The 59802-nt window shown below is 37.6% G+C and overlaps 4 protein-coding genes and 1 long non-coding RNA gene across 9 annotated transcripts; 4 read left to right on the top strand and 1 right to left on the bottom strand.

Annotated features, from left to right (window-relative positions):
- The first annotated feature begins 2600 nt into the window (after nt 1-2600).
- LOC142609364 (ABC transporter G family member 20-like) lies at nt 2601-5220 on the top strand. Its single transcript, XM_075780933.1, has one exon. It carries the CDS (start codon nt 2667-2669, stop codon nt 4914-4916), a length of 2250 nt encoding a protein of 749 aa, XP_075637048.1. The 5' UTR covers nt 2601-2666; the 3' UTR covers nt 4917-5220.
- A 23905-nt stretch (nt 5221-29125) lies between these two features.
- Nucleotides 29126-33203, top strand: LOC142610233 (serine/arginine-rich splicing factor RS2Z32). Of its 4 annotated transcripts, none has more exons than XM_075781993.1 (7): nt 29126-29208; nt 29682-29800; nt 30572-30611; nt 30749-30844; nt 31606-31793; nt 31923-32021; nt 32508-33203. In XM_075781993.1, exons 2-7 carry the CDS (start codon nt 29691-29693, stop codon nt 32911-32913), a joined length of 939 nt encoding a protein of 312 aa, XP_075638108.1. In that variant the 5' UTR covers nt 29126-29208; nt 29682-29690; the 3' UTR covers nt 32914-33203. The 4 variants fall into 4 exon arrangements, with proteins under 4 accessions (XP_075638108.1, XP_075638109.1, XP_075638111.1 ...); XM_075781994.1 differs by having other exon boundaries at nt 31926-32021; XM_075781996.1 differs by having other exon boundaries at nt 29149-29208; nt 30327-30611; nt 31926-32021.
- Nucleotides 33204-33305: 102 nt separating this feature from the next.
- On the top strand, nt 33306-33520 carry LOC142610235 (uncharacterized). The gene is made up of 2 exons (XR_012839793.1): nt 33306-33383; nt 33469-33520. It is a non-coding gene; the product is annotated as an uncharacterized LOC142610235 (long non-coding RNA).
- A 9974-nt stretch (nt 33521-43494) lies between these two features.
- LOC142610924 (uncharacterized) lies at nt 43495-45713 on the top strand. Its single transcript, XM_075782909.1, has 5 exons — nt 43495-43803; nt 44688-44766; nt 44846-44933; nt 45039-45166; nt 45276-45713. Exons 1-4 carry the CDS (start codon nt 43579-43581, stop codon nt 45130-45132), a joined length of 486 nt encoding a protein of 161 aa, XP_075639024.1. The 5' UTR covers nt 43495-43578; the 3' UTR covers nt 45133-45166; nt 45276-45713.
- A 4224-nt stretch (nt 45714-49937) lies between these two features.
- LOC142609443 (uncharacterized) lies at nt 49938-52795 on the bottom strand. Of its 2 annotated transcripts, none has more exons than XM_075781028.1 (4): nt 52562-52795; nt 52254-52429; nt 51057-51255; nt 49938-50566 (listed from the first exon to the last, which is right to left on the bottom strand). In XM_075781028.1, the coding sequence occupies exons 1-4, from the start codon at nt 52638-52640 to the stop codon at nt 50343-50345; spliced, it is 678 nt and encodes a 225-aa protein (XP_075637143.1). In that variant the 5' UTR covers nt 52641-52795; the 3' UTR covers nt 49938-50342. The 2 variants fall into 2 exon arrangements, with proteins under 2 accessions (XP_075637143.1, XP_075637144.1); XM_075781029.1 differs by having other exon boundaries at nt 49938-50536; nt 52562-52781.
- Nucleotides 52796-59802: the final 7007 nt, after the last annotated feature.

Below are 59802 nucleotides of genomic sequence, written 5' to 3' on the forward strand. Positions count from 1 at the left end.
CGATGTTTCCAATGAACGAAATGCTAGCATCGATCGTCAGAACGGTGGTTTTAGCCACTAGATTGTCAACACTGGTAGTTAGAGCGGTAGCTCCGACCATCGGACCCTTGTGTTGGTCGCTGAAGAGGCGATTCCAGCCACCAGACCACTAGCACTAGCTGCCTGGCCCATCGATAGGGTTGTCTACGGGTCAGGTCGAGTCGATTTTCATACCTAGCCCGGACCTGACCTGCCGGTGTCGGGTGGAAGGTGGAGGGACCCAAAACCGATCGCTTGCGTCAATCGGTCAAGTCGATTTCGAGTTCGAGTAGCGTTCGGTCGATTTAGAGAGTCGCTAGATTTTGCAAATGTCGCCGGAATCTTCAAAAAAGTCACTTGAATCTTTAAAACACTAGCCGAAATATGCAAAAACTCAGTACATTTGTACTGAAAATCGCTGAAATAAGCTTGGATGTCCTTGAATCTCGCCGAATCTCACCAAATATGGTCGAGATCTCATTGAAATTAGCTTGGATCTCCTCGAATCTTGCCGGAAATTAGCTTGGATCTCCTCAAATCTCGCTGGATTTCACGAAGTATGGTCAAGATCTCGCCGAAATAAGCTTGGATTGTCTCGAATCTTGTCAGATCTCACCAAATATGGTCGAGATCTTGCCGGATCTCCTCGAATTTGAGCTTGATCTTGCCGAAGTTGGCCGGATTTGTATATTACATCGGTCGGGTCAGGTGGCTTGGGTTTTGAAACGAAAAACCGACAACCGACCCACGTAGGGTTGGGTTATCGAGTTCAAAACCCGTGTCCGACTGCCGGAGTCGTCAAATCGAGTGGCGGTGGGCTGGTTTGCTGAGTTGAACTAGTGGCCGGGTCATCTGGACACCCCTACCCATCAAACAAGTGACCTAGCCACCAAATGGGGTGAAGGAAGTCACTATGTTTTTTTGTAAACTGTTTTACCAAATTTTTAAAGGTAAAACGTTTTACAAATTTTTATAGACGATTTGATGATCAACGAAAGATATTTTATAAGTTTAACCACATTTTACCCGAAAACAAACATTTGAAAATGGGAAAACATTTTTTGTAATATTTTTTATTCCAAAACAAATGGAGTGTTTATTTTAAATAATATTAAGAACAGAAAAGAATCAAAACAAATAGCCTAAAAATGGAAAAATGGAGCAACCAAATACCTCTAATCGAATGGCAATTCATATAATTTTCCACCTATATTTTTAATTGCATGACCAATTTAAAAAGTCATCTTTAACTTTTTAAAATTATTTAAGGAATCACATGGTTTAATATTTATTTTTATGAATAAAGATAATATATTAAGAAGAAACCATAAGAATGTGTCCAAACCCATCTCTTGCTTCGGTGAGAAAAACCTACGTAAGAAGAGAAGAGATGATAAAGGACCTATCTCAATTGCAAATTTGCAATAAGTAGTCCAATGAGCCAAATTATGTGTATATACATAGATAGGTTAATGAATAGTCACATAAGATTGAAGAAGATTTTATTGAAAGGGTTTAAAGGAAAACTTTGTTAGAGCAACCCAAGCATGTTCTTTCTGTAAGAAAAATTTAGGACCACAATTTTTTATGTGAAAATAATTAGGTACTACCGGAGTACCATAAATGTGTATTTCTTCCTCTCACATAAATGGTAGGTCCCACCATAAATTTAATTAGTGGAACCCATCATTTATGTGAGAGAAGAGAGTACGTATTTATGATACTCCGAAAGTATACAATAATTTTTCGCATTTTATGTCATAATTTTGCCTTACTTTGTAGCTAATGGAGAAAAAAAATGGTGGATTGTGATAAATATTGTGGTTAATTTGAATGTCTCTTTCTTTTTTGGGTTAAATTTTAGACGAAACAATGTTAGGACTACAACTTTTCACACGACTTTGTTACAATTTATCCATGTGGTGAATTATGAATGATGAAGTTACGAACTCATATAGACTCATCATTTTTATTCTACCATTTATAATTTGTCACGTAGACAAGTTATATAGAAAGACTTGGTTTAGGTCTAGTGCATTTAGTGCACTGGATCCAACCAGATGGTAACACGTATTTAAAAGTGAACATATGTCATCATCTCAACAGATCTAGTGTCGTTGGACCTATGCCTGACACATATAAAAAATTGTGATCTTCTCATGTCAATAATGAGAACAATGCTCGTATGACAATAAAATTCACAACTTGTTCATAGGCTAAGCTGTAAATAGTGAATTTATAATTACATGACCCACAACTCATAACATGGATAAGTTGTGAATTTTACGGCGTTACTAACATTATTCAACCAAGCTCGTGAGAAGTTGGTTGTCAAATTTCTAAAGTTCTGTTTGGAGTTTCTAGACGCTGAATTTGTCGTTAGTAAAACTCATGAGGCATTAGCAAAAAACAAAAAACGAAAAACACAAAAACTCATGAAGCCCTCTCCCTCAAGACTTTGACTCGGTAGAAATGTAAACTGGCAAAGCTGCACAACTCCTCTCACCTACTTTACCACATTACTCAACGGTTGGATACTTAAAAATCACTAAACATCCTCTCTCTCTCTATTTGCCTTACTTACTATAAATTCTGCCTAAACCCCAACAGCACAAAACACACGAATCTCTCGTGTAGTACCCTCAAACATGTCATCGGCAGTAACAACATCAGCACCAAAAATAGCCGATGACAAGCTCTCTTTCCTCAACCAAACCCAAACAATGGAGCTCAAGCCACTCTCGTGTAAACGAAGCATCTCCCCCACGCTCGGCGAGCTCTTGATGCGAGTCGAGGATGCACAGTCAGACACTTCTGGCCCCAACACACCACGCCCTCATCGAGTTCTCGATGTCTCATACGCATGTAGCTCCGTATCTTCATCTTACCCTTTTGTTCTTTCATTCAAAAACCTCACCTACAGTGTCAAGGTTCGCCAGAAGATGTCGTTTTCCTCATGCTTCTCTCGAAACAACAAGTCGTGTCATAATTTGGAAGCGGTGGAGAGTAATAAGATCAGTGTTAACACCAAGGTTTTACTGAATGATATCTCTGGGGAAGCCAGAGAGGGAGAGATCATGGCTGTTCTTGGCGCTAGTGGGTCTGGGAAATCAACGCTCATCGATGCTCTTGCTGATCGAATTTCAAAAGAAAGCCTCAAAGGGTCTGTGACTTTGAATGGTGAAGTGTTGGAGTCGAGTCTTTCGAAAGTGATCTCTGCGTATGTTATGCAAGATGACCTTTTGTTTCCTATGTTATCTGTGGAAGAAACGCTCATGTTCTCAGCCGAGTTTAGGCTCCCTCGATCACTCTCAAAGTCGAAGAAGAAAGCCAGAGTTCAGGCGCTAATCGACCAATTAGGCCTTCGAAATGCAGCCAAGACTGTGATTGGTGATGAAGGCCATAGAGGCGTTTCCGGTGGTGAGCGTAGGCGAGTTTCGATTGGAATCGATATCATTCATGACCCAATAGTCCTTTTTCTCGACGAGCCCACTTCTGGGCTCGACTCGACTAGTGCGTTCATGGTAGTGAAAGTGTTGCAGCGAATTGCTCAGAGTGGAAGCATTGTCATCATGTCGATACATCAACCCAGTTCCAGAATTCTCAGCTTATTAGACCGCTTGATCTTCCTCTCACACGGACAAACCGTGTTCAGCGGCTCTCCAACGAGCTTACCTCACTTCTTCTCCGAGTTTGGACACCCAATACCCGAGAACGAGAATCGAACTGAATTCGCCCTCGATCTGATTCGAGAGCTCGAAGAAGATCCAGAAGGAATCAAGAACTTAGTCGAATTCAACAAGTCAAGGCAAGCAAAGAAGAACCAAACAAACAGCGACTTCCACAACGGTCCAAAGCTGTCCCTCAAAGACGCTATAAGCGCAAGCATTTCGAGAGGGAAATTAGTCTCTGGTGCACCAAACAGTACCTCTGGTCTCACATCTTCGGTCCCAACTTTTGCCAACCCATGCTGGATTGAAATGATCGTCGTAGCCAAACGGTCCATGACAAACTCGAGCAGAATGCCTGAGCTTTTCGGAATCAGACTCGGTGCAGTGATCGTTACTGGGATTATCTTAGCCACCATGTTCTGGCGGCTCGATAATTCACCAAGAGGAGCACAAGAGCGGTTAGGGTTCTTCGCGTTCGCTATGTCCACAACCTTTTATACTTGTGCTGAAGCCATCCCTGTGTTCCTTCAAGAGCGTTACATTTTCATGAGAGAAACAGCTTACAATGCTTATCGTCGATCTTCCTACGTTCTTGCTCACTCCATCATTTCAATCCCTTCTATAATCTTCCTCTCTTTCACCTTCGCAGCCATTACTTTCTGGGCAGTTGGCCTAGCTGGTGGACTCCAAGGGTTCTTCTTTTTCCTCTTCACAATCTTCGCATCGTTTTGGGCTGGAAGTTCTTTCGTAACGTTTCTATCAGGGGTAGTAGCTCATGTCATGTTGGGTTACACAGTTGTGGTTGCTATCTTAGCTTACTTTTTATTGTTCAGTGGGTTTTTCATTACCAGGGATCGAATCCCAGTTTACTGGCTTTGGTTCCACTATCTTTCTCTGGTGAAGTACCCCTATGAAGGTGTTTTGCAAAACGAGTTCGATGACCCAGTGAAGTGCTTTGTCAGGGGAGTCCAAATGTTCGATAACACGCCACTTAGGTTGGTGCCAGACACGGTTAAGGTGGACCTGTTGAAGAGCATTAGCACCACATTGGGCATGAACATCACGAGCACAACTTGTGTGACCACGGGTTCTGATATACTAAAGCAACAGGGAATCACTGATATAAGCAAGTGGAACTGCTTGTGGATCACTCTGGCTTGGGGTTTTTTCTTTAGGATTTTGTTTTATTTTTCTTTGTTGCTTGGGAGCAAGAACAAGAGGAGGTAAAAGACAAGATTGTTAGGAGGGTTGGAAGAGCTAACAAAAATCTATGGTGGCCTCGTGAGTAAGAGATTCTTGTTTTCTATAATTAATTAATTGTTGTTACTGTCTTTTTTTAAAATTTTTGGTATAAACTTTTGTTAGTTAGTTGAATTTGTTTACATTCAGCAAAAAAAAAAAAGAAATATGTTGAATTTGTCTACAAAGATGGGATCTAATTGTTCCTTGATCCCACTTAGCTTCAATGTAAACCTGTAATTCACAACATTTGTTACTATATAATATATGTTCAGCATTTTTATTTTGTTTATGAATCTTTACAAGAGACTAATATATGCATCATGCTACTATAAAAGCACAAGACTGTAAAATAAATAAATAAATAAATAAAGCATAAGACAAAATTTTCCTTAGGTAGTGTTTGGAAAGATTACTCAGAAAAATGCATTTTGTGAAGTGTGTTTTTTGAAAAATTGTGTTTGGTATGATGCTAAACTTTTTCTTAAAAAGATATTTTGCTGAATGGAATTGCGTTTGGTTTGAAAAGTAAATAATGCATTTTTGGCACATTTAACCATTTTTATGAGGATGAATAAGGTAACAAAAAATTAATTGTTTCTTATTAATTGTATACATCAAAATTGAGATACATTATAATTGACAACAATTACATTAAATCTCAAAAATAAAAATAAAAATTAAATCATAATAAAATAATATCTACTTAATACAATCACCTATATATAATAATAACAAAATACATTAATAAATATTTTTTAAAATAAAATCACTTTTATAATAATAACAAAATCTTCTATTATCTTAAAAACAATCCCTTGCACCAATTAAACTTAGCCACATACCCCAACCGTAGCCGTTTGACAACCCCCCCCCCCCCCCCCCCCCCCAAAACAAAAAAAATCTCACTCTTTTTTTTTGTCCTTTTATTTTTTCTGTCTACTCCATTCAATCCAATCCATTTCCCTTTCCTTCTTTGTTCTTTCTTTTTCCCATCTCATCAGGGCCATCTCCTTAGGATTCCACCTACCCCACCCCTATTTCTCTCTTTCCCTATCTTCGTCTTCTTCTTCTTCCTTTCCCCACCTTCTAATGTTTTTGCTCTTTTATTTCAAGAAAATTGATACATCAATTAATTACAAAGACACTACAAAAGCACAACTGGAACAGCCAGCAACACACAAAAAAAAAAAAAAAAAAAACACAATAACACATAGTGGAGAACAAAAGAAATGACAAAGCAATATGCTAGAAGCCAGCAGAAAAAAATTCTCCAAGAGCAACAGGAAGCTCTATTCACTATAGAATTGCAGAACCATCCCCAGATTTTGACCCTATTCTTAACTTCACATTTGATAGCTCTAATGATAAACTCTTCAGGCTTGATCATACCTTGGTGAATAACACTGTAGAGAGGGAAAATTTCCGACCTATCACAAGCTGACACATCATACTACCAAAGTCCACAAAATACAACCAATTACAAAGCGCCACGTACTGCTGCTAGGTTTTGCCATCGCTATTCAGAAACCAATAGAAATTTGTCAAGTGTCATTGAAATAAAGGCATGAAACTGCATCAGCAGGTGTAAGCAATGACACAAGCAGCTCTGCACATGTAAGCGATGACACAGGCAGCCTCGCACGTGTAAGCGATGACACAGGCAGCCTCGCACGTGTAAGCGATGACATAAGCGGACCAATCAAACTCCGCCACGTGTCGCTCACCTACCCCTAAACTCCTATAAATAGAAGCCTTCCTAAAACATTTAAAAGGACACAGAACAGAGAGAAGGAAGAAGATAGCTTGAGTTCAGAAACCCAGAAGCTCTGCCAGGATCAAACCTCAAAGCCTCCAAGAAATTCAAGAACTTCAACCTCGAATACAAAAAACATTCGAAGCAAAATCATCCAAACTACTCGTCCAGATCTCAAAGTTCACTGGAATCAAGCTCAAAAGCCTCCAGAAATCTCAACAAACCATAAATCAACGGAGCTCTACGGAATCAAGCCTCTAAAGCACCGAAGAACTTCCACCACAAACCTTCAAACACGAAGAACACACGAAGAACACGAAGAACACGAAGAACACGAAGAACACAGAATTTCTAACAAGCTCATAGCCAGAGATTCATTGTAATTCCGTTTCAAAGATCTTCGATCCATTCCTCAGCCAAATTGAAGAATATCTTATGTTCAAATCAAAATCACATTACCACAAATCCAATCAATAAATCTTTCAAGGAGATCGAATCAGAGGATCACTCTTTTGTAATTACAGAGAATTGTACCACACATTTATCAATACAAATTCGCATTTGTGAAACTATTTTACTTGTTTGATTTATTTCGAACTAAGAAATTTAGTCGTCTACAAATTCTGGCACGCCCGGTGGGACATCTCTGCCTCTCATCTCTTTCTCCTTCAAAAGAAAAGAAATTCGATCTGCTACTAGCTTCGATGGCTTCTAACAAGAATGCTCAAAAATCGGTGATGGATGCTTCCATTGCGGATGATTATGTCGGCCCAATCACTCGTAGTCGATCCAAAGCTCTTGATCAACCGCAACCCCAATCAACCAAGGAAAGCAAGCTTCATAATATCATCTCTCTAGACTTTCTTGCAAAAAGGGAAGCCACCGCTAAGGATTCATCTGTCTCGAAGGATTTTGAGATCAATGATGAATCATCCTCAACAAAGACCTTTTCTATCAACTCTTCGCCTGTGATGAGAAGCCTAAGGAACAAAATGCCTTTGACTCATCCTGTCTCATCGTTTTCTCCATCATATCTAGAGGTCATGCCAGTAATGATGACCAACACCTCTACTGTGGAAGAAAAGATGGCTGAAATGGAACAAAGGGTCACCCTTCTCACAAAAGCACTTGAAGATAAGGACGTCCAAATTGCAACTCTGATGAATAAACTGGAAGTCCAAGATTCGGGTGAATCAAATCCAGACCTTGAGCACCCTCCTGGCTTTACCTTGAAGGGAGAAAACGCTAAGGGTGATAAGGGAAAAGGAGGTGAAGGCACTTCTCAACAAGGACATTCCACCTCAATGGCCTCGATATCTGTCCAACAACTGCAGGACATGATAACGAACACCATACGAGCACAATATGGAGGTTCTTCCACACATTCTCTCATGTATTCAAAACCATATACGAAGCGCATTGACAATATGAGAATGCCAAATGGGTATCAACCCCCAAGTTCTTGCAATTCGATGGCAAGGGAAACCCTAAGCAACCCATTGCTCACTTTGTAGAAACATGTGAGAACGCAGGGACTCAAGGAGGCCTCTTTGTAAAGCAGTTTGTTCGTTCACTGAAAGGGAATGCCTTTGATTGGTATACGGACTTGGAACTGAGTCAATTGATAGTTGGGATCAGTTGGAAAGGGAGTTCCTTAACCGGTTTTACGGCACGCGCTGCACGGTAAGCATGATGGAGCTTACCAATACTAAGCGATGGAAAGACGAACCCGTTGTTGACTACATCGGTCGGTGGCGTTCTTTGAGTTTAGATTGTAAGGATAGACCTGAAATATCTTGTAGAAATGTGCATCCAAGGCATGCATTGGGGACTTCGTACATCCTACAAGGGGTAAAACCCCGAACATTCGAAGAATTGGCAACTCGTGCGCACGACATGGAATTGAGTATCTCTTGCCATGAAAATGTGAAACCTCCCGTACCTGAAGAAAAGAAAGAAAGGCGAGAAATAAGGAGAAATGACGGGAATACAAAAAGTAATGTCAAACACTCTATGAATGTCAACCCCGCCCATCAAAATTTCAACGGCAAATGAAAAGGCTAACGAGAAGAGGCCCGAGGGAGGTCAACGACGTGAGACACGTCGCTCATCACTCAAGGAATGGGAACAAAAGGTGTATCCTTTCCTTGACGCCGATATACCCGAAATGCTAGAACAACCGCTCAACTTGAAATTAATTGAATTGCCGAATGCAAACGACCGAAGAAGCAGGAAAGGTTGATGACCCGAACTATTGTAAGTATCATCGCATCATAAGTCATCCGATCCAAAAATGCTTTGTTCTTAAAGAACTCATCATGAAGCTAGCCAAGGAAAGGAAAATCGACTTAGATGTTGGTGATGTTGCTCAGTCAAACCTTGTAACATTTGCTTGCGAGTCGCCTAGTTGCATGTCTCTAACTACTAAGCGAGAGGGTGAATACCACGTTCATCCGATTTGGTTCTTTGGAACCTGTTCAAGTTCAACTCTCACAAAAAGCATCTGATTATAATTCAAATGATGATAAAAAGTCAACAATGGATGAGGAAGAAGGTTGGACGTTGGTTACTCGTAAGAGATGGAAGAAGAGACGAGTATTCCCTCTTCATTTCATCACCCAAGAGTCCGTAAAAACACAAAACCAAATTCAGCCGCAACAAGAAGAAAGAATGATAAAAGGAAAGAAAGACTAAGAACGGAACTGTGCGATGATTCGGCACAAACCCAAAAATTTCGAAGTCTTGTCACATTGGAAGAATTTTTCCCCATAAAATTCTTTCAAAACAAGTCAGCGGAGGCTGTTCACACGGTCTCTCGTTGTGAGGTTGATGAAAAACGTAAAGGTGTTGACCATGGTAGTTCAAATGAGACTTTGTCGCCTTTAGAACAACTCAAAACTCAAAGTTGATAAAGTGGAACCCTCACAATCCTCCACCTCACCGAAAGAAGGGATCACCCAAGCTCTTGAAAAGCCAAAGATTTACACTCCTTGTGCCAATACACTTCAACAAACACAGGAATGTTTCGCGTGCTCCCGGACTTGACTTTCACCGACGAAGATCTATTATTAGGCCCTAAGCCTCACAATCGTCCACTTTATGTCTCCGGTTATGTTCGTGAACAAAAAATTGATCGCATTCTCATTGATGGAGGCTCGGCTATTAATATACCGCCGAAAATGACAATGAGACGACTTGGTCTTGCTATGGAGGAATTATCACACAGTCGCTTGGTCATACAAGGTTTTAACCAAGGAGGACAACGCGCCATCGGCATGATACACTTGGAGTTAATTATTGAAGAATTGACAAGTAATATTCTGTTCCATGTCATTGATGCCAAGACAACCTACAACATGTTGTTAGGACGTCCATGGATTCATGGGAACGGAATAGTGCCGTCAACTTTGCATCAATGTTTCAAGTATCTTCAGGGTGGAATAAAGAAAGTAGATGCCGACTTGAAGCCTTTTTCCGAAATCGAAGCTCACTTTGCCGACGCAAAGTTTTATGTAGAAGATGATATCCCTAATGAAGTTCTCCCGGTTGAAGTCCCGTCCATGAAAAGCAAGCAGATGAAAAGAAGCATGTTAAATTCATCTCTAGAAAGTATGTTCCTTCCTCAAAGGATGATCCACGACATGGGAATAACCGGTCTAGTGAGTCTACTAGCAATTCGGAAAGCGGATGAAAGCTCTACGCCTTCCAATAACCCTCCATTCCTCCGTTATGTACCATTGTCACGCCGCAAAAACGGACAATCACCATTCACGGAATGCCTTCAATCTACAATGGATATGCGAAGACCTCCTACAGAGCTCACGATGAAGGATGTAGCCATGTTGAAAGAAAATCATGTAATGCCTTTAACTTCATCCACAAATCCTTTGCCCTCAAAGCCACTAAATGGATTCGTGAAGTCTTCACAAAGTCTGACAGAGCATGGTGTTCTACCAAGTAAACAGACGAAAGAATGGTTTGACCCAAAGGCATATAGGCTATTAGCCAAAGCAGGCTATGATTTCTCAAAACAAAGCAGCCTAGGGAAACTAATTCCAGAAGCTACCGGAGAAAAGATGCACGGTCTTAGTAAAACGCAAGGGAAAATGCGACTTGAAGGGCATGAAATTCCTATCCCAAAGACCGGAATAGGTTATACTCCAGAACCACCGGCTCAAATATGGATCAATAAAAGAAGCAATGCTTCAAGTTCCCAATACATAACAGCAGAGGTTGATGAAAGTCCGAATCAAAGAAAAAATCACTCTTCATCACGCATCTCAGTATTTGATCGCATTAAAGCTTCATCGTCACGAATTACAGTGTTCGACAGGTTGAATACGGCTTGTTTAATGCAAAGTCGGGACACTCTTGCGTGTGGATCGCCTTTAATCGATTGGGGGCAACAAAAAGGCCCATTGATACTTGCTCTGAAAGTTTAATAAACTCTGAGGACCAAAAGGAGGAGAAAGCTAATGATGAGATATGTAGTAATATTCCTTCACGCATGAAGCGTAACTTTATCTTGGATATCAGCACTGAAGGAGCTCTCAAAGTCAAAAGGCGAACGATTGTACACACAAGTCAGTCACTCGCCCACAATGAGCAAAATGAAGAAGTATCATCCTCGTTTCACATCACAGTAGAAGAAGATACACTGTCAGATGATGAAGCCGCAAAGAATGAGGTCGATGAAGCTCCCCTGGCCTTGGAGGATGAAGTACAGGCTACAGTTGATGAACTTAAAGAGATCAATTTAGGAACTACTGAAGAACCTCGACCAACTTTCATTAGTGCCCTTCTCACTCCTGCAGAAGAAGAAGGATACCTCCAGCTCCTGGTAGAATATAAAGATGTGTTTGCTTGGACTTACAAAGAAATGCCTGGGCTCAATCCAAGTATTGCTTTACATCATTTGGCGCAAAGAAGGGCGTGCACCCGCAGAAACAAGCTCAAAGACGCTTTCGGCCGGAGCTTATCCCTCAAATAGAAACCGAGGTCAATAAGCTAATTGAGGCGGGCTTCATCCGTGAAGTACGCATCCGGAGTGGATCGCTAATATCGTCCCTGTCAAAAAGAAGAATGGACAAATCCGGGTGTGCGTTGACTTCCGTGATCTGAACAATGCGTGTCCCAAGGATGATTTTCCGTTGCCTATCACTGAGATCATGGTTGACGCCACTACTGGTCATGAAGCCTTATCTTTCATGGATGGCTCTTCTGGTTACAACCAAATTCGAATGAATCCTAAGGATGAAGAGTTCACAGCTTTTCGTACCCCTAAAGGTATTTACTGTTACAAAGTGATGCCTTTTGGATTAAAGAACGCTGGTGCTACTTATCAACGAGCCATGCAAAAGATCTTTGATAATGTACTTCATAAGTACGTGGAGTGTTATGTCGATGATCTGGTGGTTAAATCAAAAAGGAGGGAAGACCATCTGGTAGATTTGCGATCCGTGTTCAACCGCTTAAGAAAGTATCAGCTTAAAATGAACCCTCGCAAATGCGCTTTCGGTGTAACATCCGGGAAATTTCTTGGTTTCGTTGTTAGGCACCGCGGTATTGAAATTGACCACCCAAAATTGAAGCCATCCAGAAAATGCCGTAGCCTAAGAACCTCGCGAGAACTTAGAGGCTTGCAAGGAAAACTAGCTTACATACGACGATTCATTTCAAACTTGGCAGGTCGATGTCAACCTTTCAATAGATTAATGAAAAAGGATGCACACTTTCAATGGGATGAGGCTTGCAGCAATGCTTTTGCGCGCATCAAAAGATACTTGCTTAATCCTCCGGTTTTAGGTGCTCCTATCCCGGAAAGCCTTTGGTGTTGTACATCGCAAAGACAAGAAAGGTCTCTAGGTGCTCTTATGGCACAAGAAAATAAAGAAGGGAAAGAAAGAGCCCTTTATTATTTGAGTCGAACTCTCAATGGAGCTGAATTAAATTATTCTCCTATTGAAAAGATGTGCCTCGCTCTTTTCTTTGCCGTAGACAACCGGAACATTACATGCAAGCACATACGGTCCGTTTGATAGCAAAAGTGGATCCGGTTAAATATGTCCTCTCTAGGCCAGTGGTTTCGGGTCGCATAGCTCGATGGGCAGTCTTGCTGCAACAATACGACCTTACATATGTTCCGCAAAAAGCCATCAAAGGACAAGTATTGGCGTATTTCTTAGCCGATCACCCGCTTCCATCCGATTGGGAATTCTCCGATGATTTCCCGTACGAGGATGTGTTTTACATTGAAGTAATGCCACCATGGATGATGTTTTTCGATGGGCCGCACGTCAAGAAGGAGCGGGGGCAGGTGTAGTGTTTGTTTCTCCACAACGACAAATACTTCTATATTCGTTCTCATTAAGTGAACTTTGCTCCAACAATGTAGCCGAATATCAAGCATTGATCATTGGTCTACAAATGGCCATTGAAATTGGCATATCGCATCTCGAAGTCTTTGGGGATTCCAAATTAATTATCAACCAAACCTTGGAGCAGTATGATGTCAAGAAAGAGGACCTTGTCCCTTATTGCAAATATGCGAAGAAATTGCTCACAAATTTTGAGGTAATTACATTGGAGCATATACCGAGGAAGGAGAATAGACAGGCTGATGCTTTAGCTAATCTGGCTACCACCTTAGCATTATCCCAAGAAGAGACTGCCAAAGTTGCTGTTTCCCAAAGGTGGGTGGTGCCTTCCGTGATTGAAGAAGAAAAAGAAGAAAATCAGGCCAACGTCATTTCTGTATGCCTTGTCGAAAAGGAAGATTGGCGACAAACGCTCATTGAGTACCTTCAACATGGAAGACTCCCAGATGATGTACGCCATAAGACTGAAGTTCGGCGAAGGGCTGCTCGATTTATTTACTATAAAGAAACTCTCTTCCGCCGTTCATTTGATGGTTTGTTTCTCTGTTGCTTAGGAGAGGAAGAGGCTAAACAAGCCTTAGAAGAAGCTCATTCTGGAATATGTGGTGCACACTAATCAGGTCCTAAGTTACACTACAGGATCAAGCGAATGGGTTACTATTGGCCTACGATGGTGCAAGATTCCATAGAGTATGCTAAGAAGTGCGAAGCTTGTCAATATCATGCAAACTTCATCCATCAACCACCAGAACCTCTACACCCAACTGTAGCTTCTTGGCCTTTTGATGCATGGGGGCTTGACGCAATAGGACCATTACCAAAATCATCTGGCGGCCATTTGTACATCTTGGCTGCAACTGATTACTTCTCGAAATGGGCAGAAGCTGTGCCTCTTAGGGAAGTAAAGAAAGAGACGGTGGTCAATTTTATCCGAACTCACTTGATCTATCGGTATGGTGTCCCTCGATATATCATAACCGATAATGGCAAACCGTTTCAGAATAGATTGATGACAGAGTTGTGCGAGAAATTTGCATTCAAACAGTACAATTCTTCTATGTACAATGCTCCAGCGAATGGATTAGCCGAAGCCTTTAACAAAACTCTTGGTAGTTTGTTAAAGAAAGTGGTATCCAAAACTAAGCGAGACTGGCATGAAAGAATTGGAGAAGCATTATGGGCATATCGAACAACATTTCGAACGCCTACTCAAGCGACCCCGTATTCTCTCGTTTATGGAGTAGAAGCTATCCTTCCCTTAGAACGCCAGATCCCATCACTACGGATTGCCATTCAAGAAGGGTTAACTGAAGAGGAAAATGCCAAGCTTAGGTTACAAGAGTTGGAGGCACTGGATGAGAAAAGGCTCGAGGCCCAACAACGCCTTGAGTGCTATCAAGCTCGTTTGTCAAGCGCATTCAATAAAAAGGTTAAACCACGATCATTCCAAGTTGGTGACTTAGTCCTCGCTGTTCGAAGACCTATCATCATGACTCATCGTACATGCGGTAAGTTCACCTCGAAATGGGATGGACCTTATGTTGTACAAGAAGTCTACACTAATGGAGCTTACAAGTTGATTGACCAGGAGGGTGTAAGGATCGGCCCCATCAATGGGAAGTTCCTCAAACGCTTCTATGCTTGAAAATCAAGAATTGCTCCTCGGTAAGAGCTTAAACTACCCACTGCAGCACTACAAGAGTACATGATGTTTTTCCATTACCTTTGAAAGTGCACGAATAAGGAGAAATTAATCCCATTCTATGTCACCATTTGTGAGTGTGGCGTAGTGGTTGGATGCCCATGTCACCCTTGAGGCCAAGGTCTCGGGTTCGATTAGTGGTGATACCCACTATTGCGCAATTGGTACCCATGAAACGCCGTGGGGTGTAGGGCGAGGATTACACACGTGAGCCCTCCCTTTTTGTAAACAAAAAAAAAAACAAAAAAAAAAACAAAACAAAAAAAAAAAAATCATTGAACTACGTAATGACTTGATCCCTCTCGAGGGTACGTAGGCAACTTAGTACCTTTTTGCTAAGTTCAGTCACTCAAAAAAAAAAAAAAAAAAATGGTTTCATTGTTAAAACATGAAAAGAAAAGAGCAGGGAATAAGTCTTCTTTATTGATTAAAGGAAAATGGTACAGGAGAAAGCATGATGACACGTATGAAAGGAATTGAAATACAAAAGATTACGACATCCATTTTAAGTCTTTCAAACTGGAACGACGATCTTCCAGCAAGGTTCGTATCCTCTCTAAAGCCTCTATATCTTGGTCTTCAAGAACGGGAGCGGATTTGACTTCTTCAAGTTGTTCCTCCAAAGACTTGCACAACGTCGTCTTGTTCAACTTGATGAGATTCGATTTGAAACAATGATTGTTCTAAATGGCCAAGCTCGGTTTGCAAATTAGCCATCCTCAAAGTAACAGTATCAAGCTCGGTCTTCAAAGATGCCTTCTTATGTAATGCCTCAGCAAGGAGGAATTCAACTTTAGTCTCGCGTTGAATTAAGACAGCAGAACTTGGTCGTGTAGTCAGAGATTCTTTCATCTTCAAATAGTCTGCAACACCCTTGCAATATTTGTCAACATTTTCGCGCAAGTATTGAGGGTCCACTCCAAGAATGGCAATCTCACTATAAATTTCATGTGCTTCGGCTTGTGGGAGGATATTGTCTGTAGAAAGATTCGAAAGCCTGTTTAAAAGAACATCTCCCAGCATAGAAGCTCCTGTCCTACGCACAGAAGAAATATGCACCTTGGCATGGAATATAGAGGCTTCTGGAGGGTCGATTGGTTGCAAGGGAGAGAGAGGTGTCATTTCTGTCTCAATTGAAAATTTGGATGACGTGCCAAGATCGCAAACTTACGCCTCTTGAGGTCTGAACTCTTCGTAGATGGCTTTGAGGTAGAAGACTGACTATGTGTAAAAAGATGTGCATGATCAGTAGAAGTCTCCGCATCAACACCTTTCATAGGATTCTTCGAATGTTTCCAACTAGGATTGAAGTCGTCACACACCTCCTTTTCAGAAATTTCAATGGCATCCCTAACTGGTACAGCAAGCGAACCTTTGATGCTTTGACTTGGTGCAAACTTTGACAAGGGTTGTGGGATGTCTGAATCTTGAAGATCCTCCTTTCCCTTCTGAGGCTTGTTGGGCGTCACTAATTTAACAGAGGAGGCAATTTCAACTAGTAAATTTGTTCCGTTGGTAAAATCAGTTTTACATACTCCTTCCCACCATTGTTGGTAGCTATGTCTGACTCGGCTTCCAAAGTCTGACGCAAAAGCCAAAATGAGTACCTTAGAATCTGTGTTGCGGCAGGTGAAAGATTGGTAGAATTGGTACAGATCCTTTAAAGAACCTGTATGAATTTCTTCCTTTAAGTCACTTGGAATGTCTTGATGAAATCCAAAGCGCCGACTGAATCGGTGGGGGCTATATGCTTCTACAATGTGTTGGTCTTCACATCGAAATGTCAAATACCCTGAGCGAAGGCTCATAAAGTATCCGAACCTCTGAATGGATAAACGATCATTATCAACAAATGTCTGGTCATAGTTTCTACTAAAAGCAGTCCCTTGCCAAAAGAAGTCGGTGGCAGTTCGTATCTGCTTTCGTGCGGACAATTCACAGAATACAGAAGCAGAACCCACACCAGAGTATTTAGTCATCAAAGGAGGGGATAGTTTGGCATGAACGATGCGGTTGCTTTTGAAAAAATGACCCACCCAAGCATAAACATAATGAATAGCAAAACTAGCTCCAGACTTGCTCGGAGTAGGAGAGGAAGAAATGGTGTTAAGCCCACGATAAATGCTAGCCAGTACTGGGGGGGCAAGGCCAAATGAACGACCATTGGCCATAGAACTAGCAATCTTGAAAGTGCCGGGACGGATGCTATTCAGATCCTTGTTAGGAAAGACAAATATGCACAGCCAGCAAAGACCCCTATTTGTTAGCAAAGACAAATATGCTATTCAAAGGAGGAGTGCCGATAGGTAAGTCTCCTCCTTTAAGTCACCCTCAATTTGAAGATCTGCAAAGACCCCGTGTTCTTTATCAGACCATGGTCCAGGCTCGTTTATCTCGCCGAAGGGATTCTGACTCCACTTGGGAATGGTTGCCCGTCTCACTGGTTTTCTGGGAGCTGGGTACTTGCTGTTTCCTCTGTACCAAAAAGTAATCCAGTCACGAACGCTCACTTTCCCTTGCCTTTTCATCCGGTTTTGAAGGTGATGATACGCCATGAAAAGGTAGCGGCAGCTGTGCGGTAGATAGGGTCGTCCTTCGTCATTTGTGCCATTTAGCTCTTGTGCATTGGGTACCACTTCATCATAAAATGCACCGGTGCAAGGAAGCCCGCCAAGAATGGAAAGATCCCATGGTGTGATAGAAATTTCCCCAACTGAGGTATGGAGGGTATTGGTAGACGGACTCCAACATTCACACAACGCCTTCATGAGATTCTCATCATGATCATATGTGAATAGAGAGGCAAAGACAGCATCGTAGAGGTGGACCGCATCAAGAAGGTGCTTACACCGACCAAGCACATCTTCTAGCCAATCCCAATAAAGAAAAAAATAGGAAAACCCTCCATTCATGCTAAAGGAAGAATCCCAATTGGCGCATTTTGCGATTATCTCTCGTCCCAAAGTGTTGTACGACTTTGACTTGGCAACATTTTTGTGATGCGAAGCAAGAAGAATAACTATCTCCGGATTAGAGCCGCCATCAGAGTGGATAATTTGTGACCATTTTGGCAAATTGAGAGGATAAGAGTTACGGCCCCATCTCTCTGAAAATCTTCCAATTATGGGCGGACGAACAATCAAAGTTGTAGCCTTTGCATCCTTGTCGTCTTTCTCTTTACAAATAAATAAGGCTGGTTCTTGCCCAATCTTCGAATCCTTGAAATAAAGCATCATGATTCCCTGAAAAAAAAAAAAAAAAAAAAAAAAAAAAAAAAAAAAAAAAATCAGCGAAAATTTTAATAATAATAACAAATAAATAATGAATTTAAAAAATATATATATAATAAAAAAAAAATGAAATCTCTACACTTTTATTCAGAAGATTACACTTTGAATAAATGTATGCATGCCCGTAGGGCTTTATATAGAAAATTTCTGGGATAAACAGACAAGAAAAATGAGGAGAAGTAACAAAGTTCAACAAATCAAAGCTTCCCTTCCAGAATTTTCAAATCTCCTGTCAGAGCAGCCACCAGAACGTCTTCATCCTGTCAGAGCAGCCACCATAATGTCTTCATCCTGTCAGGGAGGCCACCAGAATTCCTGCATCCTGTCAGGGCGGCCACCACAAAATAAGACCAGAGAAAAAGAAAGCTGTAAGTCCAACAAAGACCCACGACTTTCTCGTCCAAGTTGGTGAAAATCCAGACCTTATTTCACAAATCTGACACCACAGGAGTCTTCTACAGCCTTCGATCCGCCAAACCTGAAAGTTACAGGCCCAGATACCCGGCCACGCGCCACCACGCGCCGCCACAAATTCTCAGTGACCCGCGGGTTTCTCATTCAAAACTGAGCAAATCTATGCACAATTTCACAAAACTGACCATATAGCAGTCTTCTACGGCCTTGTAACTGCAACATTTGAAAATTTCAAGCCCAAACGATGAGCCACGCGCCGCCACGCGCCGCCAGAAGGTCCGGCAATCCCAGCGTCAGTTGCACGCGCTTCCACGCGCCGCTGAATGACCTCACGCGCTTCCACGCGCCGGCGCTCCCTCACGCGCTTGCACGCGCCACGCGTGACACGCGCTCCTCGTCGATGACGTCACGGATGACGTCATCCTCCTGGCCGGTTCAATCCGCTTAGACCCGGTTCGACCCGGAAAATCCGACCCGGATCCGGACCGCCTGAAAAAAAAAAAAAAAAAAACAAAAACAAAAAACAAAAAACAAATTAAGACTTTGACCAAAAAAAAAAAAAAGTCAAAATTTTCAAAATGGACCTGTCCCACTCAATTTTTCACGTACTTTCCAATTTTGGGGCCTGTTTCTTCAACCAAAACTCGAAAATTGCACAACAGTCCAATTTCTAAAAAATTGACTTTTGCACAAATTTTGACCAAAAGTCAAAATTTTTAAGATTGACCTGTCTTGCTCAATTTTTCGTGTGCTTTCCAATTTTTGGTTCTATTTATTCATTTGAGAATCCAAAAATTGCTCAAATAGTGTGATTCTACAGCTATTGGCTTTGATGTAAACTCTGACCGAAAATCAAGATGTTCAAGCAAAACTTGTCCTATTAAGTTTTCGCAAAGATTTTAATTTTGAAATCTAGGTATTTGTTTTGGACCAAGAGACTACATCCGCTTCTCCAAAGTACTAGCGGTATCCAAAATTTAAGCTCTCAAGATCATAATTTGAGATCCATCCATTTGGTCCGGATTCCCTCAAAATTATCCTCCAGACTTGATCAAGGCTCCCCTTGCAAAATCAGACGAACTCTAACAAGTATTTCTCAGAATTTAAATTACATTGGGTCACCGCTTCAACCTATTATTTTCGTCGGTGCCTACCGCCTCCAACCTAACGTTCCCATTCGGCGCCCACCATTCTCATCCACCGTTCCCATTCGGCGTCTACCATTCTCATCCACCGTTCCGACCGAGAAGTCTCATCCGCCATTCTTAACTACCCAGCTACCATTCTTCATCTCTTCGCTATAAATAGAAGGGCCGGATTCGCTAAGTCCATCAAGAAAAAAAAAACACATACACTGAGTTATGAAATGAAAATTTGCTTCTTTCAAATTTTCAAATCCTCCTTCTCACAGCCAGTTCTCACTATGGTCTCGTCATTCTCAATACCAAGCAACCAAGATCACTTCATGATCAGTTTGAAATCAACCCCTTCATGGTTCAGTAGCAACCCTTCTCACAACATCATCATTGTTTTAGGATTCAAACAAATTTTGTTTCCTCACATAATGACCACGTTTGTTCATAGAGTTATTCATAACAAGGTCGGCATCGTTGTTCCATGCTTTCTTGGATTTGGTTCACCAGGAAATCCAAGTCCAGCAGAGACACCCGTTCCTAAGACCAGGGCTTCCGTAGTCTCTCTTCAACTGTTTGGTCTCCCAATAGAAGCGGTGGTTCGGAACAAACAGCAGCATGGCTGGTTTCTAAAACCAGGATCACAAGTTAGCTCCATCTTTCATTTGTTATGCTTTCCCAATAAAAATGCATCAAGTGAAGATGGTAAGAAGTGTTGGGGTATCCTACAAATTGTCTCCCATCCAACACTTGTGATGACCTCCAAGGTGCCAGCTCATCAGAAATTAGCCTTTGGTGTCGGTGAAGGGTTACCAAAGCCTCGTCCCATGTTTCCGCCATCATGGGGTCCAAATGTCATCGTTGCTGGTACCACGAAACACACTTTCTGGAATTACTCCAACTTAAGATCAGCTTGAAGAATTTCAGAAAATATACTTCTGAAATTACTTCAACTTAATGTCCGTCAGTATGGTCCAGTCACACAGGCACATTCAACGACTTGCCGTCGGACATCATTCAGCATGCAGCCAGTCCCACATCCGAAGGTGTACGTCCCAGAGACATCTACTCCAGAGAGTCCTCAACATGCAGGGTCAGAGCCATGATGTCATATATCCCACCCATCCACTTGGCTTCATCACCATCTTTTTCACCATCAACAACAACAATCCCAAAATACTCTTCTGAAATTACCTCAACTTAACCAGAATGATGCAATAACGCAAGCACATTCAACCATACTCCCACATGTTCTCTCTGTGATCCGAGGTATACCCTTCAGCTATAACTTCACCAGAAGTCCTTAAAAATAAGAGGCTAGCTCCAGAGCTCTGCATGCTGTATGCCAACATTCTCACCTCTTCTCCATCTTCAACACCCTGTGATCGCCACCAACAAATCCAAAATACTCTTCTGAAATTACCTCAGCTTAACATCTACCGAAATGTTTCAATCTTGCAAGTACATCCAATTTCTTGCAAATAACTTTCAGCCCCACCAACCCACTCCAAGTACCATTGAATACTCTTCTGAAATTACTTTGACTTAACCTTTGCTCAGAAAGCTCGGTCACACGAGTACATTCAAATACGGGCAGACCCCTTCTCAGTCTCATCAAAACCTTTCATATGGGTGGGACTACTCTTCTGCAATTACTTCATCCTGCTAAAAGCTCCACCACCTTCAGCTATTTCACTAGAAGAGTCAAGTATAAAAAGGAATCCACTTTCTTTCAAGACTCATTCATTCACCACACTCTAAAAAAAAAAATTGTGTGCATGAACGAGTCTCGAGGGGGCATTTGTAGAGAGGGAAAATTCCCGACCTATCACAAGCTGACACATCATACTACCAAAGCCCACAAAATACAACCAATTACAAAGCGCCACGTACTGCTGCTAGGTTTTGCCATCGCTATTCAGAAACCAATAGAAATTTGTCAAGTGTCATTGAAATAAAGGCATGAAACTGCATCAGCAGGTGTAAGCAATGACACAAGCAGCTCTGCACATGTAAGCGATGACACAGGCAGCCTCGCACGTGTAAGCGATGACACAGGCAGCCTCGCACGTGTAAGCGATGACATAAGCGGACCAATCAAACTCCGCCACGTGTCGCTCACCTACCCCTAAACTCCTATAAATAGAAGCCTTCCTAAAACATTTAAAAGGACACAGAACAGAGAGAAGGAAGAAGATAGCTTGAGTTCAGAAACCCAGAAGCTCTGCCAGGATCAAACCTCAAAGCCTCCAAGAAATTCAAGAACTTCAACCTCGAATACAAAAAACATTCGAAGCAAAATCATCCAAACTACTCGTCCAGATCTCAAAGTTCACTGGAATCAAGCTCAAAAGCCTCCAGAAATCTCAACAAACCATAAATCAACGGAGCTCTACGGAATCAAGCCTCTAAAGCACCGAAGAACTTCCACCACAAACCTTCAAACACGAAGAACACACGAAGAACACGAAGAACACGAAGAACACAGAATTTCTAACAAGCTCATAGCCAGAGATTCATTGTAATTCCGTTTCAAAGATCTTCGATCCATTCCTCAGCCAAATTGAAGAATATCTTATGTTCAAATCAAAATCACATTACCACAAATCCAATCAATAAATCTTTCAAGGAGATCGAATCAGAGGATCACTCTTTTGTAATTACAGAGAATTGTACCACACATTTATCAATACAAATTCGCATTTGTGAAACTATTTTACTTGTTTGATTTATTTCGAACTAAGAAATTTAGTCGTCTACAAACACCATTCCTAAACTGCTAGAGATGATAAACAGTAGTCCGCAAAGCAATTTTTGCAAATGACAACTTTCAAACTCTTTCCCCTTAACTGGTCTACACCTTAAAGTATGATTTCCTCACTACTCTCTTGGATATGGGGCATTCAAAGAAAATGTGCTCCCTATTCAATTTTTGCATATGATACAATTACCATTAGCAATTACCCTCCATTGCAAAAGGCCTTTCCTTTGTTAACAACTTGTCCTAAATTGCTAGCCAACCAATAAAAACGTGGAAAAAAAAGGTAGGATCATGGGCAGCTCTATTTGGAGCCCGGGGGGTTCAAATGAACCCCCGCTAGCCACAGAAAAGAAAAAACTAGAGAGAGAGAGAGAGAGAGAGAGAGAGAGAGAGAGAGAGAGAGAGAGAGAGGGTCCGGTTAATGTATGCCCTAAAGGCACACATTAAACTATCTATTTTTTAAAATATTTTCTCGAGAATTGAAAAAGCTGTCAATATTTTTTCAATTTTCGAGAAAATATTTTAAAAAATGATTAATTATTGTGTGCCCTAAGAGCACACATTAACAAAATCCATATATATATATATACACACACACATATATGTACATAGTCTTCCTTATTAATCATGAGAACTAAGGCTGAGCACCATATTCCTGTCACAGCTCCACTTGAATATGTCTTAGTTAATCATTTCAATTCCAGGCTGAGCACATGGGCGGCTCCACTAGGAGCCCAGGGGTTCAAACGAACTCCTTGCTGGCCACAAAAAAAACTATAAATATATATATATATATATATATATAGAGAGAGAGAGAGAGAGAGAGAGAGAGAGAGAGACCTTCCTAAAATAAAATTTTGAACACCTTGATTGTGGATTTTTTTTAAGCTCAGCTAAAATAAGTTTGAATATGATCCTCTTAACGATATCTTATAATTTTTAAACCAAAAAAAAAAAAAAAAAACTCAATAACAAACCAATTTGATTTAAAATCTGGGAAAAAAAATTAATAAGTCCAATGGATCAATGGGAGATCAATGGATGAATGATTGCTTGGCTGTGTATATTGAAAAAAATGTAGCTCGTAGAATTGATAATGAAGAAATCATATAACAATTTCAATATATGAAATATCATAGAAAACAATTGTAAAATTTTATGTATTTCAAGTTTTTTTTTTGTGATGCTTATATATTCAAGTTCTCTTTTGTTTTAAATTTTGTATAATTTATGTTTCTTATTGACCCTTCTAAAAAATAATCCTAGAGCTTCTACTGGGTAGGATCATCTGATCATGGAGGTAAATCACATCTTACAGAGCATGATCTGGTCTAGTGCTAATGAGTCCCATGCTACTCAAACTCAAGCACAATAGCAAAGTGGACAAGGTACTTGACCACTGGACCCAATTAATCAGGCTTCTATGTGAACAAATAATGAAGTTAGGAGGAGCATGCAACGCAAAGTAATAGTAATAGTCTTATTATATTGGGAGGGAGGGTAATCACATTAAGTTTCTATTGGACCAGAAGAAATGGTGCAGATCCAACGGGCACTGCACAACTTTTCGGCCCAATTCATCAAAAGAGACATTTTCTATGTTAGGCCCTACTAGTTTATCCTTGGGGGTGAAGGCTCAAGCTCAGAATTTGTTCATGTTTAGATTTGCATAGTGGCATGACAATGTACTAACCCAGCCTACATCCGGCCCATCCAATAACTTCCGAATATCCAGTATTCAGTATTCACGATCCATACCAGCAAAAAGAAAAGAAAAATCAAGCAATTATATGTATATGCTACATTGACGCATTGCTACCCACCTATGTAGGAGTTGGCCCATTACACCCCTGGACTAGGGGTATGGTTCTACCTTAGCAATTTACCCATAGATCCAACCACCTTAATGCCCCCTTGGCAACAAGCTTACGTTATGAGGTTCAATGACACATTGCTACTATGGATAATTGCAATTGACTTGTTTATGAATACATAATTAGATGTATATTAAAAAAAATTTATCTATAATAAATACTATTGATGGTTCTTTTATTTTGTCAACTCTTTAAAAAAAAATTTTAAAAGAAAACCTTATAAGAATACCATTTGGTGTTTGAACTCACATTAAAAACTAGTCGATGTCTTAACACTATGATATAGACAATTATTATAGAACAGACGTCATATGTTCAAATTTTATTATAGACAATTATCATAGAACAGATGTCATATGTTCAAATTTTATTGTGTGTATATATATAAAATATCATTTGGTAGAACATGCAAATGTTTTCATTTTGGATTCAAATTAGTGGGTAAGAGACACTTGACTTCAAATAGGTAGGTAATTAAAAAAAAACACTTTGCGCAAAGTTGGAATTCAATTAGAATCTAATTTGGATTCTTGATTTTTTTTTTTGGTGCTAAATTTGGATTCTTGATTGAACTTTCTACTTACTTCCACTTTAATATAATATATATTACATGATATGATGATTAGATGTTCTCATTTTCATTTTATCAAAAATTACATGTATTTATAAGGTGAAAAATGGTCAATTCATGCCTTTTTTGTTGAAAACATTTTAAACAACAAAGAATGACTATTTCAACAGGTGGTACCTTTTTTTCCATTATAAATTGAAACAAATCGAGGTCGTTCCATGTTGTCCAAGGCTTGTCTCAAAGAATTTTTTTTGTTGAGAATCTTGTCTCAAAGAAACTTCAACTATCTATAAAATTTTATAGATAGTTGAAGTTTCAATTAAATAAATAAAATTATAGATAGTTGAAGTGGGATAATATTGGGATAAAATTTGTCTAATACTGTGTTTAGGTGGGATAATTTTATTTAATTGATATTTAAATACAAATGATCCCACTTAAACTTATGGATTTAAGCCCCAAATTATATTGAGTCTGGTTTGCATGGAGCAAAAATAGAACTTCCTGAAGGTGGTGCATAACTGAGCTCAACGAGGTCTATATACCATTGATAGGCATGCAACGGCTAATGCATAGCCATTATCCACTTGGATTTTTTATTTTTTATTTTGCTAAATATTATCCACTTGAAGTTTTTGTTTGAAGCCTTGGAGCATTTGTATAAGCTTGTAAATAAATTTTTGCCAATTTTAATATAAGAATATACTCTTTTTTTTTTGGTTTGACATATTTACTTTTTAAAATACTTCATATTAGATTATCTATTTTACATTACATTTCATTATAATATAAGATTTTCTTGATTTTTAAAATTGTTTATCTTTTTTTACACACAACAACCACAATCTACTTTCTTTTTTCGTTCTCAGGATACTTGAAAGAATAATAAAAAATTAAATGTAAAATAAATAGTGTTAGTGTAGATTATGCGATTACTTTTGCAAACTTATAAATTTATACAATTATACATAAACTAATATGAATCATTTTTAGGCAAAATTATATAAATTTTACACATTTTTCTAATATACACGCACACTAAAGTGAGTGCTCTTACAAAGTAAGACATCCATTAAATTGGGCATCCCTAACTATTGGGGGGCCTTTACAATTAATAGCTCCTACAGGCACATGATGGGCATGACTCAACCATTCATCACTCAAGTAAGTAGGTTGTGGTTCCTCAAAACAAAAAAAAAAAAAACAAAAAGCTGTGAGACCACCAATTACACTTGTTCAAAATTTTAGGAGCACTATACAAAACCTTAAATAATTATTAGGTGGTTCTAGAGTATGGTGATATGATACTTATTCTTTTCACCTAGATTCCATTAATTAAATAAATAGTAAAGTTTATCATAATTTTAGAAAATGGAATATTAAGTTATTATACTCCAAGAATACCAAATAATTTTCCCTTAAAACTTACCTAAACTAAATAAAAAGTGACTTTATGCCCTAAAGCTCATTTGACCACAGCTGATTGTCTTGAGTCCAAACACTGTGCTTGACACCTCCCTTTCTAAAATATGGTTATCTACTCACAAGATCATAAGAGCAAGACTTAAGTGTAGCACTTAGGTGTTGTTCTTTATATTCTCCTTTTAAGATTTTACTGTGTTGTTTTTTTTTTTTTTTTAATTTATTGGAAAGAAGTGTATTTTTTAATTAAGTAGTTACATAACTGAATCTTAAAAAGAGAACCTAAAGGAACAGTACCTAATAGGAATGGCAACGGGTCGGGTTCGGGCCAGGTTTTTGCATACCCGGACCCGACCCGCGGGCCAAGACCCGGAACCCGAACCCCGCCCGATTATTAATCGGGTTTTTTTTCGGGACCCATACCCGCCCCGCCGGGCCCCATAAGCCCCGTGGGCCCCTTTTATCTTCTTGGGCCCAAATCTAGCCCAACAATTTTTTTTTTAAGCCCATTAAATTTTTTCCCTAGATTCAAGCCTATTTAAGCCATTTAACATGGCCCAAATGCCAAAATTTGACATTTAGGCCACATTATAGGGCAACCAAATTATAAGTTAATCATAAATCAATAAATCACAACTAAGATTTTAAATCAACAAATCACTTAAAAAGCTACAAAAATAAATCCCACAAGTCTAAGAAATTACAAAATGTCTTATCCTCCAACTAACAAATGAAAAAGACTAAGAAATTCTTACAAAATGTCTTATCCTCCATAACCGGGTTTTTATCCGGGACGGGTTTCGGGTCGGGTTTCAGATTTTTTTTTTTATAAAACCTAGACCCGACCCGAACCCGCTTCGGGTTTTTTTTTTTTTAAAAAAAAAAAACCCATACCCGACCCTATTCTTTATCGGGCGGGGTAAAATCCGACCCATTAGGGTTGGGTCGGGCTGGATCTAAATTGCCATCCCTAGTACCTAAGTTACTGTATCTAAGTTTGTCCATATCATAATGTCATTACATCATGTAGTTCCATAATTAACCTGTCTACAGTAAATACATAATTATAGATTGTTTTCAATTTATTTTGATAAGTAAATACATATTTATAGATGCGATACTAAGTAGTCTTCCATTTGTCCTCACATAAATTAACTTTAGCTACTAGCTAGGCTTTTTTTTTTTTTTTTTTTTGAGAAATAAATTTTTTTTTTTTAGAATGAAAAAAAAAAAAAGATAAAGATCTTTAGCTAGTTACCAATTACCATGTGTGGAAAATTATTTTTTAAAACTATATTTAATTTGGTTTCAGCGTGCGAAACCATGGTGCTGAAGGTGAAGGGTATGTTGGAATCAACTGGTTGGTTGGATCAGATTTTTGGTAATTTTTCACACCCTAGTTATGCTTTGTCCAAGTATTTCAAAATTTCAAATTAAATATATAAAAAAACCCATGAACAATCATATTATATACAAAGTTTTTTCAAAAGTTGTTCATTTTTTATTCTGTTTTGTTACTGCCCATAATAATAAAAATAAATAAATAGATAAATAAAGAAGTCAATTTGAAACATAATCTGAAGGGTAAAATACTATTTAGGTCCTCGAACTTTACTAAAAGTTTATTTTTTACCTTTAAACTGTAATAAGTTCATTTTTTGTCCCTAAATTATTGAAAATTCCTTTTTCGCCCCTAAACTATTGAAAAATTCATTTTTCATCATTAAACTATTAAAAATGTTTCAATTTCTTCCTTAAACTTAAGAAAATATATTTTTTTCATTCCTTAGTTATTGAAAAAAAAAATTCATCCTTATAAAGTATTGAAAAAAAAACCTTTACAAATTTTAAGAATGAAAAAACAAAATTTCAAAGTTTAGGGATGAAAAAAATTTTTAGTAAAGTTTGGGAACCAAAATAATACTTTACCATAATGTGGAAAAAATTTAAATCATGGGGGATTTAAATTTTTTTAATGACACTAAGAGTTCGTTTGAAAGTAGTTTATTTAGCTAAAATTGATATTTTTTTGCTGAAAGTACTATAAATAAAGTTAAAAGGTAACTGAAATAATACAGTAGAAATTATGAATAGTATCAAAAAGTGTAATGAGACCCATGAATAGTAGCAAAAATAATACGTTACCATAATGTGGAAAAAATTTAAATCATGGGGATTTTATTAAAGACACTAAGAGTCTGTTTGGAAGTAGTTTATTTAGCTAAAATTAAAATTTTTTTACTGAAAGTACTATAAATAAAATTAAAAGGTAACTGAAATAATACATTAGAACTTATGAATAATACCAAAAAGTATAATGAGACCCATAAATAGTAGTAAAAATAAGTTAAATTGTAAAAAGATCTAGCTTTTTAAGCTAATGCGAAATGCAACCTAAAATTTAAAAAAATAGTTAAAAGATGGTTGTAATTTTGGATGGTAAAACGATGACGTTTCCCATAATGTACCAAAAAGTTAAGAGACTATCCAGCACGCTTGAAGTTGATTGGACGGTGAGGCACTCAAACCGCACACAGTAGAATTTATAAATAGTACAAAAAAATGTAATGAAACTTATAAATAGTAGTAAAAATAAGTTAAATAGTAAAAAGAACCGGTTTTTTAAGCTAATGCGAAATAAATGAAACCAAAATTTTTTTTTAAAAAAAAGAGTTAAAAGATGGTTGTAATTTTGGATGGTAAAACGATGACGTTTCCCATAATGTACCAAAAAGTTAAAAGACTACCCAACACCCTTGAAGTTGATTGGCCGATGAGGCACTCAAACCGCACACACGGTGTCAGTGAATCACATATTATCATCTAATATTGACCGTTGGATTAATAGAATCTGGTCCGTAAAAAACTAAAAACTTGACTTTTCGTTCTATAAATAACAAAGATCCACACCAACCTTCATGCCGTTTCGAACGCTCTAGGGTTATCAAAAAGAATTTTTGCGACAAATCACCTCGTTAAGGTAAGCTACGAATTCTTAAAAATTCCATGCCTTGTTTTTCGATTTGGGTCCACTGATGTCTCTAATTTTTGATTTTGTACGAGAAATTTGGTGTCTAAGTTGAATTTACATTATGGGTTAGGGTTTAATTAGGTTGAATTGGATTCAAGTATATTTGTTTATGCATGTAATTATGTATATATTGTGTGATGTTGATGGTTGTATAAGAACAATGAACCTTCAAGGTTGGGGGTCCTTTTTCTTTGATTCAAACCTAAGCTCGATTTGGGGGTGTGGGTTTTTTTGTTTTTTGTTTTTTGATGTTACTGGGATAAAATAATTTTGGGTTTTTATGATTATTGCTGACTGATAAAGAGAAAAGCTTTGTATGTGACTTTGATGTGTTTTTATATTGGAATTGTTCAGAACTGGGTTGTTTTGCATTATTGGTGCTTATTGTGGTTGTTAATGTTATGCTTTTTACGTTGTTATAGCTTGAAAAAATGCCTCGTTATGATGATCGATATGGTAGCAAAACGCGGCTGTATGTTGGTCGCTTGTCTTCTCGGACACGTTCGCGTGATCTGGAACGCCTTTTCAACAAATATGGACGGTAAATTTTTCCCCTCCTGAGTATTGACAAATATGAATTGCGTGTTTAACCAGATGCAGAAGCTCCTCATCAGTTTAGCTTAGTTCTTTATCTTTTTTTCTAAAATTGATGCTTGTTTTCCGATCAATTTAGGTAAAAGTCGCAAATGTATTATTTTTTTGAGAAGAAATCATGCTATCATCATGGATTGACTACTCCGTGTCTTTATTGTTACTTTTGGAACTTTTGTTCTTGGTCTTTTTCTCATAATGTGTTATTAAGCTTACTGTATATTGGAAGATTTAAACACATTATTTGTGGTATGTGCCCAATAATTTAAGTTAATATGTTATGTGGATCACATAGTAAGTCCTTAAGTTAGCAATCAATCGGGGGATGTGGGTTGTCTTCAACTGAGGTGTAGTGGACATTTAGGTCTTTCCCAAGCTTGTTTTGCGTATGGATCACCTTAACTATTCATCATGTTATGTGTGGGAAAAATTTCCCCTAGGTGTCATTTAATTTGACTTGAATGATCTTGTTGAAGGTTTCTGGGGCTTTTGCCCAAACCGGGAAGTCCTTGGTGGGAGGGTGGCCTTGGTGGAATTGGTGGAAATTCTTGTCGAGTGTCTAAAGGACTTCGCGATTCTTTCTGTTATGTTAATGCGTGTTTTTATGCAAATGGCAACAATCTCAAACTGGTGTTTAGTTCGTCTGTGAGGGGCGAAGTATCATACACTTGCAGTAGTTAAGTAATGATGGCCTTACTGTTTCTGGCAACCATTTCCGCAGAGTACGAGATGTGGATATGAAGCGGGACTTTGCCTTTGTTGTAAGTTTCCTCCTTTCCATTTTTCATTTTTCCCAAGGTTTAGTTCAAAAGCTTTTATTTTCTTGAGAGATCTGAATTTCAGATTCAAAAATATGGATATCCCTTTGTGGGATTTTGCTCTCACATCTTTTTAACAGGAATTTAGTGATCCCCGAGATGCTGATGATGCTCAATATAAACTAAATGGACGGGATATTGACGGAAGCCGGATTATTGTGGAGTTTGCAAAGGGGGTAAGATCTTCTAACCTCATGAATCATGATTCTTAAGGAGTCATATGTTACATCAAACCTTAATACACTTGTGCTATTGGGTATGGTAAAGAGAATTTGTGAAAGAAGTGTCTCCTCGCCATACTGGCCATAACAGTTGAACTGTGCATATCATGATTGACATGCCTTTTCCCCCCCACGTCACCCTGTACCATTTACCTTATTCCATTTTGAAATGTCCTAAAATATGGTCCTCTTGGGAAAGTCAATGAACATGTTATAATTTATCAACCGAAAAAAAAAGTCAATGGACACGTTATCAATAATTTTCCAAACTTATTTTTGACATTATTAGTATATTGCCTGTGTAATGCTTATACTTTTACTAAATTAATTCCTTATGTTCCATAGTTAAATAAATTTACTTTTGGTTATTCTGATCTAATGGTTCTTCTTATTTTCTGCTCTCATTTTTTTCCCCATGATTGTAGAGCCTGCACAATTTGGTAATCTGGATACCTGGTTTAGTGTTTAAAGGTCCTAACCTCCTGTATGGGAAGTTTTAAATATGAATGGGTTACTGTATTCCTCTCCTAGTACTGGAGATTTTTCTCACTTGTGTTAGCATATCATTGTATGAGTTGGCATTTTCAAGTGTCCACTGTTGAAAGTTTATTCATGTTCTTTCTATGTTTCTATCAATTAATTTTTTGTAAATCGGTTTTCTATTTTTTTTTAATCTGATTGATTTTTTTTTCTTTTGTTGCTTTGATGTGGAGTAGGGGCCACGCGGTTCCCGTGAATATTTGGGCAGAGGTCCTCCTCCTGGAGCTGGGCGGTGCTTTAATTGTGGCATTGATGGGCATTGGGCCCGTGATTGCAAAGCTGGAGATTGGAAAAACAAGTGTTATCGTTGTGGAGAAAGAGGTCATATAGAGAAGAACTGCAAGAACAGTCCCAAGAAGCTAAGGTCATTTATTGTGTGCAGAGTTCCTGACTTGTTTGCTCTGCTGTGTGTGTTTTCCTGAGTCAGCCAGCTATTGCTAAAGCAGGATGTATATCACTTCACATTTCTTATATTCTTTTTTTTTTTTAATAGCAGCCGTGCAAGAAGTGATTCACTATCACCAGATAGATCACGCTCTCCTCGTCGTGGCAGGAGCCGTAGCCGAAGTTACAGTCGAGGTCGCAGCTACAGGTGAGCTATGGACTGTACAGTTCTTTGATGTTTCTTGTTTTTGGTGTTTAACTGACTTTGTAGTTTGTAATTGATCATTTTCTGTTGTTATGATGAGAGGATTGAAAAGTGTGTTGTTATCCCTAAGAGAAAGTGGTTGCACAATTAGCTAGAGAACATGTGTCATAAAGTTCAGGCCAATAGTTAGAATCTCCTCTTCCCCCTCTCACTGTGACGAAACCTCACTTTTCATAAGGATTTAAAAGTGTGCTGTTGCTACTGCCATTTAACCAAGTGTAGTAGATTCTTTTTGGTTGGGGGGTGGGGGGGTTGTTTCAAAGAGAGAACAGAAAAGCATAAAAATCACTACTTGGGTGAAGGAATGTTGGTCAATTGGTCTTATTTAAGCCCCAGCCCAAAAGAAATGCAGTTTTAAAACCTGTTAATGTTTTTTTGTTGTATATGTTTTGCGTACCCCTTTTAACTTGGATCATGTTTTCCTGCCAGCCCGTCAAGATCCCCAGCAAGGAGAAATAGAAGCCTTGAGCGTGAAGATAGGAGATCACGGAGTCCTCGCAACAGGAGCCCTGAGCCAAGGAGAAGTCCACCTCCTTCCAGGGGGAGGAAGCGCAGCCTAACACCTGATGATGGCAGTCCCCAGGAGAGACATACCCCGTCTCCCAAAAACAGCAGATTGGCTGCTGGGCAAGACGGGTCTGATTACAGTGACAGCCCTAGGAGGAAGAGTGGAGGTGGTCCTGTTAGCCCTGAAAGAGAGAGTCCTATTAGGAGTTATCGAAGTCCTTCTGAAGCTAATGGTCGCAGCCGCAGTGCTAGCCCTAGAGATGATAGGAGCCCTGTTGATGAAGATGATGACAACCGCAGGTCTCCACGAGGCAGCGAGACACCTTGAAGTGTTTGGTGGGGGAGCATGAAGTCTCTCTTTGCATATACATGGGCATCTACTAGACCAATGTACCTGCGAATTAATTCTTGCCCATTTGAAAAATTGCTTGAACTTAAAACTAGGTAAGGATAATTGGGATGAATGAACACTCGGGACTTTAGATACTCTGAATTGGGTATTTTTCGTATTATAATGCTGCTCTCTTTCCTTGTGTGTGTGGAAGTAGTTACTGGAAATCCCAAGAGCCTAAGACTGATTTCTTCTAATTCTTAATCAAATAAGTTACTTGTAACCAATGCACTGAAAGTTATGGAGTTGGTCTACACCATATGAGGGTTTTAATTGTTCTGTTACTAGGTGGTTATAGGTTTGTTGATGGTGTGTTGGTGATATTGTCCAGGATATTGGGTTTGGTTTGACTTGTTTTTGCGAGGAAATGGGATACTTGTTGAAAGACCTAAGATATGGTATCTTAGGTAGGTTCTTATTCTAATCAGTACAAAGTTTTCAACCAAAATTTGTACTTTTATGTGCAAAACTGACTCTCATAATTGTCACCAGATAAACACCAGACCATTAATTGGGTAATCTCCAGATCTACATGATTTTTCTCTTCATCAAGTTGCAATACAAGTATTAGAAAGTGATCTCAAACAGCCACTGGCGTTGGAATCCAATGCTCAAATACGTATTAGAGCTTTCATGCATGGTTGAGTTATTAGGCATTATGAATAGCTTATGAATCTTAGAGCCTCTCCGAAAGCCGAAATTCTCTTCATTTTACAGAGTAGACCCTTAAAATGAAGGTCCAGCAGTCTCTTTAAAATAGAGACCCTTAAAATGAAGGTCCACCAGCCTCTCTAAAATAGAGAAATCTATCGTGTGATGCCACTTTGGCACGTAACTACTCTTTATTATTATTGTTCTTTTTATATTGAGTTTCTTATAAGTTTAAGGATTTGCTTGATTAGAAGAATAAAAATGTGAAGGTAGAAAATGGGGAAATAATGGAAAAGTGGAAAGATAGAAGATATTTTAGTTTCACTCGATTGTTTTCTCTTATTAGAATGGTGTAAAAGTGAAGAAATAAAAAATAAAATAAAAAAATTGTTTGGTTAAGAAAATAAATGGAAGGATAAAAAACAGAGTTTATATAAATTCACTCATGTCTTATAAAAAATGATGTCTAATTAACCAAAAAAGAAAAGACAATCATCCAAGCTTATTAAAAAAAAAAAAATCATGCCCAATAAAATAAATAAATAAATAATGTCCAAAAAAAGGTAATATATAGTGTATCACATTAAATGTGCGTTTGGATACTACTAATTTTGCTGAAAACTAAAAATAATAATTTTTTTTACTGTTTATTACTGTTCATTGGTCATGAACAGTGCATAACACGCTGGTTAAAAAAAAAGGCCAAAAACGTGACTTTACTCCAGACCTGACACAAACATCCTTATCCAAACGGAGCCTAAATAAAAAATCAACAACAACAATGTAAACCCAAAAGAAGAAGAAGAAAAAAAAAGGTTGGGTAGCACATTTTAGCCCAAGTTGCCAAAAAAAAAGTAAATAGGAAATGTGGGCAATTTTGTCCAAATATTTTTGCCCACTTTTCTCATCTATTTTCTTCACAATTTGAGGAAATTATGGAGCCGTTTGATAACGTTGTTCTAGTAACATTGTTCGTATTTTTTTAAAATACGTGTGGGTGGAAAAGTCTGTGGAAATATGTGTAATATTATTTAAAAACCGAAAACATGTTAAACCACTCTACCAAATGGAGCCTATGTTTTGGTGGGGTAAGAGAGAAAACTCGTGGACCCCACCAAAATCTCTCATTTTCTACTGTAAACCAAACAACCACAAACATCATTTTCTTCCCACTTTTCTGTCATTTATTTTCCATCCTCTCTATAATCATTCCAACCAAACAAAGCTTAAAAGCGCCTAAGCAGAATGTCTAGGGAGAAAAAAAGAGAGTGCTTTTGGCATGTCTAGAAAAAGTCAATTTTAACTTATTTTGAGTCCTCATATAAAGAATTTTCTCTCATTTTCTACAATACTTGCAACAAATAAGTAGTCAATCCTCAGTACGAAATCATGCTTATCGACAACTATAACCAATAGAATATTTTATGTTGACATTGTAGCCATTTCACCCTTTCAGCCATGACAACTCATGTTTCTCTCCACTCAATTCTTCTTTTCGGGCGATTTTTGTTATGCCAAAATAAGAGTATTCTTATCAAACCTTTCAAATGCTAAAAATCTTATTTTTTAGCAGCTGAACCCCAAAACACGCACCCCATGAAAACTGGTATATTGTAAAAAATTTACAATACTGCTACAGTGCGCTCTCATTTTTTAGACTGCACAGTAGCAAGCTGCTATCTTTTTTTTAATATTTTTTTTTCTCTCTCTTCAGACTATCATTGTCAATCTCACTCTCACTCTCTCATTCTCATTCTCTCTCATCTCTCCTTCTCAAATTCTCTCTCTAGTGGGTCTAATGGGTCTTGATGACTGCAAGTGGGTTTGGGTCTGATGGTGGTTGGGGTTGGTTGAGACCATGGGTTGAAGATCGAGGTTGAGGTGAGGATCGGGGTTGCTGGGGTGGTGGGTTTTGTGGTGGGTTTTCGATGTAGTTTGTACTGTGGGTTTTTTTTTTGGTGGTTGGGGGTTGAGGTTGTGGTTGGTGGTGGTAGTTGTGGCTATGGTCGTGGTTAGAGGTGATGAGCTTGAAAAGCTCAGGCCATGGAGGTTTTGAGAGCAAATATCACAGAGAGGGAGAAGCTTCTTGGTTTGTGCCATGAGTTTTTTTTTTTTTGGTGGTTGGGGGTTGAGGTTGTGGTTGGTGGTGGCGGTTGTGGCTGTGGCTGTGGCTGTGGCTGTGGCTGTGGCTGTGGCTGTGGCTGTTTATTGGTGATGAGCTTGAAAAGCTCAAGCCATGGAGGTTTTGAGAGCAAATATCAGAGGGAGGGAGAAGCTTCACCGGGTTGAGAAAGATGGAAAGACAGTGGTAGAGAGAGACAGGGGGAGAGTGAGAAATAATAAAAAAAATGAATAAAAAATAATAAAGAAAGAATATTTAAATGAATTGTTAAAAAAATAGAAGTTTTGATGTAAGTAATATTGTAAAGTAATGTGGTATATGTTATAAATATAGGTTTTGAGATGGTAAATGCAAAATTTTTTAAAAGGCTTGATAAGAATGCTCTAATGAAGTTTGAAAGAAATTTGGAAAAAAAAAAAAAAGGTTTTCTCTTTATTTTTTCTTTGAAATTTCATCTCTTGAAGAGATAAGTTCTACACCTTCGTTATGTTGACTAGACATCATACCCAAGTGGAAATCGTCTTTGAAAAAGATGAGTTTCATGTTTTCAACAAATCTTTTCTTTTCAACATACAATTTGGGGAAGTTTAGCTCCCACTAGCGGTATTGGTCGAAATTGTGTTTCATTGTAGGCAAGCCTTTAGTGAGTTTATAAAATGGATCATACATTGGTAAGCATTGATATTCTGATCACAACAAGCTATGATTACAATTTACAAGTGAACAATAGATCTTATACAACGATAACAAAAGTTGGGGAGTCTTTCATATTTGAACTGAACCCACCTGGACTCACCTCCTTCAATGGTGATTTGTTTGCCTCAGATGAGTCTTTTTGTGGCATCGATCCGGACCCTCATCCTAAGGCATTTACCCTAGTGCACTCCTGATTCAGGGACTTCAACCTCCATAACTGTCCCCAAAGTGGATCCAATCGCCCATCTAGTTTCCTTTGTTCTACTCTTTAAAGGTAAATTGAGAATTTGAATCCAGAAGGGCGACCATTTTAGCTCAATCTCCTTTGGGGTTAACTCTCCTTTAAAATCTTGTATTAGCACCAGTTGTTTCTCAAAACTCCATGGGCACATATCGAGAACTTTCTTCTTTTCTTTCCCATCTCCAAACTCCACTAGAAACAAATCTACCTCTAGCTCAGAGAAATTTACCCCCTTGTTCATTTTCTACAACATCCTCAAGTTCTTTCTCTGAACATCTAGGCTTATGCTTCCGTGGGTCATTATCTTCATGATAGCACAGTTTTTTCCTACCTCTTTTGCAGCTTTGGTACTGCTGCTCCCAAGTTCAATTCCTTCACCCTCCTCCTCCGTGAAGGATAACTTCCTCCATAACACTTCCAACTCTTCTGCCATTTGTAAAACTTCTTTCATTGTCCACCCAATGACGATGTTACTGCCTTAGAAGAAAAGGAAACCACACCCCCTGACCTTACCCGCGGAAGGCCACTCCAACTCTTGCAAGAGCTGCAAGACTAGCAACTGCTTCTACATGCTTGAACACACGAGAGCACCCATGCCAAATGATATTTTCCTTCTCTCTCATTGCATGGTTGAGTTATTAAGCATTATGAATGGCTTATGAATCTTAGAGCCTCTTTGAAAGCCACAATTCTCTTTATTTTACAGAGTAAACCCTTATAATGAAGGTCCAGCAGTCTCTCTAAAATAGAGACCCTTAAAATGAAGGTCCAACAGTCTCTCTAAAATAGAGAAATCTATTGTGTCGTGCCACTTTGTCACATAACTACTCATTTATTATTATTATTATTATTATTATTATTATTATTATTATTATTATTATTATTGAGTTTCTTATAAGTTTAAGGATCCGTTTGGTTGAGAGGATGAAAACGTGAGGATAGAAAATGGGGAGAGAGTAGAAAAGTGGAAAGATAGAAGATATTTTAGTTTCACTTGATTGTTTTTTATTAGAATGGAGGAAAAGTGAAGGAATGAAAAAAAAAATTGTTTGGTTGAGAAGATAAATGGAAGGATAAAAAATAGAGTTTGTATAAATTTACTCATATGTTTTATTAAAAATGATGTGCAATTAACCAAAAAAAAAAAGAAATTCATCCATGTTTATTTAAAAAAAAAGAAAAAGAAATCATGCCCAATAAAAAATAATAAATAAATAATGTCCAAAAAAAGGTAATAGATAGTGTATCACACTAAATAAAAAATCAACAACAACAACGTAAACCCAAAAGAAGAAAAAAGAAAAGGTTGGGTAGCACCTTTTGGCCCAAGTAGCCAAAAAAAAGTAAAAAGGAAATGTGGGCAATTTTGTCCAAATATATTGCCCACTTTTCTCTTCTATTTTCTTCCCAATTTGGGGAGATTATGTTTTGGTGGGGTAGAAGAGAAAACTCATGGATCCCACCAAAATCTTTCCAATTTTCTACTGTAAACCAAACAACCACAAACATCATTTTCTTCCCACTTTTCTCTCATTTATTTTCCATCCTCCCTATAATTATTCCAACCAAACAAAGCTTAAAAGCGCGCCTAAGCAGAATGTCTAGGGAGAAAAAAAGAGAGTGCATTTGGCATGTCTAGAAAAAATTTAATTTTAACTTATTTTGATACCTCATATAAAGAATTTTCTCTCATTTTCTACAATACTTGCAACAAATAAGTAGTCAATCCTCGGTACGAATTCATGCTTACCGACAACTGTAACCAATAAAATATCTTGTTAAACAATTGCCAAAATAGTGACTTTTGAAAGAAATTTGAAAAAAAAAAAGGTTTTCTCTTTATTTTTTCTTTGAAATTTCGTCTCTTGAAGAGATAAGTTCTACACCTTCGTTATGTTGACTAGACATCATACCCAAGTGGAAATCATCTTTGAAAAAGATGAGTTCCATGTTTTCAACAAATCTTTTCTTTTCAACATATCATTTGGGGAAGTTTAGCACCCACTAGCGGTATCAGTTGAAATTGTGTTTCATTGTGGGCAAGCCTTTTAGTGAGTTTATAAAATGGAACATACATTGGTAAGCATTGATATGCTGATCACAAGAAGCTATGATTACATGTGAACAATCGATCTTATACAACTGTCATTTTTCAAAATTGTATGTTCTCCACATGACTCTGATTCCCCTTATTTGCACTTCTTTGATTCAAGGGTGTTTGATCCAACCTAACCATAACTTCAATCGCTTTCTAAGTTTCATTTTTTCAATGGAGGGTGTTCTTTATATAAAAGATCCACTAGGGAGAAGCTTTCCAATCAGACAATAGTAACCTTTGCCTTGAGGTTTTCTCAACATATGCTCCTTAATCTAATTTGTTTCACTATTCTCTTCCGTGAGCAATAACCTCTTTTGCATCTCCTCCTGTCCAACATCCATATATGAACAACAAAAAATCCCCCACATTGAGAGCGGGTTATAAACTTCTAATGAGACATTTAAATAAACATAGGCCCTAGAAAGAATGGGGAACTGGGGCTTTGAGAAGACTACCATTATATACCATTTTGTGTTTGGATTGGGGGGGGGGGGGGGGCAGAGGAGGGAGTAGAGGAGAGGGGATGAGGGGTGTTAATTATCCTTATCTGGATTATATTTTTAAGAGAAAGACTTAGGTACAGTACTTAGGTGCTGTTCCGTAAGTTTACATTTTGAGATTTTGTCATGTGAAATTTTTTTCTTATGGGATGGAAGTGTATTTTTTAGTTAAGTAGTCACATAACTGAATCTTAAGAGGGGAACCTGAGGAATAGCACCTAAGGTATTGTACCTAAGTTTTGTCCTATTTTAAAGTATATGGAAGGGGTTTGAATTTTTAATTCTTCCAAACCAAGAGAATTTGGAGGGTGAAGGGATCCACTTATGTTAAAAAAAATTTAAACTGTCAATTTTGCTCTTATAATGTTACTTATATATATATATCATTTTAATTTTTAAAACTTAAAATACACTATTATATAATAAGTATCAATAATATTACTTTTATATATAAGTGGGATCCAAATCCTCATTTCATTAAAATTATTATTAGTTTAACTTAATTAGTCTGGTCAAAATAGCCAAATACCATCTTTGACTGAAATATTTATTAATTTATTACTGTTTGCAACATATTTAGCTATTTACCATTATTTTAAAACATGAGTTCATGAAACTTGAATTCTACATAAAACTCGAGTTTATAAAAATCGAGTTCCAAAAAAATGTGACACGGTGGCAAAAGCTGATCTGTCATTTTATAATTTAAAAGTTCATGTGGAACTCGAATTTTAAAAATTTGAGTTCTCTATAATATAAAACTTGAGCTCTTGAAGCTCGAGTTCCTTTAAAATTTTGAACAAGTAAGAAACAAGCTCAGATTCCTTTGTCTCTGTACATCTCTTTTTCTTTTCCAATTTCATTGTCTTTACCCAAGCCTTAGTTGAAACCAGTTAACCACACTATCCCTCAAGAGCAAGTGTGGTTATCAGAGTAGACAAGTCAAAGACTTATTTAAGGAGATTGTCTCACATGTTTTACTTCATGTCAGAGATGTGGCCTTATGCGTGTGGGACGCGCTGAAGTGAAGAAGACCTCAGTTTTATGGTACTCGAGTTTTATAAACTCGAGTAACACATTACAAGGAACTCGAGTTTCATAAACTCGAGTTTCACTTGGCCTTTTTTAATTAAAATAATTTAGGTCAGAGGGTGCCACCGTAGTTTTTTGGGAAAAATGTCCAAATACCCCCTAAACTTTAAACTAGTGGCTATTACACCCCTTGAACTTTTATTTTGGCCAATTTACTCCTTAAACTTCACACATTTGTCAATTCACTACATTTGTTTGTTTGCTATAAAAATATTAATAGAATATGCACCTGAAACTCACGTGATGTTAAAATTCCAAAACCAAAAGTCTAAACCCCAATGGAAGTAGAGAGAGAAACATTTTGAGTGTCAGAGAGAGAAACTGTAAGAATTATTGCATCATCCCTCTCTAGTGCCAAAAATTTTTGGCCTGCTGTTCAAGTTCTTGTTTCACTTGTCAACAGCACCTATCGATCGACACCTTACACACCAAAAAAAAAAGGTCTCTAATCTCTAAAACCAATTAGCTTCAATTTTAAGAAGGCTATAATGGATCTAGACATAAGGGATTGCGCTCCCCAGACTTTGATCTCCAAACCCAAACAAACTAAAGTACCTTTTTTCTAGTTATTGATTGAGGAATTTTTATTTAATTGTTTCATTTTTTGACCCAAAAAAAAAAAATTCTGGGGTTTGATGAATTTCGTTGTTTGTGTTGTTGGGATTTGGAATTGATTGGTGGGTTTTGGTTAGTTTTCTTTGTTAGGTTGGTAAAGATTGTTAATTTAGATGGGGACTTGTTGGATTTTGATTTGTTTGTTAAATACAACTCGCAATTCAAGGTTTAGGTGGTTGGTTAGTCAGACTAGAAAAAAAGAACTGAATTGAAGTCACACAATGTTTGAAGGGTAAAACAAGATTTTCAGACCCAGACCGGACCGGGAGGCCGGACCATGAAAACCAGAAACTGGATGGAAATTCGGTTTTTTAAGCATAGAGAACCGGGCATATGTGGCAATTCCGTGAACCCCTAAAACTGGGATTGAACCCCTAAAAACCACAGTCCAACCCCTTAGCAATTTTTTTTTATAATAAAAACAACTTAACACAATTTTATTCTACTTAATTAAACCAGTAAGTTGCCCGTGCGATGCATAGATAATTTTGTAATATTTTATGTAAGACGGTTTTGGATAATATTGTACATATATTATAAAGAAAAAGTAAACTATATTAGAGTAAAAAAACATATACATTTTGAAATATTAAAATTAGTTTAGTAACTTCACTGCATATTTGTAGCTTTCTTAAGGTAAGATTTTTTTTTTTTTAATTATGAAACCAAAAATAAATGCAAAAGAGTAACCGGATCATGAAAATCAACTAATTTGTGCAGTGTTCACATATTTCATATCATGAAATGAAAGTATACCCAACTCTCTGACTGTTTTCCACTCGTCGATAGTGTAGCATTAAGACATGGTGTGGGCAAGTGTGTATGCATATGTCTTATAGATGATTTAAAATTAAACCATGGTAGAATATGACTTTACATTGTGCACCAAATATTCTCTCTACTTATATACCCAAAACAAAAACTATCCAACCAAATTACCTAAACCTAAATCAAATTTAAGCCCCTAATTTAAAAAGAAAAAAGAAAAAAAATTACCCGCAGGGGTTTCAGTATCTTGATGGTGGTGGGAGGCCAGTATAACAAAGGTAGTGACCCTTCAGATTCCTCTTTCTCTCTCTTTCAAATGTTTTGTTAATCTTAGGTCTATTATTTTGGTAATATATAGTGAAATAATGCATTTTATTTAACAATCCACAACATTTTTGTGTTTCTCTATCTCTCTCAAGGGTCTTATCTCGTTAGTTATTACTATTAGTCCTTACTTATTTTATTTTATTATTATTTAAAAAAAAAATACTAAAACAGTGGTTATGCTAAAAGACATGAAAAATAGAGAAAGATGTGGTGTAAGTTTAGGCAATTAATGAGATATTAATAAGATAACAGTAAAATAAATTAATGTGAACTTTTGGGTAACAGTAAAAAACACTGAATGAAAGAGGTAAAAAGAGGCTAAATGCAAAATTAGAGCGCCACTTGGCAGGACCTCATGCACTCCCGCATGAGATCTCTGCTTTTATATATATATTGATTATCCATCTCTTACAATGAATAAAAACAAATTATAATTAAAATCCTTCAAAGATATTCAACTGTACTTCAAAAATTAATCATAAATTTTAATATTTTCATGGTTATTATTTTATTTTATTAACTTTCTTATTTAATTATTAAATATATGCTTGAAAATCATTAAATTTCTCTCACATAAATAGATATATTAGTCTATTTTGCTAGTTTTATAAATTTAATATCTATATTTAAGCTTTAATTAATTATGACGTCATCATAGTTCAACCCCGGTTCGATCTCAAAAACCTTGATCCTCTCCTTTTTACGGTTCAATGAACGGTTCGGGTCTGAAAACCTTAGGGTAAAACACTAGTGAACTTCGACATTCCAGCCTTGTAAATTAAGCGCATTATAAAAAACAGAGTTCCAAAACTGAGGCATCTTGGGAAATCTTTGGAATGCAAATATCAGTGTCATGGTGGCAATCAAACAGTGATCCATATATGTTGTTGAAAGGCATGGTAGGACCATGGAAGGCAAGAAAAAATTTTCTGGCACCGGAGAGGGATGATGCATTGGTTCTTAGTGTATCTCTCTCTTACACTCAAAACATGTCTCTCCCTTCTTCCACTAGGGTTTAGACTATTGGTTTTGGTATTTTAATATCACGTGCGTTTCAAGCATATATTCTGTTAGTATTTTGACAACAAACTAACAGATGCAATGAATTGGCAAATATGTGAAGTTTAAAGAGTAAATTGGTCAAAATAAAAGTTTAAGAGTGTAATAGCCATTAGTTTAAAGTTTAGGAGGTGTGTGGACATTTTTTCCTAGTTTTTTTTGTGAAACTCTCATTTCAAAAACTCAAATACATGTCAAATTAAAATAATAGGTTGTTAAATATTTCCCGAACAAAAGTAAATTACTAAATATTTCAGCAAAAGATAATTTTTTTTGGGGCCATTTTGTCCTCATTAGTCTATTATAAAGATTGTTGGCTCATTTACAAAATATTTTTTTTTTAAAAAAACATCAACAAGCTTTTCACGGGTTAAACTCGAGTTGTTCATAGGAAACCCCTCCTGTACTTTTTTTCTACATCAACAAGCCCGAAATGCCTCACGCTATGGCACTGCCCACTTGCAGCACCGTATGCTCTGTGGCACGGGCGAACATGAAAGCCAAGGGAAAGAAAAGCCCGAGCAGTGTTGGCTTCGGCGGCGGGAGGAAAGAGCCGTTGTGGCGGTGCGTGGAGGGCTGTGGGGCCTGCTGCAAGCTCGACAAGGGTCCCTCCTTTCCCACCCCTGAGGAAATCTTCACTGACCCTCGTGACATTGAGGTTGGGTTTTTATTTTTTAGTACTGTTTTGCTCAGAATATGTATGAGAAAATGAACCTCCTTTGTTTAAACCTCAACTTTTATTGATTCTCTGAAGTACTTCTATTAATATAGATTTACATACATTCAAATACTGTTTTTTTAGCACATCTTTGGTCTTGGGAGTCTTTAGAATTGTTTGTTGATATGATGACATGTGCATACTTTTTTTTTTTGTGGATAATTTAATAGTTGAGGAGGGGGACTTAAGCCTAGACGTCTTGATTGGATACATAAAAAAGTGTCAGTTGAGCTACAAGGCTCTCGGCAAAAGGGTTTAAATCACTTGGTTGGCAAGACAAGTGAGTTTTGGCCTAGGGGAAGGGTGAATGGGAGATTTGAACTAGTGAATGCATTTATTGGGGTGTGGTCTAGAGCTGATTGTGCTCCTTTGTATTTTTTTTCTTTCCCCTACAGTGACAGAACTTCATGATATTTCAAAAAAAGAGTTTTAGTAAAGAACATGACCAAACAGACAGACTTTGGTACTGTGTTGTTTAATTGACAGCAGGAGCTGTCCAGAAAGATGGGTCAATAATGTATTCAAGTTCACATTTGCTAATATATTTAGCCAAATCATTACGTAGTTGAATGTGACATGAGATGTGTAAGGCATGATTGGAACGAATTTGGTTGATTCTCGGGTGCTAAATTGTTGAAATCTTAGGTTAGCGTGTATTGTTACTGTAAGTAGGCTGGACATTGTCTCCATTACGTAAGTCATTCTTCTGGTCTTATAATAAGCAGGATACTTCATGCATTGTGCTGTGATTTTTTTATCATGTTCATTTGATTCTGAATCTTAGGCATTCCTTTTGTCTTTGATATCAATGTTGTTAATAACAGCTTTACAGAAGCTTAATGGGTCCAGATGGATGGTGTATAAACTTTGATAAAGGAACTCGTACATGCTCCATTTACAATGGTGAGCATCCACTTGCTTGTATCCTTCAGCAGTTTCTACTTCTGACTCTTTCACTTTATGGATTTTTTTTCTTTGGCAGATCGTCCATATTTTTGTCGTGTGGAACCAGAAGTATTCCAATCATTGTTTGGAATTAAGAAGAAGAAATTTAACAAGGAGGCGTGCAGGTTTATTCATTATCTCCATCTCATATTTTAAGCATTGTGGAAATAAGCTCTCTATCCTAGATAAAAATCTTCATGAGTTTGCCTCATCATTTGTCCTGGATGCAGTTTTTGTAGAGATACCATCAAAGAAATTTATGGCTCCCAATCAAAGGAGTTGGATAACTTCAACCATTCAATAAAGAGCTCCGGTTTTAGTTAAATCATTTTGCACTTCGATGCTTAAAATGCCTTAGGTAAACACCCCTCCTCTGTCCTTCACTAGAGTTATTATGTTAAGGTAAGTCAGAGTAGCATTCAATGAGGAATCCATCAGCTAATGGATCAATATTCTATGTATAACAGGGATTGAATGTCATCCTCTCCCTTCTGGTAAGGAAAAGTCTTGCAGGATTGAAAAGAAAACGTGTAAGGCTTCTAATGCTCCAAGCATGGAGGGAACTGCTTGGGAACAATGGTGTAGCTGGTATTGTAGCTTTTTGACTAGCAAGCAAACCTTAAAATTCACCTTTGAAAACATTTTCATCCTCTCCCTCCTTGGGCCCTTCACAAGCAAGATTGCCATAATATCTGTGAAACATGGCCAATACCTGGACTCAGTTAACTAGATTGATCAAGAGACTGAGGCGAAATATCTCCTCAGCCATGATTATTAAAAATTCCAATCACAATACTTTGTATAAAACTTTATTGCAGTTTTTCTTCTTGTTTTCATGTTTCCACTTTCCAGTAATGTATCTGAGAGACAAATTCAATGAAGTTCATCTGTATATTTTCTCAAAATGCCCCATATTTAATAACTTGATTCTTCTTACTTATATATTAAAAAAGAAATTATAAATAGAATAAAAACTATTGAACTGAACCATGCAATGCAGGGTTGGGGGCACTATTTTAACCCTTTTTTGGTAAGTGGCGCTCAATTATATATATTCTGTATTTTCCCTGAAGTGGCTTCTTAACAGATGAAGCTAACTGGTCAAAAATCTGAGAGGTAACGCTTATTAAGGTTGATTCAACCTGAGAAAGCACGTGGGACTATAATTTCTACACTAGCAGGTTCCTCAATAGACAATACTAGTTCCACCAGATTCTGTTAAAACCGTTATTCAAGAAGAAAACACACAAATATGGTTCAAGATTGATTAATCATTCTTTGATCTCTCCTCTCTTTCTCTCTCTCTGCCAAATGGCCAAGGTAATCTGTACGAACTTAGCCATAACCGTGCTACTACTTGTAACTTTCTCTGCAATCAGTCCCGCCATTGAAGCCCTCTGCTCAGATGCCATGGCCACCTCTCTGTCATTAAATGGTTTTGCCCTTTTCGCCCATGCTCTCTGTGCCCACAATATCACCACCTCTACCACCTACTCAACCCCCCTCATGTACCTTGCACCACCAGACACCACCCTCGTGAACCACCCCCTTGATTCCGACACCCTCCTTGGCCATGTTTCCACTGCAGGAGCCCTCCCTTATCAGTATCTCCTCACACTTCCAGCCAACACAACCCTCCCCACTCTCCACCACAACACAACTCTCATTGTCGGCAATGATGGCAAAAGGGTATTCTTCAATAATGTTGCTGTCGTTGTCCCGAATCTTTACATTGATGGATCTTGCTCAATTCATGGTGTTGATAGGCCACTGGTGCCAGATGATGTCTCACCATCTCCAGCATATCCTCCAAGGCGTCGTTTCCATCAGATTTCAGATTATGTTCGATTCATTCATATAGCACACCATCCAAATCTTGTAGATGGGAATGGGACTAAGGAACCTGATCTTCGTTGAGACCTTAAGAGATCTTGGCTTTCTTTCTTGTTTTTTGTTGATGGGTTCTTCATGATGTCTTGCTTCATACTAGGATGGCGATATCTTGTTGTAATTGTATGCAATCTGATTTTCGTTTTGGTTAGTTGATCATTTTTTTTTTCTTTTTTTACATTTGGATTGTTGATGGTCAAGATTGGGTCTGACTTCCTGTGTTCAATATTAGTTAAAAAATGAGAATTTTCAATTGATGAGCATGGTCTGTTTCGGATTTGACCAAGTGAGTATTGCCTGGTTATCAGGGTCTCTCTAGCACCTCATGAATCTATTATTTTGTGAAACCATTGTAAGCAATATCCCTCTTAGTGGGACTCACCCAATGTGAGAAAGGATATTGTGCCCGTTTGTTTGCACTTTCCTCCGGCAAAAAGTACTTTTTGAAACCAAATAAATAATATATGCATTTGGTAAGATTTTAAAAGCTGCTTTTACTAAAAAGCTGCGTTTTGAAATATGAAAGAATTGCACTTTAACACAAAACAGCTCTTCAGAGCCTTTTGTAAAAGCGAATGCGCGTTCATAAATATTACCATTGAAGGCTGTCTTCAATTACCAAATTGCCCAAACATTTTATTGAAAACCCAATTTTACTTTTTGATAAATAAGAGGATAACACCCATCTAGAGCTCACCTCACAGCCCAATTTTAAAAAGCTAAACCAAACTCACCCATTTTATGCAACCATTACACAAATATCACCTTGCCTCTTGTGTCCTTTGTGCACAGAATGCAAAGCCGGATGTACTACGTGTGCATCTGAGACCAGGCATTTTGATGAGTCTCAAGCTTTCACCATTTGTTAGCCACTGAGTAAGCAACACGGCTTTGAAACAGCCGGCAGAGCAGCACCATTTTTGCCACTTATGCATGCCAATTTTTTTGTTTGTCATGCTAGGAATGTTGGGCAATAGGAACTGGCATGCAATACCGAATGGTAGCCGAACTTGTGCTGGGCATGCTGATTTCTCATGAATTAGGATTTCGCATGTTAGAATTCATGCCTGTCAACTTTAGAGAGGTCTGGAACCTAAGTGTAGTAGGGTCTAGGAGGGTAAACTTCTAATCCTAGGGGTGGCAATTCGTGTTCGCGTGTCAGATTCGTGTCGTGTCAAGTCATGAGTATTCGACTACATAGGTCAACACTAACACGACCTGTTTATTAAACGGGTCAAGATTTCTCAACCCTAACACGACCCATTTATTAAACGGGTCAGTCGTGTCGACCTGTTTATCATATTTTATCAAAATGAAAAATAAAAATTAATGAAAAAACAAACAAATAAATATTTTTAATATAAAATTTAGAACTAACGAGTAACTGCATCACAAATAATCATTCAAAGTTAAAGCATATCTCAATATCACAAATAATCAATCACAATATGTCAAAGAAAATAAATCACAACAACTAATAAGTTTATATACCTAGAGTTTGAAGGGTATATTGGTAAAATATCATTTAATTAAACGGCCGACGGCCAAACAAGGTTATGTGTTCAACCCTAACCCAACCCATTTATTAAACGGGTTAGTCGTGTCAACCCGAATATGACACGAACCCGTTAAGCCTCAACCCATAACCTGCTAATTTCGTGTCGTGTCGTGTCGGGTTCGCGGGTCGTGTCAAATTTTGCCACCCCTATCTAATCCAATGACAGGAACACATGCGTGGTGTGTAAATTTTGAGTAGGACTTTAATAGGGGTATCCAAGAAGGATTGTGACCGAAAGCGTGAAACTTTTCTGAACAAGTGGATGATGCTATTTTCATCTCAATGACGTAATGAAAGAAATTGCATACGATGCTCTGGCAACCCACTTTGTGATGTCCATCTCTATAGCTGCTTTCTTATCCAAAAAAAATCCAATCAAACTCTCTACGTAGGCAAACGAATTATTGGTCATTTGTGAGAGAGAATTCAATTCATATATTAGAATAGAATCTCTCATCAATGGGTTGTGCTAGATTGTGCCGCATAAACTTTTTCACAGTATATAACTGACGTCCCTTCCTAACTATAGAACACTTTCTAATTCAGAAAAGAAAAGAAAAAACATTTCAATTCTAGTTGCAAAGAGTGACCATATAACTGAGTTTGAAGAGTTAGAACGCAATAACTAGCTCTGTATAGGAGATGTATGAGCCGGAACCCATTCACAATCCTCCAACTCTATTTGGTGATAGTTCTAGTATTGCCAGCAATGATGAAGATCTCTATTCCTGTCCTGTTTTCAACCCCAAATTTTCTTTTGAAGAGGGAATATTTCATGGTTTCATCTCTTCACTGTGTGGAACAGAAGAGGATAATTTCATAAGCGGACCTTGGAATGAGAATGGACTAATAGAGGATTCTTATGAGGAAGAACAGCTGGCTTACGGCGACAATTGGAACTGGTCAAGTTGTTTCAGTGATTGGCAGCGAGATAATTTCTACTCCCTCGAAGATGGTACTCAGGACATTGGATGTGGGAGCAGTTTGGGGAAGATGGAAGACTTCTCTCTTGGTGAAGAACATGATACTTATTTCAGTTATCCTGAAGACACGGCTAACCAGTTTGTTAGTGATTATAATCCTTGGTGTGCATATGGAGGAGAGGAAGATTCACATGATTATGGTAGGCAACATCCCAGAACAACATATGGCTACAATCTGGATGACTTGGGACTTTGTGAGGGCATTTTTGGCTACTGGCCTTGCCTGTTTAGGGAAAAATCAAGAATTACCTGGTCAGTAGAACACTACTGAGCAGAGATAAAGCAAATAAGTGGAAGAGGACACAATTAGCACAAAAGATCTTTCTTTCTATCTTCTTCTTTTGGTAGAATTTATGAATCTCAGGTAGATTTGAGTGCAAGAATCCTACAAAACACAGTAAACATAGTTGTAGTTACTGCAAACAATGCCCAATCATGCTATGCTGGACCTTGTTTAATTCATGGATGTTTTCTCTAAGTTGATTTAGTTACGCATCATTGGTCCTCTTTGCCTTCTACTTCTGTCATTCCTCTGTATTTTCTATTATAATTCATGTTACTAGCTTGAAAATTCCAGTATTTGTATCAATAACATATGGAATGAAGTCAATTTGAGAGAGGGAAAAGAGAAATTAAAAAAAAATTGTTGCATCAAAGTTAAATTGACAGTCATCCCATTTTCTATTATGCACCCACCAGAGTTCAATTTATTCTGTTTTTTATTAGGTAGAAACAATGTATATGATCTTACAACTGCTGATTCAAGATGTTCAGAATGCACCTTGAAATTCTCATTATGTACATGCCAGCAATTAGTTACACTCCCTGTATGGGCTGAGGCAGGCATCCCTTGACCTGTTTTGATAAACTCATGCATCTGTTGGCATGGTTACGAGAGATCATAACACCCACCAACAGTTTGAAGGATACAAGGTTGCCCAAGACATATTTGGAAGACACAATGGCACAGATCTCCCAGTTAAAGTAACATTTTTTCTCAGCACTGCTAGATTGCACTCAAAAGTCCACAATTTTTGTTTCCTGTTACAAAATTTATATGAGATAAACTTTCTGTACAAAAGGTAACCAAGTTTTATCCCTCATCATAATACATTGCCAAGGCCCAGTTCATCCTCGAGGTCATCCCCATCTTCAAATAACTTCAGAAACCGAGCCTGATCTTGTTCCCTCTTCTTCTTTTGCCAGTATTTATATGCAGTCACCACTCCGAGAATGAATACAGTTGAAACCACAACGCTGATCAATATGATTAGAGCAGCATGCATTCGCTTTTCCCCTACATGAGAGTCAGATGCAGAATTGGAAACTACAAAAAATGGGGTTACCAAAGTTGTAATTATTATTTGGACTAGAATATAATGTATTGTGATTTTATCAATGGACATTGCATGCAGACAAGTGCTTATGCAAACAGATATAAAAATGACAAGTCTTGGTTATAATGAAAAAGTTACATCCACTAAAGCAGAAAATTACAACATGATTGACGGGGTCCTATCCTTAAATCCACAAACCCTTCAATTGTAATGCCTGGTATCCATAGTCATTTAAGCCACATAATGGCACCCAGAGGAACTTATCTGGATGTACATTACGAGGCAGAAAAGTCTCTTCTAGAATGAAGTCACTACTCATTTAAAAAGAGCCCCCGCGCCCAGGCGGGAGAGCGGGGATGGAGGACAGAAATGGATGGTGCTATGGAATGTACAAACGCACCAAAACTCTTGAACTAAACGATAATATAGAATAAAATGCAGTGAAAGGGCCTTCAAAGTAAGAAAGTAAGAAGCACTCACGTTTTGCAAAAGGAATGCACTCTGAGCACAAAAAAGTAGCACTAAATTCCTTCTCCATGACTCGGATATATTTCCCATCAGGAAGTGTAAAATCACTAGGACAAAACTCCCACTCTTCAAACACGTCATCTGATTTAAATCTATCCTCCTCATAAAATCCACATCGCTTGCATTTTTCACTTGAAAATACTGTCAGAGGCTGAAAACATAAAGAATGTAATTTCATTAGCAGTTCTAAAGAATGTCACACTTGGTCTCCCAACAGGAATTTATGATTCAAAGAAGTATTAGTTAAGAAAGCTAACGTTCCAAAACTCCAATTACCAAGAAATACTTAATCACTCAAAGAACACACTAGCATGAAGTTGACATATGCAGATACATTTTCATGTGTTTTATCACTATTTTCTTTTAATAGGTGAGTTACACATGCATTCCGGTGGGGTTTGAACTCACGACCTCACTCTCCACCTTGCTCTTACAAGGAAAAGAGGTGTCATTTAAGCTAGAGCTCATTGGCATCAATATTAATAGCGAACAGAAATTTCACAGAAAAATACTACATTTTGAGTAGATTCGAGCTGTCCTAAGTTTGGATGAAATTTACACACAAAAAGAGACAGCTACAAACCAATTCTAAATATAATTCCATTAAATTGTAATGCAATAGCTCCTAGACAAGTAAAATTAACTAGGTTCCGTTCGCTATGTAATTTCCTACATCCACAACCAAAATATCTAATAGCTTTAACATTGCAGGGTCATACCTTAATTATGTGCAAATAGAAGAGATACAACAAGATGTTGGAAACTAAAAACATCATCATTCATGTTTTTATTTTTAAATGTAGGAAACCTTTCTAAAGAAGAATCTTTTGGACTTGCCTCTAACCAGTAAAACCTACGCGCAACTGACCCACCTGCGAGAACTAGATTCATGTTTAAAAGAAACACAATTGAAATCTTAGAAAGGCATTCTAAGACAACACATTTGATAATATTGTTTTAGTAATGTTATTTGTATTTTTTGGAAATATGTGCGAGTGAAAAAGTGTGAAAATATATGTAATGTTGTTTAAAAACTGAAAATAGTGGCTCAAAATCACGTACCAAAGGGCCCATAATGTCTTAAGGAACAGCTTAACGACAAAACATGTTCGAATTTTCTCAAAAAAAAAAAGAAGTTTGATCACGAACCTGCCAAGACTCTTGGCCCTTGAAATTATACAAGACATGGGCTTCCTTCACATCCGGCAACACCGTCATGTTCTCGTCTTTACACTTGAAATAAACCGTTGGTTTTGACTTTAACCACTCGTGGGTTTTGTTTATCTCAATCGATCTCAATGTAACATCCGCCGACAACACCAATCCTTCCCCCCCAAAACGACACCGTCAGTCACCACCAAACACACACATTTTAGAATCATTTTTACACAACAAAACAATCTGATCTGAAACCAAAACAAAGAAAGAAAAAAAAAAGACCCATATTGATTGTTTACCTGGAAAACAGCCGAGGAAGACTGAGAAGAAGAGAAACGCAGAACAAACCCCAGAATTCAACAAATACCGAATCGACATAGCGAGATTAGTTTGGTATGAAACTAAAAATAATTCTTAGAATCTTCGAAAAGCAACCTCGGATTGATCGAATGATGCTGACAATTTTTGGTTTGGTGGGTATGGTATGGCGGTTTGGAGAGTTTTGGTTTTTTGCGTGGGAGAGAGGTTTTGGGAATTCGTTGAGCTGTGACTAGTGCTGAGCAAAGTGGGAGCTGACCGGTTCGCATTGCGCGTTGTTGCTTGCACTGTGGGCTGCGTCTATGTTACGCGGGGATGCTTCGTGCAAGCTCGGTGATTTTGCCACGTCGGTTAGATTGATACGAGTGGTTGCGTGGCTTGATCTTGATGGTCTTCTGGACGAGTGGAGAAAGAGAAGTTGCCACCTCTGTGGCCTGGCCCGGTCCGGTTTGCCACTAGACCGACTGGGTTAGTAAGCTAGGATTTGGGATCATTTGAATTGTGTAATCAATGGATGAGAGGAGTTAACACTCGCTAGGTTTGGATTAATGACAACCAGGTTCAAGACATTTAGAAACTGATCAATTTGGTCTCTAATTACCATTAGAGAGATAAGAAAAATGAGTAACAGTTTAGGAACCAAATTGGTTAGTCTTGAAATGTTTTGAACCTGGTTGACATTAGCCAAAATTTTAAGGGTATTAACTGAAGAGGAGTAAAAATGTAGGTGACAGATAGTTTTAGCTGAATGCGACGACATAAGGCCGGCAGGTCAATAGTTGACGGATCCAAGATGCACGGACACACAGTGGACGGATGTAAACGACACGTGGCAGTCATCTGTTTTGATTTAGTTCCAATGATTCCTAAATGAAATTAAATTGCGCCTCAAGATTAACTATAAAGAATCCCAATATGAGAAGAATTCTAATGAGTAATGGATTCTGTAATATACGCTCATCAAAGAGGATCTTCCCTAGAAGGAAACATATGTGGTGCGCAAGAAACGGAGGCTAACTCTACTATAAAAACCCATGAACCCTTGAAATACGAGGTACACATAATTCACTCAACTTTGGCACTCTAGGGTTGCGAAAAGTTTTAACTTGACTTTCGGAGGGTTTTTGGCCGGCACCACACTGGTGCTCTTTGTTAGGTCTTTTCTTTTTGTTGTACAGATATCGTTTCAACCTTGTGAGGACTGTGTGGCTTACTGGTGGTTTTTCGTCCTCATCATTAACGGTATTTTACCTTAATTATAAAGATATTTCTTAAATTGTCAGATGCAGCATTACATTCATAAAGATATTTGAAATTGACTACAAGATGTACATGGCAATCATGTAAATGCCTCCCCTCTTCTTCTTTTTCTTCTCTTTTTTGTTCCATTTTGTTTCATTCTAAATTTCCAAAAAGTTTTTCTACAAATTATTTTAGAGTTATTTTCCTTCAATCTATTATATGATAATTGAAGAAATCATTCATGTTTAGTTTCAGTTATATAACTATTTTAACAAGTCGTATGACTAAGTTTTTATAAATTGTCATGTAGTAAGGTGAAGAAAATAGTTTAAACTAGTTTAATTTCACTTAAATTTTAAAGTTTATTATTGTTTCATTTAAGAATTATTTTATACGAAAATATTATAATAATAATAAATAGTTTCTTGCTTTCTCTTTTATATAAAAATATTGATTGTTTTTTTACGTTATCCCAAAAAGCCGACGTTCCCCCCCCCCCAATACACTAATTTTACTTGCAAAATAAATATTAAATTTTATTTTAAATTACTATGCACTTTTGGTAATAAAATTTTAGTTAGAGTGAAATTTTAAATTTATTGAAACTTTGGATAATAGACTTATACTTAAACGATTATAACAATAAATGACTTTTTTCTCAAAAAGAAATTCAATAATTCATTTGAGAGAGAGAGAGAGAGAGAGTGTGTGTGTGTGTGTGTGCGCGCGCGTGTGTGTGCACGTGCTTGTCATGTTTTTACTAGATTTACTTGTGTTACAAGTATTTCATCTCTACACTTGAATCTTTGATTGTGTTTATAGAGTTGATTTGATTTCTATGATCTCTCTCTCTCTCTCTCTCTCTCTCTCATTGTTGTAGTGTCTCTAACCTGTTCTAATAGTAAAGTTATGGGCCTATTTGGATTGAGCATCATCCATAACTCATAACTCATTATTCAATTGTCATAACTCAAACTCAATTTACATAACTCATTTCTCTAACTCTAATTTTTCATTCACTCAAACTAAAACTTGTTTGGCTTCATATCTTAGTCTCTAGAACTCAATTTTGTACAAAGTGGTGGGACCCAATTACTATGTTGGGTCAGAACGGCAGTTGCCTTCGCGTGCGCCTTCTTTTTCTTCCTTCTCTTTCATTTCTTCATTTCTTACTTTCTTTCTTTCCAATTTCATACAAATTTTCCAAAGAAAACTCAAACTTGCCATCAAAACAAAGAAACCCACCAACAATGTCTAAAATAAATAAATAAATAAGTAACCACCATCAAAGAAACCCAAAAAAGCTCTAGCCTCCTCCCACAATTCGTACCAACCCCATCAAACTCACTTCCTCACAAACACTAAAAGCTTAGAGCAACCAACTCACTGTTTTCATTAGCTTCATCCATGGCCCCAAATCTAAAAATATAGAACATGCATAAACCCCACATGCACAAACCCAATTTTGTACATTTGCGGATGAACCCCAAAACCCAAAACAAAAATATTTTCTTTAGAAACATCAAACACAAATCAAATTCCATTTTGAAACAAACCCCAAAACCCAAAAAAAAAAATTCTTTAGAAACATCAAACCCAAATTAAACTCCATTTTTCAAAAACCAAACCAAAATCAAACCTAGATCTTGATCTTTTTCTTTCGGCCCACTATTGGTGAGTGGTGGCAATGGTGGGCAGATGTGGGAAGCTTTGGAGGGTCAGTGGGTAGCTGTGGTGTATGCATTTGAAGAGAAGAAAAAAAAAAAGATGAGAATGGAGAGTTTGAAGAGCACTGGTAATAGAGGAGATATGAGAAAAGATCCGTTGGAGAGAGTAAATGCCAATCTAACATGATGTGGACAACACAAAGAAGTGGGTCTCATATAAAAATGACACCCTAACTCAATTCTCATAATCTGAAAACAACCAAAAGTTGTTTTCAAATTTTATCACTCAAATTCAGTTTTTTTGAGTTTGAATGATAGAAATTGAGTTATAAAAACTTATCCAAACAACTTGAGTTCTAGTGGAACCCACAAATTTTGAGACATGGGTGATGGAAATTGAGTTTTGAGTTATGAAAATTACTAAACCAAATACCCTCTTAGTTTCTTGCCTTAATTTTAATAGGGGAAGTAGTAAAGTAAAGTTTGGAGCATTGATTTGTTAATTAATGGGTAGCAATCTAGCAGAGCAATCCCATCAAAAAAAAAAAAATCTAGCAGAGCATTAATGGGTATGGTTGTGGTTGAATAATTAACAAAGTTGGGTAGGTTTTGTCTTTTAGTTTAGAGTATTTTATTATTATTATTTTTTTAATATCAAAGACAAAGACAATTGCATAATAAAATAAAAATGTCAACAATTAAAATAAAATGTCACATACACTACAATGCTTAAACTAATAAATTAATTAAGAACAAGTAAATATATGAATTTAGAGAATTATTTAGTGGCAAGCTTCGACAACAAGCTTGAACTCCTGGATCCATCCCTATGAATCGACAACTAAAGAGCAGTTGTTAATCCTCAATTAATCTGCAACATGTGTACTAAAGAATTGGTTATGTAGAAAGGAAAAACCTAGGGCAATCCAAAAATCTCTAGCAACAGGACAATCTCGTGGACAATTATTTGTATACCATATCTAAAATAGGACACTAAGTAGGCATGCTGAGTGCTCTTCATATGGCTGCACTATGTTACGAAACTCTCGAACTTTTGAAATTGACAAAGTATAAGGATACAACTTTTAAAAATTTTTGTTGAAGTAGTTAATTGTAACTTGTAAGTGGTAGAAAAAAAAAGTGGTGAATCTATGTGAAAGTAATTGTTTACCACTCGTAATTGATTACTTTAAATAATTGTAGTAAAAGTTATGTTCCTAAAAATAACCATATAAAATTACTTCAACTCTCCAAGTCTGCTGGTTTCTAAAGGCAACATCGATGCTAGGTTTTAATGAAGTCATTTTGGAGGTTTTCTTCAAGTCAAATTGACCATCAGTAAAGGAACGGTGGAACACCAAGTAACAAAAAGCAACACCAGGGTTGCTTTTATCTCTATCATCAGTTCAGTTGTCTTAGAAGGCAGAAGGAAAACCAATCATAGTTTCAATCATTCAATGAAACCACATCCTTGATTTTTAGTTCTTCCTCTCCTCTGTTGAGTGGGCCAGCAAACCACCGATCTATTTAAACTGAAAGTGTACTACAACTACACTAAAAATTAATTGATATCTTAATTTGATAATAAAAGTAATTATCATAGAGTTGATGTCATAGATTTAATTCTATCATATCTATAACTTTGAGCCTCTTTTGAACACATTTGCCCCTTTCTTCATAGCAAGCCAAGTTTTGGAGTCAGACCTAAAATTAAAACAATTGATTAAAGCTCTATCGTGAGTAAGAAACATTTTAGATAGGACATGCCCATAGGCCATAGTGCATCATTCTATAGGCATAGCTTGGTAGTTCTCGTATCACTTCACATGCTACTTGACATAAGTTGAATGGTTCGAGTAGTGGTGTTTTGACAAATATGTTGTACCCATGATGATAATCTCATCAAGACACAGATGATACATGTGGTTTTTACTCATTACTCTCACGTGTCATAAGATTGATGAGTTTACACCCGAGAACCCATTTTGTATTCCAAAAAAAAAATTCAATTTAACTTAGCAAATAAGGAAATATTCTTGGATTTAGCCGCATGTAATCCCCATGCATCATCGTTCCCAAACATTTCTATAATCTGGTTCAGTAGATTCTTTTGCCCAACATAAAGAGACTCCATAGTCTTATCTATCTATCTACTCCACTCTTTGGTCCATTGCAAGGCTCTGATAGACTGATACCACTGCACGGATGAAGGAATGCAATCTGATTTTTATGGTTACTCGGAAGAAACCACCTCCTCCAAATACTCAAGAATTTGTACCATAAAAAGGGCAAGTTCTTATATTCCTATAACCTCCTAAATACTTTGAATCTCTGATTACAACGTTATATTCCTACAAAGTAGGAAGTAGGAACGCGCCCAATCTAAACCGCTAAGAGACTCTGCACCTTAAATCCAAGAGAAAAACTCTCAGAACACATAATAAATAGTAACATAAATCAAATAACAAGCCTATTATAGTATTATGTCGTAACAGTAAACTAAAAATAACAAAACATCAACGTTTAACGGATACTTACACGTGATTAAAACTCGTACAACAAAACTAAAGGAAACCCTGACAGAAAATTAAATCAAATCATTAGAATTTAGAAATCAAAGAAAATATAAAGATGGTAAAGATTTGTTGAAAAAATGGGGTATTTTTAGAGGCTAAAATCAAAGTATAAATTAAGCATTTTTCATTCCTCTTCCCTCGGCCCTCTTGCCGCTGCTCGCGGATTTTTGAGAGCAGCCAAAAAATCAAAAGCAAGAACCTCAAAATCAGAAAATAAATCTAAAAAAGCAAGAAAAAAAAATGGGGCAAGTTCAAATCTTTCTTGCTATAATTCTCTCAATTTTCCTCCTCATTCTTGGCGCCTCGGCGCAACAACAAATAGAAAATACCCAACAAATTGATTTCATTGCACCGATCAAGAAACTCCGTGTGCATGGCTCTCCTGAAATTAATGTTCAATCAATAACAAAGCACCATGAATATGGCAATGCCCATCATGCATGGAAGAAAAAACGCCACTCGTTTTCGAAGCAATTTCTCAGTGCCCACAACAAGGTAAGGAAAATGTACGATGAGCCTCCATTGAAATGGAACAGGAAACTTGCCCGCTATGCTCGCCGCTGGGCCGCGAAGCGTGCCTTCGATTGCAGGATGGTCCATTCCTACGGTCCTTACGGAGAAAACCTTTTCTGGGCTAAGCATGATCACTGGACACCATCTGAGGCGGTGAAATCGTGGGTGGAAGAGAAAAAGTACTATGATCCAAGGAAAAAAGCGTGCGCTCAAGGACATATGTGTGGACATTACACGCAGGTTGTGTGGAGAGACACAAAGCGTGTTGGGTGTGCACGAACCAATTGTAAGAATGGAGGTTTGTATGTGATTTGCGTGTATGATCCACCAGGGAATTACGTTAACGAGAGCCCCTTTGGCAATCCACCGAGAATTCCCGAGTTTGCACTTATACCATTTCCATGAAATTACTCATACTTTTAAGCACAGCTACCCTATTGGATTCAAGGTATCACTTAAGGAAGATTAGTGTTTTTTTATTATTATTGAGTTAAAAAATGAAAGTATATGCATAGGTTGGCTGGGCATCTTATCATAAGATTTGGCATTTTTTTTTTACTTCCATGTTGATTTAATTTTCATACGTAATGTAATATAATAACAATGCAGCAGCACAGAAATTTCTTCAGTTGAGTCTATCTAATGAGGCTTATGTGACTTTATTGTTGTTATCAAAAGAAAAACTATATATATATGGCTAGTGTGACTTATTTATTTATACGAAATTTCGTATGTTCTTGTGTAAAATCCAAGTCTCTCTCTCTCTCTCATTTTCTGAACTGTTGATTATTGAATTTAGTAAGGTTCCTTAAGCGAGAGGAATTTTGACCATGATGAGATTTAATGGTCGGTTTGTGTCATGTCATACAAATATTTTCTTCTTCTACCATTGATTTGCTTACTGCTTAAGAGTTATGATTGATGTAGGTTGAGGTAGTCTCGAATTTTTTTTTTTTTCCACAAACTTGCTTAGGTAACAAGTTGTAATTTGTGAATTATTACTTCCATATATGGATGTCATTTTTATTATGCATTAATTAATCACAATATGTCATTTCAATAGTTTATGAAAAAATTGAAAATTTGTCATTAGAGTTCCTTGCAAGCATGAAGGTTGTATTAGAAATTGAGTAAAAATCTTCAAGGTTAGGGCAGGTTACGCTGGTAGGTTAGGTCCAGGTTGAATCTGGGTGTGGCATATGCTAATCCAAGTTAAATAAACCG

This window comes from Castanea sativa, chromosome 9 (genome assembly GCF_040712315.1).
Source record: "Castanea sativa cultivar Marrone di Chiusa Pesio chromosome 9, ASM4071231v1".
Classification (NCBI taxonomy): domain Eukaryota; kingdom Viridiplantae; phylum Streptophyta; class Magnoliopsida; order Fagales; family Fagaceae; genus Castanea; species Castanea sativa.

Bases quoted from the DNA above. Each gene is read 5' to 3' on its own strand.
- LOC142609443 (XM_075781028.1), bottom strand. From the start codon at position 52,640: ATGTCGATTCGGTATTTGTTGAATTCTGGGGTTTGTTCTGCGTTTCTC. The intron at 51,256-52,253 runs GTTCGTGATCAA...TTATGTTTTCAG, and splicing joins AGGGCCAAGAGTCTTGGCAG to CCTCTGACAGTATTTTCAAG. The intron at 50,567-51,056 runs GTGAGTGCTTCT...CATTTTTTGTAG, and splicing joins GTGCATTCCTTTTGCAAAAC to TTTCCAATTCTGCATCTGAC.
- LOC142609364 (XM_075780933.1), top strand. From the start codon at position 2,667: ATGTCATCGGCAGTAACAACATCAGCACCAAAAATAGCCGATGACAAG.
- LOC142610233 (XM_075781993.1), top strand. From the start codon at position 29,691: ATGCCTCGTTATGATGATCGATATGGTAGCAAAACGCGGCTGTATGTT. The intron at 29,801-30,571 runs GTAAATTTTTCC...CCATTTCCGCAG, and splicing joins CTTTTCAACAAATATGGACG to AGTACGAGATGTGGATATGA. The intron at 32,022-32,507 runs GTGAGCTATGGA...TTTTCCTGCCAG, and splicing joins AGTCGAGGTCGCAGCTACAG to CCCGTCAAGATCCCCAGCAA.
- LOC142610924 (XM_075782909.1), top strand. From the start codon at position 43,579: ATGCCTCACGCTATGGCACTGCCCACTTGCAGCACCGTATGCTCTGTG. The intron at 44,767-44,845 runs GTGAGCATCCAC...TTTCTTTGGCAG, and splicing joins TACATGCTCCATTTACAATG to ATCGTCCATATTTTTGTCGT. The intron at 44,934-45,038 runs GTTTATTCATTA...TCCTGGATGCAG, and splicing joins TTTAACAAGGAGGCGTGCAG to TTTTTGTAGAGATACCATCA.